This window comes from Gigantopelta aegis, unplaced genomic scaffold (assembly GCF_016097555.1).
Source record: "Gigantopelta aegis isolate Gae_Host unplaced genomic scaffold, Gae_host_genome ctg1361_pilon_pilon:::debris, whole genome shotgun sequence".
Taxonomy (NCBI): Eukaryota; Metazoa; Mollusca; class Gastropoda; order Neomphalida; family Peltospiridae; genus Gigantopelta; species Gigantopelta aegis.
Window position 1 is genome coordinate 37,558 of NW_024532765.1, and position 67,692 is coordinate 105,249.

Genomic DNA, 67,692 nt, shown 5'->3' on the forward strand with positions numbered 1-67,692 from the left:
GCTGAAATTCTGCCAAGTTCTCGACACGAATAGTCTGCGATTTCAGTTTCTGACTGATGCACCATTGATGAAAACATAACCACCAGACATTGTATGCAGCGTACAGCCCGATGAGTTTTCAAAATCGCCGATGTGGTCAGAGAAGAAAACCCCTTCTTCCTTAAACCGTCGGAGATAATGTCCACGCATGTAGTTGGTACAAGCTTGGATTTGGATGGTGCTGTCTCCACGTGGGATGAAGCAAGAGGCAATCCCAATCTGGTAGCGGTAGAGGATCTGGTGCCACAAGACATAAAAGGTCTCGATACCAGATTCCGCTTGGCCATTTTGGAGCGATGAGAAGTATCTGACAATGGAACTCCTGAAAGTGCTGGAGGACTCTTGGTAGCAACACTGGTGGCGGGAATGCATACGCATCCAGATTGTCCCAGCTGATGGCCAAGGCGTCGAGATCCAATGCGTCTGAATCCAAAACCGGGGACACATACGATCTTAGTTGACGAATGAAGCACGTTGCAAAAAGATCGACAGTCGGTGTCCACAGCCTGTGACACACCCACCGGAACACTTCTGGGTTGGCCATCCACATCGGTGCTTTGCAGAGTGGACAGTCTTGACAATGTGTCTGCCAAAACATTCGACACCCCTGGTATGTGAAATGCTCTGAGTTACAGCGGGATTGCATCTGTCAGCTCAAACAGATGATAGATGAGATCAAGCAGGCTGCTGGAATGAGTTCCGCCCTGACGATTGATGTAGACCGCCGCTGTCACGTTGTTGGTCGCTACCATGAGAGTTGCATGGATAAAGTGCTGATGCCAATGACGTATCGCATTGAACACTGCCAGAAGCTCCAACACGTTGATGTGGAAACTGGCTTCGACGGCAGACCACAGCCCCGATGTCCGACTGTTGAGATGTGCTTCCCAACCTTCTCGTGAGGCGTCCACAAACTTGGAATGGCCTCAAAGAGACTCAGCCTAAGACGTTTGACAGAATCAACCACTATTGCAGACAGGGTCGAAGGTTGTCAGGTGTTGTTCAACGTGATGTACGGATTCAGGAAGACTTGTAAACGCCATAACTGCAGGCGACCCCATAGAATTAAGTCTTGGGCTGAGGTCAAAAGACCCAGTAGGCTCTGAAACACATGGAAAGTCACAGGTTTAGCCAGAACTTTGGATACAGCAGATTGAATCTTGGTCCATCGGTCTGCAGGAACCTGAATGAGTACCAGATTGGTACGCAGCTGAATCCCAATAACTGGAGATTCTGTGTTGGTAACAGTAGAGACTTTTCCTGGTTGACAATCCATCCGAGATGGTGCAAGAACTGAAGTACGTAGCTGACTTGGCCCACTAACTTCGTCTTGCTCTGGCACTTCAAAAGACAGTCGTCTAGGCATGGGTAAAATGATATACCCTGCTGATGGAAAACCTGCGCTATCGGAGCTATTATTCTTGTGAACAGCCAAGGAGCTACCGAAATGCCAAACGGCAGAACCATCCACTCGTAGTGCACTCCCTGTAGTACGAATCTGAGATACAACTCTGGCGAAACAAACAGTGAACGCAGTGAAGGGATAAACCGCACTGGACCACAGTCACGGTGAAAAAAACCAAACCGCGTGATGGCAACTGGATAACTTCCGGAGCCAGCGGAAATAGCGACTGACTGGCAACACCACCAGATGTAGCGATCGACCTGCCGAATATCTCAGTAAAATTATCGAGCAACAACCGGACCGACGCATTCTGTCGTCAACACCAACCCGGTATGCATGTAACGTCGAATTGATGCCATAGCACAATTGACTGTGTAGCCCAACAGCAACAGCGGCAAACTGACAATCGACAGGAAACTGGAAACAGTTTGTCATCAGGCGGAATGTCTGTAGCAACCTCGGAGCGAGACATATCATCGAAGGTTCCTTGCGACTGTAATAACAGCAACAAGGCAAACATGCATAGTCATATGAACTGCGAACACCGTATCGTCAACCACAGATGAGACTGGATCATCATGTGGAAATTCGTCATAAGGCGCGCATAAGCAGACCCAACGGACGGAATGGCAGGCGCTGGAGACTGAGACCATAAAAAGTCGCGCCGGAATTCCCCAGAAACCTGAAAGCTAACATCAGACGAAGATCGGTGATGACGGTCCGTGAGACCCGTGATAGGCCATAAGACCGACTGCGTGCACAGCTCCGGTGAGACTCGGACGACTCAGACTGATCACGAGAAGAGTATGAAGAACGCTAACCCGGTAAACCACTGAAGTCCCTTCCACAGTAGCCGCAGACGACGTAAACAGCAAAGTAAAGCCGCAGGATGGACCGCATCCGGAAACATCAAGACAGGTGAAGTCTAGATAGGGCCGGTAACAGGTGTCGCTGAAACCGTCACTAGACCCGCCATAAAATCGCAGGAACCATGGCAGCCATGGAAGCAGACGTCTTCTGCAACATCGTTGATAGCACCGACCTGCAAAGTACCGGCCGTCAATGAACATCCGAAGCAATCTTCTGTGTCAGGTCCATCTTGGAATGCGTTGGCGGAGGTAGATGTGATGGAGCATGTCGTAAACCACAGCCAGACAACCCCTCATCGTCATGTAGTCTGCAAATCCTTATCTATAACGGAAACAGTTATCTATAACGGAAACTCATCTGCTCTCATAATTTGCGCACCGGCAAGGTGATCGTCAATAGTGGAAACCACAGCTGAACCGAACCGTAAACGGTCCCGTCTGGAACCCTCAGAAACTCTGGAAGCCGCTTCAGCCAAAAATTGGTGTCGATAATCCATGGAGCTCGTGGGAGGCTGTGAAGATCGGTTATGGTCACAGCTTTGAAGGCGCCGACGCATCGTCTGAAAAGACATATGGGAAGTCCTTCATGCCCCTAGTACAAGCAAGACGGTCTGAAGTGCTGGCTGCTACCAGAACACAGACTGTGGACGGTCCCGTCGAATACTGATGGAAGCCTTGGAAGCCGTATCAACCGATGATCGGTGTGGATGAACCACTGGACCCATGGAATGACTGCGGCTACGGTGCGACCCAGAATCTTCCGATCGATCATGGAAGGAACAGTAAGAACAGTTTTCTCTGTCCGCTTAGACGATTCAGTCCAACTGGAAAACTCGGTCCGTTCGTAACGCTTCTTACTGGAAACAGTCTTCAAAGGCCGATCACTGAAACCCGTAACGGATGACAGCCGCTTAGAGGAAGATGCTGAACATTCCATCGGTACCGCAGAAGCAGATAGAACCGAACCGGAAACCGCTGACACTGGAACCGCCCCTGAACACATCTCATCGCTGTCTGGCATGGAACACGACATCTAGGACAGATGTCATAGGGTGGTCAGACGACATAACTTCGTGCAGCGAAAGCAGACTTGAACAACACGAGATACTCTAACATCAGACATAATAGTAGCTTTTCAATCTGTGAATAGAAAGAAAAAACAACCATGACTTGCAACAAGCCGGTAAACACAAGACGCCATTTTGCAAATGGCAACCATGCAAAGTAACCCGGCGAAATACAACAAAATGTGGAAAAATAACACTTAAAACAAGCGTTAAAAGCCAAACAAAGATAGCGACAAAAACTTCCTGCATTTAGTACAGGAACGCACAACTCTAGAAGAGCTAGTATCCGACATTCTCAACAATCTGTAATGAGAAAGCAAACACATAAAAATGCACAAATCTGGTAAACAAGAAGACGCCATTTTAAAATGGCGACTGACAAGCTAAACTGGCACACATGACAAAAAGATAAGTTGTATATAACACTTAAAATAAAGTGATTACAACCAAAATAATGGTATAATAGCAAAGTAACAACATTAAAGAATGTGTCACCACAATAATTTGAAACATAAACCATAGTAATAAAACAGAAAATAAAGAACGTCCGAACCATAGAAGCAAAGGAAAAAGAAGGAAGTTACAGTCATGTGACCGGAACAGGAAGGGGTACACAGTGGAAGAATCTAAGCAATCCCATTGGCTGTTGGGATGTTCGGATCAGTCTACTAACCATAGGGAATATGCACTAGTTATGAGGACAGGTGATGTTGAAAAGAAATTAGCGTTTTTAAGGTCTATCTCCCTCTTTAGGTGACATATCTGATTATTACTATTATTTAGTAAAATTGTATAAACTAAACTAAACTATGGCTAGTGAATTTTTAATTGTGGCTAGTAAACATATTTTAATCACTGATCCCATGGCTAGTGGATTTGATAAAAATTCAAGAAGCCCTATTGATTTATTATTATTTCATATATATATATATATACACAGTCAAACCTTGTTAATCCGGACTCTGATTATCTAGAAACCTCACTTTCCGGACAGATGAGCGACAACGAAACGGCTACTTTGCAAATTTATTCATTAGTCCGGATATTCAGCTTCCGGATCCAGACGGTCATAATCCAGAACAAAGTATCAAGAATAAAGGAAGTTCGCTTCATTTAACTGGTTACTGCTAAAACAACAAATCCCCTGCCTTCAGTTAAGACCAGTCAGGCAATCAACACAAGCTCTAATGGCTGCAATGGCGACAAAAGACTAATGGTCAGAGTTAAGGGATGTCACATGTTTTTTTAAATACTTATCGAGAAATGCACATTTTGTAAGAAATTTCCTTTGGTCGATGTTCCATTTAATTTAATGCTTCTTATCTTAACAATGTCCACTCAATTGAGGATAATCAATTTTGAGTTACTGTTGCCATCTGGTTGGGGCATAAAGATCAAACTTTTAAGGTTTTGACACCATTTTCTAACTGTTGTTTTGAGACCGTTGGCGATGCAAACAAATCTCGAACTTGTTCTTAAAATGCAAAGCTCTTTTATGTCAAACTGTGCTATTAGACAATGCCGTATTTCAGCTTACTTTGTGAAATATTGACTCTAGGTTTGTGCACGTGTGTATGTGATATTGAAGGTTAAACAAATAAATGATTGTATTTCATGCTTTTTGTTTTGCTTTTTTAAAAATCTTTTGTAATCAAAGGGAGACTACTCTGGACATGATTCAGTAGTCCGGAAATTCGTTTATCCGGTCAATTTGTGGGAAAACCATTCTGTCCGGATTAACGAGGTTCGACTGTATATATATATATATACATACATACATACATACATATATATGAGTTAAACGAATGAAATGGTTAGATCTTGTGGAATGCATAAATAAATGTTTAATATATTTGAACTTTACAGACAATTAATAGTACCTTCAACACATTTAAATATTTCATATCCATATTTATCATTAATTTCAGGAATCATCGAATATATTCCAAGCAGAGTAAGAGTGGTGCCTGTTTTGGAAATTGTACCAGTTCATTCTTGAATTATTAACACAGATCATGCACAAAAGAATAGATGAGGCATTTTGAACATGCAACATCCAGTGACAATCTCACAGGATGATCCAAGAAGAACATCCAGAACCATTGCAGAGATAGAACCTGAGGCAACAGAAGTTCTGGTTTCCAAGAAACGAAGTCGATTCCAATCAGTCTTTGAATGTTGTCTTTAAACCACAATAAGCTACTAAGCCAGTCTATCACGTGTGAAACCCACGTAACTGCCACATTGGTGTGGAAACTTATACCAGATTCTCGAAACACAACAGCGTGATATCACACTCAGACGACCTTTTTTCAATAAGACAAAGTGGCTATAGGCTGTATGCCTCATGGCCTTGTTGTAGTAACCAAGCATCAAGTTGTGGAGTTCCAAACTGTCCTTTCTGTATGTGTATGCGAGTCGCAAAACATGCTCGTCCAGTACTAACATTCAATTTCCTGTAAGAGAAAATTGGTGTGCAGTTAATATCATGATTATCTTTTATACCAATGACTTGAAACCATAACAAATAAAACTTGGAATATTTATCTGGGTTGTATGAAACTTTGATAAAAGTTCATAAATTATGCTAGTATAATTATGGGATAACATTACACTGTGTTTTAATTTAACTGTTGAATTTTTATATTGATGTTGATCATTAACTTTTTTTGCATTTACCATAGTTTGACACCCAATAGCTGATGTATTTTTCGTGCTGGGGTGTCGTTAAACATTCATTCATTCATTCATTTATGGGATAACAATGTTGTATTTGACCATTTACAGATGTTAATGCCGGTTTTACAGTGATTGGTTGATTTATTCCCATTATTCGTTTTGATTCTGAATATTTCTATCTTGAGATAATTTTTGTTTTACTAATCACAGAAAAACTGGCAAACATTTAATTTTTATTATTATTTTTCTTAAGTGTCTAATGATAAAATTTCACATGTGAATACAATGAATACACACTGGTTGTTGTGAACTGCAGTTCCGTGGAAGGTTGTCACAGCATTTCCTCTCAACTTCTGTTGTCATATCTCCCTACAATTGCCACACTTATACCAACTTGGACTAGTCTGTTCTTGTGGGGGATGGTATCTATATGGTGATGGTGATGTACTTATTTCACATAAGTCAAACACAATTCCTAGCTCTCTTTCAGTTATTTTCAGACAGTTTTCTCACATCATCAGTTGACATCCCTGTTATAAGTTCCTGAAATAATAACATATTGTTTATGCACATGTATAAAAAGTTAATGCTATGTGTGCATTATTATGAGAAAAAAATATTGGTATTTGAAAAGTTTTTAACATGATCTAGCCATGAGCAAACATTCCATTAATGACTAGTAAAATAACCAGAACTGTACTGTTTTAATAAATAAAATAATTGTTGTATTTTTTAATGCCATTATGTATTTTTAACCAAAAATATATTGAAGGTGACATACTGAAAGAGTTACATGGATAAGCTGACATTATTTCCTGCGATTTTCATGAACACATTTACAAAATTTTATATGTTTATATACAATAAAAATCATACCTTTAACCGTATCCTATTTTTAAATTGTTGCTTCACACTTTCTGCGTCACATTTGGTAAGTTATATTCCCTCGTTCCCTTCACTGTCATTGCCCACTGCTCTGCCCTTGTCTTCTGCTTTGCCCTCTGTTCACCCTTGTTCTTACCACGGCCCTTTCCCTTGCTTGTATAGGTTACCGATTCATCATCAGCAGAATTTTACTGGAATGTTTAAGAAACAAATCTAAATACTGGTGCTCCCTAATAACTATAGCTGATATACTGTATTATTTTGTATTGTACGGTATTGTTTTTTGTAAAAAAAGGACCAAAAATTGCAGCAAACTCAGGAATGTCCCTTTAATATACATATCATAATGTTAAAACACATTTTTGAAAATAAGTCAGTTCCTGGAGTGCTCATTAGTGAGTGGTGACTACAAAATCCTTTAATATCAAATAATCAGTCATGATCAATAGATATGTAGCTATTTAAAACAGTATTTCTTAATATGTCACCTTATAGCCAAATGAAAATGAAATTAGTTGTAAACCAGAAAAATAAGTCATAACTTTACCAAGTTAAAATACTGTGAGGCTAATAACAAAAACACAAATATGATGCTTATGGAAAGAATACTCTACATTTTCCAGTTATGGTATGTGAAATAAAAATATATATTCCAATCAGTTAAAGCAAAAAAAATCAACGAAGTCGAAGTGAACAAAGTGTAACACCATCCAATAAACTGACAAGTGTGTTAGGTTTCTAACTATATTTAGGCAGTGTTTTCAAAAGTAACCTTTTTGCTCAAGTGCAGTTTTTCAATTATTAAGGCCACTACATGAAAAAATTATGTTTCTGAAATGTTTCTGAAATATGCATAGTGGATGAGCACTTTAATATTTTTTTTAAAGAAAACTTCAGTTTTGTCAACAGCAGTCACTTCACCTGGGTTTTTTTTGCTACCCATGATTGCTAACAACACTTGATGTCAATACAGATGGGCAATACTTTCATACCAGTGAATACTTTTTAAATATAAAGTTTTTAATGAACTGATTATTAATTATTATAACAAATTATACACTCAATATGTGAATGGATTAATGTGTCTCCTATTCACTACACTAGGGCACAAAAATGAAGCATACCTTTTGCAAATCAAACATAATAATTTTAGCAAAAGTTTAACAGGGTGGGGGTGAAAATCATAAAAATTAACTAATTTACCTTTGCTGATTTGGCATGTGTGAGGTCATGTGACACTCACCAAATGTTATTTAATCTTTCTCCATTTTTAACTTCATATCTACGAATCAAGTGGACCAATAGCAGTAAATTACATGTAAGGAATAAACAATAATGATTTAGTAAAATTAACAGGTTTTTTCGTGTATAAAGTTAATATGCATTTATAGTCCTTCCCATAGGAGACACATTTTTTCATACTATGGAATTTGCTACACATTATTTATTTCTGAGCCGATTATTTTCTAACTTGCACACATAAATAGTAATGTTTGTTATTTCTAAAACCTTTTAATTTTCTTCTCACGTCAAACCAACCTGAAATTATTTACAAAAATCAACTTTGTAGGAGGATGGGATGGACTATAGATACTTAATTGACTGAACTATATTTTTAATAAAAATGTTCCCAAACTTTGAAATGAAAAACCTCAAAAATTAATTGCTAACAGATGACAACAAATTGGATGTTGATTACATGAAGCATGCATGAGAAAAGAAATCAAATCGAACAGAATTTGAAGCCTAATGCATTTATGGATGTTAATGACAAATAATAATAATGACTCCAGGGATTTATTGAGAATTGTTTTACCATGGTCCTATATTTGATGGAACTGGGAAAATAAGCATAATTAATTCATAATTGTGACATATAGGCCACTGAATGATGATTTATTGGAGTAGACATAATTTAAAAATATTCTTATGTCAAATTGGGAATTTTCAGTGTCGCTTGCTTTTGGGAAGGGGCTTATGTCTGGTACCATAAAATATCTAGATAAATCCCTGGACCCAGGAGTATAAGTTAATAAAATAAAACAACATTAATTTTAATCTTCATCTTTGAACAATTTAACTTTCATTCGGGTAATTAGACTACCAACATTTCAATGGGGTTTATCATATTGGACTTTAAACCCCATCTTATCCTCCTACAAAAAAGTTTATTGTAAATAATTTCATTTGGGTTTGATGTAAAAAGAAAAGTAGAATATTTTTGTGTGCAATTTAAAAAACAATCGGCTTAGTAAAACTTGTAGTAAATTCCATAGTAGAAAAAAAAGGAATTTCCCTGTGGACTATGGTGTGTCCCCTCCCATACTCAACCCCCCCCCCCCCCACTATAAAATCCTGACTACGCCAGTGCCGAGCAGTGAACATCATCTTCATAATACATATTTATTTCTGACTGAAACTTTTTTTTATAACTGCACACAAAAAAGTGCTGTGGGTGGGAGTGTCATTTCAAAACTTTTTTTTTTAATGTCCGGTCAAACTGAAATCATGTACAAAGAGCATCGTTCATGGAGGCTGGGACAGACAATACTCACAATAGGTTTATCACGGCAATACGTACGACCACATTGGCCACATTGCATGTATGTCATTTAATGCACCAACGTAATATTATCTCAGCTTAAAGGCCTCAATTATATCTCCCTACGACATACAGGGGTGTTTTGAATATGAACCAAGTGGACCTTTTTCTATTTTGTTTTTGCACCACCAGAAACTCCATTATGTATAAACCTGTATGTTTTAGTTCTGAAAGCGGACCAGTTGCTTCAACTGTGTGTGTGTGTGTGTGTGTGTGTGTGTGTGTGTGTGTGTGTGTGTGTGTGTGTGTTTCGTCTGAACCCCCCCGAACCTACGCCTCTGACATAAAAAAGTAAACAAGGTACATAATTACGTGTTTGATCTTACCTGATTAGCGGCTCTGCTTGTTTCACCGAATCCAACATATCCGAGCACTGCTGACTTGGGGAAAGCCTTTCACATTAAAAAATTGTGACGTAAAAAAGGCTAAAAATAGCACGGTATAGCATCTGGTACGTTACAAAATGGCGAGTATTTTTGAACTGCGTAGTAAACATTTGACGATATGCGTTAATGGCGACAACTCATGAGTGAATTAGAAGTGCAGTTATGCTTGTTTTTAAACTTAGGACTTGATTTTATAAGATTGAAACCAGAGATGGCAACTTTAATTTAATGGTACTTTGTAAGAAACATGTTTGTTTATACTGGATTTCTTTTTCATTTTTCATTTTTTTTATTTGATTTGGTATGGGTTTAAAACTTAATGACATGTTTTTATATAAAGTTTTAGTTTAATCATCGATTTTCTTTTAACGCAAACGGTTATTATTCAACAAAAAACACTCTAGTTTTAATTTGAGCTATGCAGTTAAATTCCAATGTCATAATTGGAGGGCTAGTTGAATTTGAGAAGGGTCAGTAAGATTTTTCTTCAACTGGCCCTGCTGGCAACCTTGGTTTTCATGTTAATTTTCAACTCTGCTTGCGGTATGCATTAGCTATTGACCAATCAAAACGCATGAAATTTATCTAAAAGGTAATAAATGTAGATATGTTTGCCTGAATGCAATTGAATTTTACTTAATATAATTGTTTTTTTTCCATATTAAACCCAATATTAAACAAGAGGATCTGGAAATTGGGAGTCATCATGACTCACAGGGTTTTATTTTGGGAGTCATATGCATGCATTCAAAAATGGGAGTCATCAATGACATATTTCTTAAATCACATAATTAACTGTCTTGTTTATATTACATTCATATATTATATCCACTATTCTATCTGTATAACAATAATATTATAATATTATAATATATATATATATATATATATATATATATATGGCTCACACAACCAGGCAAAGTGAGCCCAAACTTTGCTCTGACTAGCGTGACTTCACTGTGCCAGTCACCATAAGGTGAAATCTGTCTCCTTTTAAAAAATATGGTAGGTATTACTTGCAATGTACACATCACGGATGAATGGTGAAGAACTTGAGGGGGACAAATGTGGGGAGTAATTAACTAGTTTTACATAGACTTTGTCATAATGAATAAATTCAACATAAAAAACAGATGCCGAAATTATAAAATAATACAGGCAAACCTGTCCTTGCACATTTTTAATGCATATACACTCATAATAAGTGTAGACCCTTCCTACACACCCAGCGGCCACTTAAACCGGATCCCCAAGTCACTAAGCACCCGTGTTAAGCAGCCACTGTAAATTCTATAAAAATATTTTTATTTTAAACAACATTGACAAGGTGCAGCATGCAAATAAGCAATTTTCACACCTTCATGGATACTAGTACCCATTCAGTCGGACAACTCCACAGTGTATCAATTAAAAAACTGTGACTGTGGAACACATTTAATTGCCTCTGGGTAATCTAAACTTGACCATGATAGATTAATCTACTAGGACAATACATGGTGTAGTAATTAAATGAAATGAGAAGACAAACTTGTGAGAGAACAGTTAAATTAGTGCTTTTCAATTACATTTCATTATTTTTAAAGAAGGCGACATGTAAAAACTAAAGAGCACATATCCATCAATTAGCAGTACAGACGATAAAACAAAATAATAATAATTTTAAAAATATTAAAATATAGATTGTAAACGTTACACCTGTATTAAGATAAAAAAAAATTGTGTATTTAATTTTTTGGAATAAAAATTCAATTCTCCCTGCTGTTAAAAACTTTGTCCTCTTTAAAGTTTGAGAGAGAAGTGACTTCGCTCTATGATTTTGACCGTGTGTGTGTGAGGCCTGTATATAGAGAATTCGTCACTAGTATTTTTTAATATGGGAAATATCAACTGAGGCTTCGTTAATCTGCATTTGTCGAGCCTTTGGCGAGACAAATACAGATTAACAGGCCGAGGTCGATATTTGCCATATTAAAAAATACTCGTGACGAATTCTATTTATCATATCACTGTCAATTTTGTTTATTTTTCACTTAAATAAACAAAACCCCAACGCTCGGACGTAACAATTTGTTATGACGTATGAATACATGTACATGTCAATCACTCAGCTGATATCGGTTTGTCAATATGTCACCTTGAAGGTTATCTATGCTTTCTGAAACTAGGTTAAAACCGGACAGAACAATTGTAGCTATTTAAACAATTTAATACTAATTTAACAGTTTTATATATAATCAATGAAATTATAATAAAATAATTGACAATAGCCAAATTTTTTAAAACAACTTTTCGCAGCATTTTTCCCGAGTACTACGTCATTATCAGACATAGGCGTATCTACGTCACTGACCTATTTAAGGGCTTCATCAAGTTCAGTCGGAGTCGGAATCACTGTCAAAAATGATTCTTCGTGGTTTTATGGGGACAACAGGACTTTTAGGCTGAGCCACATTTATTACGATGTTACCCCCACTGACATTGCCTCCAAACATGGTGTTCACACTGCCGGAAATACTGATGATGTGTGATTGTTTCGAATTTAAAAGTGTTGTCGGATTCCCTTCGAAGACGAACACGCAGGAACCAAACTCGAGGATTCACCAGATGTAGATGGCGCTGACAGAATGTGCGACAGATCTTTGTGTTGGTCGTGATTTATATGGCTGTATGCATTAACTGAATGAATATTTTTGTGTCCTGTTATCTGCATGATTTAATGAGCAGGTTTGTGATTGTCGTTCAGTTTTTGGACCAGATATTTGTGTGCGGAGTGGTTCGTCTGTCGTTTAGTGGTACAAATATTTCCACATTTCTGTATATAATTTGCATAATAATGTAATTTGCATACTTATGTTCTAAATATTTGCATACTTATATCTCAAAATATGTGATTTATGTAATGGGCATGCCCAATGCTATTCCTTAGTAGTGATATGATAAATGTATATACCTGTATGTGTATGTATATATGTATATATGTACATATGTATATATGTCTGATCACTATTATTGGGTTTTTTTTTATTGTTTGTAGAACGTATACCATTTAATACCATCCACAAATTAAAATAAATGTTTTTTTTTTTAAAATCTATAAATGAAGAAATAAAAAACGTATTAATATTTTAAGCTATATTAAAGGAAAATAAACCAAGGTTTATCGTGATAGACTACTTTAACTGGGTGTTTGCTTAATTAGTTACGTTATTTGTGGTTGTGTCTGCGACAGGGTGAGGATGACTGCCCATAGAATCAAGCTTGATATGACTGGCTGGCTGCCCGTCTGGAGTCGTAACCACTAAGAAAAGGAAAGAAAGTTTGCCACGGTACCATTGGTGGACTTTAACACCTATGTCAAAACGAGATATTGTCAAGCATTTCTTACAGGGGTGGGGAAAAGCCCTTTTCTCCCGGTCTGGGACTGATTCTCGATCTCTGAGACCGAAATTATTTTTTAAAAACGTGTGTTTGCCGGTCCCACTTTTGTCATTCTTGTCGGTCCGAAGCACCTGTCCATTTCTATTATTGGAACAAATTCTTATCCGTCAAGTGGACAGGCCTGCCCAGACATCGGTATCTCATGCATGATTTAAAATAATAAATAAATAGTGGTCAATATGGCTAGTGGCAAGACGTCTGTGATTTTAAAGTCTGCCTAAGTATATATCGTCAGTCACTGAAGTCGGACCTACAGTAGTGTCAATCCACAGCCACTAGGCTAGACATTAATTTTGTCAAAGTTGCTGAACCAATCAAGAGATTAAACAGACGTTAACAATAACACCATTCTTGGTGAGAGAGCCATCAAGGTATTACACTCCAATTAAAACAAAGGACCCAGAGTTTGCAACTGGTTACAATCAACACCTGTCAACACCTATGTACGGAGCTTTGTCGGGTCGAGTGTCCCAGTCCGAAGCAAGAGACTTTTGTGCAATACAAACTGCTTGAAATAGCATAAAATATACTGAAATAATCTATAAATGTATTTATTATGGACTGTTCAATGTAGTCTATCCAATAATTATAAAGGATTTTAAAATTAACAAAAGGTTTCCATTTTTTTGTTAACAAGTGGGAGTAAGCAGAACAGCTACATGTACTGGTTATCTCAAGAGCCAGTAGAGGTCAAATTTCGTCCAATCAGTGATGATGTTATTAATCTCTTTGTCTAAACATGTGCTAGCTAAGGTTGTCAAATGCTTCAACGGTGCGATCTTTCATTAATTTTCAGGACACAGTACTGAATATTCGTACTTTTTATACATATATGGGATTTAAATTCATAGCTTTTATTCCTTTTTTATATTATTTATTCCATTATGTAAAATATATAGAATTTGTGGGGTGGGTTTTTTTTCACTGATGTGATAAAAAAAAGAGTTTTTTTTTTATTCCTTTCTTTTTTTTTTCCCTCCCCCCTCCGTTAATGATGACATCAAGTGGGACCGATTGACAATTTTATTTTTCCCCACCCCTAATTTCTTAGTTGAATTCAGACCCATGATAACACTGTATATGCATTCAGAGGAACGCAAGTGTTTTATTATAAAAAAATCGTTAAAAGTGTATATTTGTCTCTACATGACAGGCTTGTTTCGTGAGAGAGTTGAATTGCTCTCACTCATCAGATGTAGATATCTGGCTCCCACACGGTTGAGCACTCTATAAAATAGCGTCTTTCAACTCGAAAACGACTACTATATATATATATATATATATATATATATATATATATATATACAGTCAAACCCGCTTATTTGCATACCCTCGGTCTGCTCGGTTTTGTGCAATTAACCGGGTTAGTCGATTAACCGATAGAGTACCGACTTTCACTTTGTAACAGCCATCCAACTACAAAGTGGCATGGGACTGGGAGACAGTCTAGCATAATGCGGTACTTCATACCGGAACTATTACAGTTAACACATGTCACATGCAGTTGGATATATATAAATGTAAAAAAATATATCTATCGATATATATATATATAATTAGCATGACGTTTTTGTTTTAATCTGCCAGACCAGAAATAATTTTTAAAAAACCCAACAACGTCCGTCACTGGGCGTCGTTTTCTAAAAACACAAACTTTGTGCATTAAAAAAAACAACACTGACCATCCACTAGTGTAAACAAAGTGTATTAGCCATGTAGTTAATGAGATAAACTTGAAACAACAGAACCATCAAAACGTTCACGTTTCATCGGTGCACATGTTTACAAAATGACGTCAGTTTCCGGAATTACCGATTGACCGAATAGAATTACGTGAACTTGTATGAATTTGCTGGTATGGTGTTCTTTCCATCCCAAAAGATATGGCAAGCTTTGGTATTATTTGTGATCCCCAAATAATGACTTTGCTATTGTTAAGCAATTAAAGTTAAGCTCGGCTAGTGAGTCGTTATCAGTTCCAGCAGTCTGCATTGCATGCATGACCGGTCTAACACAATTGACTGACCTTCATGGTGCGGTCCGACTGATTGGTGTCTAACAATATAGAAGAAACTTAGGGACGGTCCATAAATAACGGTCTTTGTTATGTTTGTTTTTTTGACGACCTCCCCCACCAGTCTTTTTTTTTCCGCTACATTTTCCGGGAAGCAAGTGATAAATCGTTTATTTTGCGTTTAACAAATATAGCGTACACTGCATCTAATGAATAAGTGAACAACAACCCTTTCTCGGTCACATTTATTAAAAACATAACCGCCTAGGACGATTGATCTGTAATCTTTTAATTATTAACAAGGCTTCTCAACATAACGTAATAATTGATACAGAACAATGATTGCCCTGAACACGTCAATCGAATAGGGCCTCAATAGTTGAGTGCGCATGCGTACAAGCGCACAGGTGGTACTTCTAAAAATAATAGTCGGAGAGTTACCTGTTATTGAGATGGCCTATGATTAACAGCAATATATTGCAAACAAAACATTAGGTCTTAGGTTTATTCAACTTAATTATGTCATTCTTAAATCTTGTAGTCGGGTATTGTGATTCACCAGTAGTAACGTGCACACCATCTCATTTGCATGTCACACGTCGACTCTGTAAACAGCGATTACAGTCGGCTTACCACACAGTGAGATCAAACAAAACAGATTAATCGGTGATTTATTTGAGTTTTTTGCCAAAGTTTGATAGACATTCTCAGTCATTTGTGACATTAATTTAGCACACCAAAAAAAAAAAAAATCGTTATTTATATGTGCAAATAACCGATATATAGCCTGTAGTCTGTGCAATTAACCGGATGTTTTGTAGTGTTATAAGGGCAAATGGTTCCGTGTTGGATGAAAATAGTCGATTAACCGAATTATGCTATAAACCGATGTGCAAATAAGTGGAGATGACTGTATATATATATATATATATATTCATTATTAATTTTTTTACAGCAATGAATTAGGACACAAAACTGGGGCATGGTGCAGCGCCCTTTTATATATTGCTAGCTAAAACACTGTATTCATTCAAGTGGTTTTATAGTAAACGTAAACACGATAGATATCATTATGTGAATGTGTGTCTTCATCCCCTGGGTAACATTCATTTGATAATCCAGACGTTATGATCCCCTGTTTCTCAAAGCAAATAATAGTTCTACTATGAGTAGTAGACAATGGGAGATCAGTTCTACTAACTAACTAGTACTGCTTCTAACTATAGGCACTGTTACTGGAGTTGATGCTAAACACATCTAAGTTTAGTAAATAATTATGAGTAATCATGAAAGTAATCACTGATTATGATTACATTAGCAATGTAATCGATTATGATTGCAATTACATGACATTCTCAAACAATGTAATTGATTACGATTGTGATTATATGAAAACATGTAATCGATTACAATTGATTACGATTAATGATAACGATTACCCCATTATGATTACAAGTAAATTGAAAGTAACAGATTATGATTGCGAATACATTGCCCAGCAATCATGATTACAATCATGATTACATTTCAACAAATATGCACAAAAAGTGAAATGATATTACCGACATGAAATGATTCACTTTATTTCACAACCATACTGATTTCATTCATTGAAAGACATAATGGATAATTTTGGATCATTTATTAACTTGATCAAAATATTTGTGAATGAATGTATACTGCAGAGAGGGAATCAGTTTCCAAAATCAGATTTATTATTCTTAAATTTGGATTATTGACGAAAAGGTACCAATAACCATAGGTACATGTATACATGTAACTATTGTATCAATACATAAAATATATGTTTTTATTATTGAACTAAGCTATAACTGTCTGATCACTGTTATTTTTCGTTTTGTATTGTTTGTAGAACATTTACCATGTAATATACCATCCACAAATTAAAATAAATGATTTTTTTTAAAAAATCATTCTATAAATAGTATGGGACATACCGCCATCCCAAGTTGTTCCTATGCGTGAGGTTTGATGGTCCTGTATGCATCTGTATGCAAGATATGGTCCGGACAAGGATTTACTGTTATGTGCAGCAGACCATGAAAAGTAGGTCACAGTTACTTAGTAATAGTACGCGACACACTGCCATCGCAAGTTGTTCCTACATATGAGATTTGATGGTCCTGTATGCATCTGTATGTAAGATATGGTCTGGACAAGAAAAAGTTAACGGATGGATGGACAACGCCATACCATAATACGACCCATTATAGACGTCTGTATATAAAAATAAATTGCAATGCAGGGCATAAAAAAATAATTATGTACAAGCTTTGTATTTTTAGGCAGAAGGAGTAGTTAATCCTGGGATGTTTTTGGTGCTACATTGTAAATCTTCATTATATTTCTCTATAAGCACTTAAACATATAGATATATACTCATCCCCAGGTCTTTGGGATTAATTAATTATAATTAGGTAATTTCTAAAAAAATTATGGATAAACAAATTAATTTTCATGAGCTCAAATTGTGTGTGGAACTAGGGTAGTCATAGATACTACCCATTATCTGTGAAATGAGCAGCTTCACCCCAAGTTTTTTTCAGATTCACTTTAAGGTTGAGGGTGGTAGTATTTATCTCTGTGGTGTTTATGTTGATTGATACACTGCAGGTAGGAGCTTTAGCCACATATGGGATTTGATTTGGTAATATACACCCTACAGGTAGTACTAAACCAAATAACTTCCGGCTGGGTCAAAGTTCGAGGTGCACAAAACTTTTGATAGAGAAGTGAACACCACAAGTCCTGTGATTGGTGATAAATGTGACTGTGTTGGTTGTAATAAAAAAGTGGGCAAAACATTTATGCAATTTTATTTAATCTAGTACCATTGTGTCAAGTAGCCTTGTGCTTGAAACACGTATGGGGTTATCCTGTAAAAAAACCACCTCAAATTTTGTGCGGAACTAGGGTAGTGAAAGACACTACCTGTTATTTCTGAAATGAGCAGCTTCACCCCCAATTTTTTCTGATTCACTTTAAGGGTGAGGGGTGGTAGTATTTATATCCATGGTGTTTATGTTGATTGATATGCTGCAGGTAGAAGTTTTAGCCACATATGTTACTATTGTCGTCTATGGGATTTGATTTGGTAGTATATATCCTGAAAGGGAAAAAAACACCTTCATTCTCACTATATACAGTCAAACTTCGTTATCTCGACCTCTGTAAACTCGAATACCCAACATATCTCAAGGTTCAGTGCTGGTCCTGGCAATTTTCCTATGCGTTATGAAATTAAACTCTGTTATCTCGAGCGATTACAAGGCTTATCTCGAGCACATTTTGGTGTCCGTAGGTGCACTTTCCTGTTTTTTTCTCAAAGTATATTAAAAAATACATGTAAAATGTCTCCTTTTTTACTTATGTTTCGAGTATTAATTTTATATGTCATTTCATTCTTCCTTCTTCCCTAAATTCCGCCACTTAATTATAAATGAATCAATACACATAACAGAAAATTAAACAGTAAAATATGCCAGAAGATGAACCACTTGTTGAAGTTCCCGGCCCTTCTGAGGGGACTGTTGAATCTAGCATTAAAAAGAAAGAAAAAAAAACAACATAATTTTTTGTTTCGGATAATTTTCATCAGGAAACTGTTATGTTTATCTCGACCTACTGATATCTCGAGCAAGTTGGTCCGGTCCCTTCAGCATTGAGATAACGATGTTTGACTGTAAGTGTATTAGTTATGCTATAGTCCATACTGAAGCTAATAGCCAAAATCAGTTTCAAAGAACCACTATATATATACTCTTCAAAAAAAGAAACGCAAAAGGGTACAAATGGGTTATAACTCCGATTTTATGTTTCCTACCGGTTCATGCTTTGTGAATATAAGGTCATTGCATGTCCCAAACACATTCCCACGGTTACATTCGATAAAAACGCAGCTACTGTACAATAAAGTTCCAAAATGTGAATATTCGCAAAAACGCAGCCACGTGCAAACCATGTCACCACTGCACGTGCGTTGTCTGCACGTGCAACATGAACACCGACAGTATAAAAGTGCAGGGTGTTCGCTTGCCTGGCCTCTGTATCTGGCCGACAGTTGACAATCCAGGACATGCCATGTCTCAGTGAACCGCAGAGAAACAATGCCATCAGCCAACTAGACACAGGCGAATCCAGAACGGCCGTTGCCAGGGCATTCCATGTGTCCCCAAGCACCATCTCCAGACTGTGGGACCGTTTCCAGCAACATGGATCAACACGTGACCTCCCTAGATCTGGTCGACCACGGGTCACTACCCCCGGGCAGGACCGCTACATCCGGGTATGCCACCTTCGGGAACGATTGACTACTGCCACCTCCACAGCCGTAGCAATACCAGGTTTGCGCAGGATATCCGACCAGACCGTACGGAACCGCCTACCTGAGGTAGGAATTCGTGCCAGACGTCCAGTTCGAGGTGTCATCTTAACACCACAACACCGTCGAATCCGACTGCAGTGGTGCCAGATTCATCGACAATGGCCTCAACTGCGATGGAGACAGGTGTGGTTCAGTGACGAGTCCCGATTTCTGCTCCAACGTCATGATGGAAGATGTCGCGTGTATAGGCGTCGTGGTGAACGTTATGCGGCAAACTGCGTGCAGGAAGTGGACAGATTCGGCGGGGGTAGTGTCATGGTGTGGGCAGCCATCTCACACACTGGCAGAACTGACCTGGTCCACGTGCAGGGCAACCTGAATGCACAGGGCTACATTGACCAGATCCTCCGGCCACACATCGTTCCAGTTATGGCCAACGCCAACGCAGTGTTCCAACATGACAACGCCAGGCCTCACACAGCACGTCTCACAACGACTTTCCTACAGAACAACACCATTAATGTCCTTCCTTGGCCATCGATATCACCGGATTTGAACCCAATTGAGCATCTATGGGACGAGTTGGACCGACGCCTCCGACAGCGACAACCACAGCCCCAGACCCTGCCCGAGCTGGCAGCAGCCTTGCAGGCCGAGTGGGCCACCATCCCCCGGGACGTCATCCGTACTCTGGTTGCTTCAATGGGCAGGCGGTGCCAGGCAGTTGTCAACACACGCGGAGGCCACACCCGGTATTGACTCCAGATGACCTTGACCTTGGTGGTGTGTCCTATCACTTACTCACAATGGACTAGAGTGAATTGTGAACAATCCTGCAACATTTGGTAATTATCGGACTCACCATTCAATAATTAAATCAATTCTCCAAATGTTGCGACAATGTGGTTTTGCGTTTCTTCTTTTGAAGAGTATATATATATATATATATATATATATATATAGTATATATATATATATATAGAATAGGTAGTCCAAGATTGAGGAACCCTGACTGCGTATATACTTTAGATATTATGTAGTGCCTTCCAAATTACCAGTACTAGCGAAATGATGCAAAAAGTAAATCTCATTTGTATCATTATTTAAAGATCAAGGATCAGTCGGGATCATTCAACTGTGGATGTATATGCTACTCTATGTTTACTGGACCCCTGTCATATCAGCATACACGTCAACTCCTACGGATCACCCGTAACACTTACAGATTTTTTAGCATCTGACAGTCTTACGGGCATAGGACAAATTCCTTACAGGTAACACGCATTTTCAGGTTTTATTTTTTTTTCATTATTATTATTTTTACATGACTCATTATCATCTAAGTAAGCCATCCTTCGTGATTTTCGTTGTCCTTTCGTGAATCGGGAAACGGCCATTTTGTCGTATTTATTTTGGACGAGAGGTGCCACCTAGCGGATATATGTGTGTACTAATCAAAGTCTCACGTGATCTTGTACTTGTTAATAGTCTCGATTTTCATTTTCATGTTGCCTTGAATTTAAAATCATCAGTTCCCCATCCTTTTGCAGCTCGCTTAGGCGTATCATAAAATATTGTTTGTTTCCGGTTACCCAACCGACCCCGATTTGAACCTGCCGACCCTAAAACTTTTTTTGTATATCCAAAAATGTTTTTTTTAATATAACAACGAGTTCCACGAAAACATTCCAAAACTACCACAAGCACTAATTTGGTGTCATTTAGGGGATAACCCTACTGTGTTTTCCGATTTGCGGACGTATATCTGTGGTTTTACTGTCGCAAATTTAGTTTTATTGGCGACCCGTTAGCCACGAAATGTTTTCTTCGAACAATTGATTGATGGAGTTACTTCCCTTCAAATTGAAGTTCGGTAACTTTCGTGAGATATCGGGCGAAGAGTCGGAAAATTGTTTTCACGAATATATGCGATCTTTTCCAATTTACTCTATATCTAGCGTAGTGAGGTGTTCCGATTAATAATAATAATAATAATAATAACTATATTTAATGATTTACTCCAGCGACAAACTGGCCTTGTAGAAATTTAGTGACCTTCTGATAAACTAGGGGAGGGAATGTTTACCGATACTGATGGAGTTTACTGCCAAATCAAATGATTAAATATGTCAGTAAGATCTCGATGCGTTTCGTTATTTTTTTTAAGTGGTCACTGGGAACTTTGCGGGTTTCCGCTAAAAACAGTGTCAGAATGACCATGTGTTTGACGTCCAATAGCCAATGATTTTAAAGATAAAAATCAATGTGCTCTAGTGGCGTCGTTAAATAAAACAAACTTTACTTTTCAACATTCGTTTGAGGATCCTGAGCATTTGTACTGCATTTCTATTCATTGGACCAATTGATTGCTTCAAACCAAGTGTGTACTTTAATACTGGATGCATACAGAATGAAACTAACATTGCAAATTATAAAATTGTTAAGTCTACAATTTCTTAGATACACTAGGAAAGATAATATTCATAACATTTTTTTTAAATGTTATTGTTGGACAGATAAATATAGAACCCTTCTTTTCAGTTTTCATTAAAATAAATTGTTATAACTTATTTACTGGTTTCTATCCAATTAAGGTTCAACCAAGTCTGTCCTGGACCGGTACAGAAGTTAAGTGTTAGTATGAGAGTAAACCTGCCTATTATTAAACAGCAAGGGGTCTTTTGTATGTACTCTCCCAAAGATAGGTCAGCACCATGTTGCCCTCAAAATCAAAATACCTTGCCTTTTATAAATTTATAAGTTGCCCATGTAAAAAGAAGCCTTTAAACACACCTATGTGGATAGTACTACATATTTCCTTTTTTTAATTAAGTTATGAAATAGATATAGAAAATAAAATGGCCATAAGGTATTTGTCCTTTTGAAAATTGTATAATGGAAAAAAAAGCCCTTATATTTAAAACTGCACATAAAATATGCCCCCAAAACGTCACTTTACCATGCCTTACTTCATTTCTAGGGAAAACACTGTGATGAATGGTATTGTTGGTTTGCATAATGCATTTCTATACATGCAGAGGTTATTTTGGATACCGGTAGTCAACACCTTTATTTAATATCCATAAATAAAATTATTTTCCAAAATAAAATGTTTTTCCTACCTACATGTACCTACCCTATATTTTTCCAGCATGTAATAGGAAACAAGTCTTACAGTCTTACAGGTGTTGATCAGTAAAAGTTGGCATCTATGCATATCAGTGGTTAAAATTATTTATTACGCAAGCAGGCACTAATAATGCGGAAAATTATGCAACTTTAAAATCACAAGGACCGCCAATCGGTTATGTGATGGTGAACAATTACATTCCAAAATAAAAGGACCACATATCAGTCATGAAAGTGAAAATCAGTTTGTTTTTAAATACAATGTAACACAGAACCATAGTTCAAGTGTTTTAGGATTAGGTAGGCCTAACTCATTGGTTATGAGAACTATATTCACGTAATTGAACAATCGGTTACCTAAGTATCATGAACTGACTTCCGGTTACCTAAGATTTTGATATACTGTCCCCTGCATTTTAATGCAATTCATTAAAGATTTTGTACCAGAATAAAGAGAACTTTTGTTTTTGAAAATTATTTATGAACAGGATTAAATAACAGTTACAGCAATACTCATAACAGTGCATACAGTGGTTTATATTGTTTCTATACATGTACGTGCATGTGTTTCGAAAATATTTAACATCAATACTAAAGGTTTGTTTATGCTTGATAGATGTGACAAGACTAGCAATTTATAACGGATTAATGGCCATAGCTTAGGGTTGTGCACTGGTCCAAGATGACACTCTCCATGCAAAGTATCAGCCAAAACCACATTTTGGTGAGACAATATGAAAATGTTTGAACAAACAGTGAACTCCCGAAAACACCTGTACAGACAATTAAAAATCTGGTATTCCAGATAAATCTGGAAAACGTTGATCTCTGTGTAAAAGTAGTGAATGGTGTCACTTTACATCTGAGGTAAATAACCTCTTTAATCAGTTGAATTTCTCAGTGAACAAACCTGAGTATAATATTTTATGTTTTAAAGTATATTTTAAAGTGCCTGAGATCTGCTGTCCTTTGGTACCTATATATCATGTTGACAATGTATATGAATCCTACGAAATTTTAAAAAGATTTTTTTTTTTATATATATTCGTAATAATCTATAGCATTTTTAGCCCTCTCTGGAAAAAACACTCGAGTTACGTAATGACGTGACATCACACCAGGACTTGGGCTAGCTGCAGTTAATCAAACAGAATGATACAGATGCTTTCGAGACATTTAGGCTTTATTGCGTTTGGCCCCAAGTCGACACATGGGACCAGAATAGGAAAAATCAGTGCACGAAACCGTTCAATTTCTTTTTTGTAATACTGATATGTAAATACTGTTCGACATATTCTACGATAATAAATAATTGTGTCATGTATGAATGCATAAAAATTGCTGTGAAAGGTATAGTTCATCCCATCATTCTATAAAACTGTTTTTTGTAAATAATTTCAGCTTGATTTGATGTAAGACAAGTAAAGGCATTTTAGAAATAATAAAAATACTTCTTTTTTTGTGCAACTTACAAATTAATCATTTTAGAAATAAATAATTTGAAGTAAATTCCATATCATGAAAAAAGGCATTTTCTGTAGAACATCCACGACTTACCACTTTGTTTACATGGCGAGGCTAGCTTGGAAAAATAATTTCGTTGCCCACAGGAAAAGACCATATAGAGTAGAATCTGCAGCGATCATCTTTTGACAAAAGACTACGATAATCACTATTGAAGTTATGGTTTTTAAAAAAGCAACTAAAAATGCTTGAAAATGTTTTCTGTTTGACATTATCGCATGGGGCCAGCACATGACGACCTGTACACACATGCAGTCTCGGACAAACATAAACAAGTCGGAGGGTGCCAGCTACATGTATGCGAGAGATTCTAAGAGTGAGTTCATATCGATAACACAGATAAGATGTTTCAATTTTAGTTCTGTACTTAATGATTGTACTTTTAAAAAATATAAATAATAATCAATAATGTAAATATATAAATATTAAATACACACACACTGGGATAGGTTTGATTTAGCCTTTATTCAAGAATACCAATATATAATAATTCTGTTTCACCAAAAAAATGGGGTTGGGGGTGGGTGGGCTGAAAATAAAAATTAGCTAGGGTCTGTATACATGGGCACTTTTCTTGATCCAGTAGAAGCAGTGATGGTTTATATATATACCTTCTTACGCCACTGTTATGTGTGTACTCAAATTGTTCTGTTAGGCATCTCAAATGGTTCGTTAAAGCCAGACTACATGTAGATCTAATCATACCTCCAAGAACAAGACTAAATTTAGAAAATACAGCTTGTTTTCTCATTGTGACATTTACAATCATACAAAATATTAACTGGTTATGCCCACTGTAAAAATATTTTAAGCAGCAGCATATCTATCATTTCTTCATAGTGGTCATATATGTACACTGTATCAAGTTATTAATACTTGAATTTTAAATAATAGCAAATTTATATATCAATCATTTGTCCTTAGATTTAATGTTTCCACAATTCAAGAACAATATTTGTTTCTTTTAGCTGTTCTAGTTGGACATACAGCTACTAGTGTTGCAGTTGTATGTACTTTTTGAAGACAGAATAAGAAACTTTCCACCCGGGTAGCAAGTGATGACAAATATTCTGATGAGGTGTTGAACATCAGCAACAGTGACATGTACCACTCATGTAAAAAAGAAATATATGCAGGGATGTGTTGCCATATCTAAAGCTTAAAAATTGCCCCACCTTCTTCATATTATTTTTTCTTGGTAGTATTGGGTTCTAGGAAGCACACAATTTAGTTTTGCCTAATTGAACCATGTACTAGTTGTAGTGGGAAAAGATTACGGGTAACATAATTACATGGCTACATAACTAAAATATGATGTCATGTGTATATGTGGTACAGTAATAAATTTCTACCTTTTCATATGTGCCTTTTGTGATCCATTTGCTTATGTGTTGCCCTCAAATTTTATTTTATACCGATTATAAGAAGAGAAGACTTTGAACTAAACATTATAAGACTTATTTTATTAATGGGAAAATGACATTTCAGGGTATATTGGCAAACAAATGACGATGCTGTGCAACATAGCAGTGCCAAATCAAGCAGAATTGTCTTCGGTACTGGATGGAATAAATATTCCCAGGTTTTTAATCTTCAGTTTATGAATGACCAGATATCCAGGAAGCTAGTGCTTCACACTTTTGTAGAGTCAACCAACGTGGGCAAGAACTGAAAACCTCTCTACATTTCTGACTGGAATGTGTCACAAATAGCAGTCACAACACAGGATGGCCGGAAACATTCTTTGTTGTATTTTCCCAGATAACCCCAACACCATCACACAGCCTATAGGCAATGTATCTTTATTTTCTGAAAAGTACAAAAGAAGTTGTGGTTTTTAAAAATTATATTGTGTACTGTTATTGTAACATGTGAAGATATACATTCCATCATTTAGTCACATTCTAAAATAAAGTTGAATTACTAATCCAAAAACTACAAAAATATATACAGAAATAATATATATATATATAAGGATTGTCTGCTATTTCTTTTATGTTCATCAGGGTATGAACCAAAAAAAATCATCTGCAAACTGTATGAATCGGCGAAGTCGTTTTCACAAAAGTTTGCGGACTTTATTTTTTTGTTCATACCCAGATGAACGTAAAAGAAATAACAGACAATACTTATGATTAAATTTGAATCATACAGGCTAATAATAACACTAAAATGTCATACTTCATTTTTGAATAATTTTTTATCCATAAACAATAAGACAACTTGCCGATATAAAATAAAGTCATCAGATATGACATTTCCTCGAAAAATTTACAAACTCCCATTGCTACGTCTGGACCAATGGGATGATGTTACAATGTAATGAATGTAACAGAAATTTAATTTTATATATATATATATATATATATATATATATATATATATAGGCTATACATGTATATTATTTTTAACAATGTTATGTTTATTATATTTGAAGTGATTCTTTAATAAATTTAATATTAGTCTAGAAAATTTACAGAATTATGAAATCAAGAGGCAACAGTTTCAGTCGGTGACAGTTCCTAACAATCAATAAAAAAAGTTGCACAACTTGAACAATGTCATGATTGTATTTTGTCTACTGTCAGTTCCTGAAGCGTGAAATATTTATATACATGTATATATAATGAATAATGATTTTAAAAAGTTAAAATTAACGTACTAATTTCTTGGTTCATCCAGATTGATGTCATAATCTACTCGATAAGCCAGTCAATTTAGCACAATACTTTATAGCATCCATCATATGTTCTGGCAACATACATATACATTCACAGGCTGTATATCCACATTTATTCCTGGAAATTTAAATAGAAATTATAATTAAGTGTTAAATAACTGAGAGAAGAAATACAATTATATATAATTCAAGTTAATATATGACCCTTGTACACAAACTTTCCCTTACGGAAATAACCTATACAAACTTATAAGTGGAATATACTTTACTTATACGCCACTTATAAGTTACCTATATATTGGTATAAGTGAAGTATCAGTGTGTATAAGTATAAGTGAAAAAAATGGTTAATTGATACTTCACTGATTGATTGATTGAATGTTTGTTTAACGACACCCCAGCACAAAAATACACTTCACTGATACTCCACATATATTTCACCTATATCAGTGGTATAAGTGAACTGGAATTAGATATTTTTGTTGTTGTTTCTACAAGTGAAATATTAGTTTGGAGATGGTCCTTTTGCAAAGGAAATGATGTGTTCCAAATGAACGGGGAAAAAACTAAGTCCAAAACATTTTCATGGTTATTTTTTTTAAATTCATAACTTCTCACAGGATTTATCGAATTCATTGGGAACAGTGGCTAAACAACCAAACATACATGTAGCAGATTTAGATAGTATTTACGATAATTTTTTATATATATATATATATTGATACATATGGTTATATATGATTAAAACAGGATCATCTTGTAATTATCCCATACTACCTCCTCACTTTCAATAGACTCCCCCACCCCGACACACCTGTCATAATAAAGATCTGTAAAAAGTAGCTGATTGGGGGGGGGGGAGGGGGGAGGGGGGAAGGGGAGGTGATCCCCATCACAATGTTTATCAATCACAGTATGGATTTATTTTACGGGGTGGGGGGCTAAAAACGAAATATTACAGGGTAGGCTACCACTCACATCTCATACATATATATATATATATGTACATATACATATATTGCTGCTAAATAATAATATAATTATAATTTCAATTAAATAATAAAATAAATAATTTTAAAAAATAAAGTCAATAAAAATTGTTTTAAAACAATCATAATTATTGTTAATTTGTTATTATAATAATACAGACACACACATACATATGGCAGTTGCTGTCGGTGCTGTTCCAGCTAGCCATGCTGTATTCATGCTGTACGTCTCACACCCACCCACCACCACCTTCTTTTTTTTTACCAGATTGTGTGAAAATAGGCACAAAAACCAAATTAAAATGAATTGATATTACTATAACAGATTGTGCCCCCCCCCTTCCCACTCAGGTATCATTACTTTTGGTCTACTATTATTTATTAAGATTGATTTTGTTTAGTTTTTTTTAATCTGAATTTTCACACACAAAATAATAAAAATGTTAGTTTTTTTTGTTAAATCACAAGGAAGAAAAATAAAGTAAGCTGGTGTATCACTCCCATCCCTGGTCCTCACAAATCCATTTATAGAAACTACAATCCATAGGCAAGAATTTTTTTGATTTTTTTTGGGGGGGGGGGGGGGGGGGGGGGGGCGAATTCTTCGTGATGGGATCATCACAAAAAAAAAAACCCCAAAAACCCCACACCTTTAGGTAACGTTATCTATATTCGCTAGAAAAATATAACCTTTGGTATTCAATTTTTTTTTTTTTTAAATGGTGATGCCATACACACTCATCGCACCCCCCCCCTCCCACCACCACACCACCCTGCGTACGGACCTGTGTTATGTCATATACATAATCCGACTAGATCGGTCAGCGTAAGTCTGTTTTAAAATGTATTTGCAAACATAATTACTTTCATTTATAATATAATAAAGACAGTATAAAATTATGCATAACACTGGCTCTTGAATATGTTTAGTAAAATATTTACTCAGGAATCTGTACGTTTAAATTTTATTTATTTATAATTCAATTAATTGGAATCTGGATAATTACGTTGTGTTTTGTTATTACATTGTTTATTTCATTATATGCAGAGTAATCATTTATAATGCTTACTTAATAGACAGAAGGCCACAAAGGCGCTAGATTAGTACATAATTATGATAATAATAATAATAATTATTATTATTATTATTATAAGTCTGTGTCGTCTTAAAAGACGAATGAAGGTTAAAAGCGATAATATGATTGGTCGGTTCCTGAACAGTCATACCTTGGATTTGATTGGCTTAGAGATAACAACAGGAAAAAACGCACCATTTGCAGTTTGCCAAAATAAATTTAATAATAAATAATGACAAAACATTGTGTATTTTGCACTATGAATTGGATTTGAGATCATTTTGATTGAGCAGGAACAATCACAGTTTATTACCGAATACTTGGCTATGGCGGAAAATGAAGAACTTCGGTCAAGTTTCGGATGTCCTACTATTTTCGTCACGTTTGGAAGGGAAAAAAGGTAAACATGATTTTACTATTTTCTTACTTATTCTAGACACCTTTAATATGTAAGTTGACATCTTTAAATGTATTTGTTCTAATATTGTGTGATGTTTGATGACAATCGAACGAATGTAACGTGTTCTACATGATGCAACATTGGGTCATGACACAGAAAATTTCCAAAATGGCCGATCAAGACATATCTTTCGGGGGCAATTTAAATACACATAGATCACGTTGACATCATAAATAATACATTTAAATGCAAAATAAATATTTTAAGATGCCAAATTGATGCATTTGTTACAGAAAAAATGTTGTTATTTCACCAATGGGTACAGATTTTTACAACGATAGTAATGCTTTTTTGGGGCGATTTAGGTCACATGACCAGTTTCAAGTACTCTGATAGGGCAGCAGTCTTTGTTTACAAATTAATTTAGTTTTAAATTGATAATTAATTCTGACCCATAGTCTTCAGAGGAAGCTCTCTACATGTTTCAAAAGCAGCAAGTCATCTTTCATATGATCTTTCCTTGGACAGGACAGAACATACCACTGCCTTTGATAGATATTCACGTATACAGCAGTATCTCTCAAATATCAGTGAATCACTTGTATTTCACTAATTATACTTCACTTATACAGTGTTTTTTGTAAAATATCGGTGAATCACTTATATTTCACTTATACAGTAATGTTATGTAAATATCGGTGAATCACTTATACTTCACTTATATTTCACCTATACTTCACTTATACAGCAGTTTCTGTTAAATATTAGTGAATCGCTTATACTTCACTTATATTTCACCTATACTTCACTTATACAGCAGTTTCTGTTAAGTATTAGTGAATCGCTTATACTTCACTTATATTTCACCTATATTTCACTTACACAAGTTTCTGTTAAGTATTAGTGAATCGCTTATACTTCACTTATATTTCACCTATACTTCACTTATACAGCAGTTTCTGTTAAGTATTAGTGAATCGCTTATACTTCACTTATATTTCACCTATACTTCACTTACACAACAGTTTCTGTTAAATATTGGTGAATCACTTATACCTCACTTATATTTCACTTATACAGCAGTTTCTGTTACACTTATACTTCACTTATAAGTCACTTATATTTCACTTATAAGTCACTTATATATATCTAACACTTCTGTTAAATATAAGGGAATGACTTACACTTCACTTATATATATATATATAGTTAACACTTCACCTATATGTCACATATACTTTGTATAAGTGATACCTCATTTGCATACAAAATCCTAATCATTTACTTATAAGTCACTTATACTAGAAAAGTATTAACAACTTATACTTCACTTATAAGTGAAAAATATAAGTCATTTCGGTAAGGGTTAAGTTCCATTCTTACAACATCATTTACTAAAATAAAATGCCCATATACATGTATCAGGTTTAATAAACTTGGGCCCCAACTGTCAGCAGCACTGAAGCAACTGGAATTTTTTTTATGTTTTCAGCCGAAATATTAAGCTATTCATGTATAAAAATTGATTTTTAAAAATAAAATGTGTGTGTGTGTGGACAGTTAATGGGTTATTATGATACTAATAGATGGATGTTTAAAAACTAAAATACTAGTATATCGAAAAAGCCTGTAATAAATAGTGTTTCCACCCTTTCCCTTTTTTCATCATTAGTCCTTTTATATGTTTCCAAGATAAAACAAAACAATACAAAACCAAGTAGTGAATTCCATTACGACACCAGTAATTATTCCAAATTTACGACTGTATGAAATCTGATGTGAATACAGTAACTTTTGACGTTTGGGAATATTTAGACTTTTAAAAAGGTACTATAAAACACTAGCGATGGTAAAAACATATATAGTTTGTAAAACAAAACAAAGTGAAATTTTGTCTTACCAACTACTCAAGTCTTGAAGACGTTCGTTCTTGGCTTTTTCCAACTCATCAGATATGATCTTTACAGTCATAATCTCATATCTATCTCCGGATCATCACCATCATATTCAGGCTTGAACTGATACGGCAAGACGCCTTTGCTTTCTTCATCATTACTATAATTATTTACGTGAAGGAAAGTCCAAGAAACTGTCATAAAAGGAGCCATCTTCACTAACATCACTTCATTCCCCCTTTTTGTAAAAATCTCGAGTGGTTTAGAGTTCGCTGGAAATCTCTGAGATAACCCCTTTATGAGTGTCATAGGCTAAAAATACAGAGATATGAGAGGGGCGGGAACTAAAAAGCTTACTGTGGCCGGGATCCAGGGGCCGCTGAAGGGTCTTGAAAGAAAATTGTTGTTGGCAACCCCTGGAACTGCCAAAAATTGCATTCAATGCTAACGAATCTAAACTGGTTATAACTTATATACAAGGCACACATCATAAACTTGAAACCGTGAAAACATGGAAATGAACCTTGTGTGGTCAACAGTATTGAACATCATGTATTGGGTTTTTTTAGACAAAATTGAAAAGCACGTTGCCGCGTAGCTCTCACATCCCTAAAAATAACTCTGCTGGTATCGGACAAGTGTTTTTCATCCAGGCATTTCAGAAAAACTTTTTCTATTAAAAAACTGGTCATGTTTTTAAAAATTGACTATCGGATATATTAATGTAAACACTATTTCCTTTCATACATCTAATAGAAATGTGTCTTTACAGAGGCACTTTTAATTTTAACGACAAACAAACAATTTAAATTCGACAAAAAATAACCATACCATGTATCTTGAAATTCTGAAGATGTTCCAATAGTAGTGAGAGCAGTATTCTTTCCATCAGAGCTGACTGATAATCTTCTAATTAGATGTGGACCAAAGCTTTCTGGCAAGTCATTGCTATCAAACCAACTTTTAAAGCACAGGTTTTGCATCAACAGTTTCAATGGAATGTAATTAAGGAACTTATATGCTTCTTCTTTCAAATCAGTAACCAGTTTGTCTCTCTTTAAAACTGATGGTTTACTGAGCAGAAGATTCAGGTGTTTGTAAACATGTGGAAGGTCATCACATTTATCGTTGTGCCGGTTCTCATAGCAATGATGGTTGATTGCCGTTTCAAACCATTTCATCACCCACTTATACATCTTTTGATCAACTGCACTCCTCATTTGTTCAGAATCAAGTAATTTCAAATATAAAGTGTGTATATATTTATTTTCTGAGGCAACCATTACCCCATATATTTCTTCGCAAGATTCTTGTGATGTGAAAAGTATTTGAGAATCCATTAGCTTCAAGACTTGAGGGAAATCAGCAGAGTCAGATTTACGCAATCCTTTTACCATACTTATGACAGTTTTTGTAAGGATTTCTGACACTACAGACACAATGTCTTCATGACTTGAAGTTAGATCATTTACCAGTTTAAGCAATGCATCAAAATTCTTTTCCTTTGCTGACTTTTTACTTTGAGCTACAATTCGTGATCGGAGAAGATCCAGCAGTACCTGCTGGTTTGTGGGTGTATGCAAAACCATAGATTGGACTATGTCGATAGTGCTAGAAATTGGAGCATGTTGCAGAAATTTCTGAAGAAGAATTGAAGCATCTTTATCTCCAGCTTTTTCCTGTTCAAGAATCTTGTTACAAATCCATTCACACATTTTTAAATCACAAGAAAACTCCAACTGTCCTAAATTATCAAAATTACTCATTACAAAGGTAGATGATAACACAGGATAACAAAATTCTAACAAATGCACAATGAGGCTTGATTTGTTTGGAAATACAATTAAGCACAAATCTGAAACAATGTTTTCAAAACATTTTAGAGATCCTACAGGAAGTGCATTTTGTGGAAGTGTCTGCAAACCTTTAAGTATTGCTGTTGATGTTTGCTTTGAGATAGTTTTCACGTCATCCATTTTCTTTCTTCTAGAACCACTACACAACTGAGCACAAATATACCCAAAGAGAATGAATGTCTCCCTGTTGATATGTGACTGTTTTTCTGTTATGTATTGTTCCAAAGTACACAACAGTCTTCTGTTGTCCAACATCCTGGCATGTTCCATGTAATGTTTTGACAGTGAAATAAGATCATCTATTTCCATTATAATAATTTTTAAATTGTCTGCATTAACTACTGCAAGTTGATGCCTAAAATGTTGTACAAGACCCTTTTCAAAACTATCAATTCCTTTAATAATAAAAAAGTCACGAATCACTGGGGTAATCTTAACCTCTTTCCAGGAGTAATCTTGTAATATTTCGGTACTTGTTCTCCAGAAACCCAGTTTCAAAACCTTAAATTTACAACGGTATTCTAGGCAAGGAGTATCAGCAGGCACCAACACAAAACCACTGCGCCAGATTTCTTCAAAAAGATGACACAAAGTGGTGTTAGCAGAATATCCATTTGGAGATTTAAATTCAACACAAACATCTGAACAGATCATCTCTTTCAGCACAGGAATGTGCAGAATAATAGAACATGACAAAAGCTGAAATGAAACAAAGAAACATTATTATTAATACATGCAAAACATTAAAAAGAAAAAAAGAAGTATTTATTCACAGACCTTTTAGTCTAAATCCTAGATCATATTACATGATGTGACTAGAACCAACTGGGGTAGGTCATACATGTGGCTCGGTGGTACAAAAACAGAAAGAAAAGTGCTTGCCATATGCACAATCGGTCTTGAATCAATTCCCATTGGTGGACCCACTGGGATATTTCTTATTCCAGCTTGCACACCATAATTGGTGTAAAAAAGATCATGGTATGAATTATCCTGTCTGTGGGATGGTGTATATAAAAAATCCCCTGCTGCTTAATAGCTTCGGGTCAGCAAATTTCCTCTTTCATTATATGTGTGGTCCTTTTTTAAACATATGTCCGACACCATATAACTATAATTTTAAATGTGGTAAATGTGTCGTTAAATAAAACATTTCTTCGTTCTGTCAAGTTGAGATGTATATCACTGTGTTAACAAATCAATGTATTTGAATTACCTAATTGTAGCAGGCTAATACAATGCACAAACTCCAAATTCAACCATTTGTTTCTTCTTGTGCCAAGGCAGCTTTTGGTCAAGCAGTTTGAAATTTGTTTTTAAATTTGCTTCATTTTCCTATTTTGGGGGCCACCCTTGGGTCTCTGAGGGTCAGAATGACTGAATTCCTTGATTTGTTTCTCCATATGCCAAGGAAGCTTCTCACAAAATTTGGTTAGATTTGACTAAGTGATTTTGGAGAAGAAGTCACAGAAATAACAGTTTTGATGCATTTCTCCATACAACTATAGTAAACATCATCCCCACCCCAGTACAAATGGGAGACCCAACATTAATAATATTCTCAAATAAGATAAACCATCTGTAGACTTTTACATCTATAAAGAATATTTGGTTGTAGCATTTCCTGAAGCAGAGATGATTTTTTTTAATTGGCTTAATTTCCTCCTTTTAGCCCCACCCCTCAGGCCCCTAGGTGGGGGTAGTGATGTGCGGTTTTGAAATTTGGCTTCGGTTTCAATTTCGGTTTTCAGTTTTGGCAAAATGTAGAGTTTCAGTTTCGATTTTCAGTTTTTATTTACATTTTATTGAAATTTGGTTTGGCAATAAGAAAACTTTGCAAAGTTCAAAAAGAATAGTTTGTAGAACAATCAGGTTCCAGTCTTGTGGGTCTATTAAAAACATTTTTAAATACTAGTCAGCCTAGTTAGTAAATGTAACAAGAGTACTGGTGAGGTACATAATACATGATAGGAATTTGATGGAAAATCATAAATATTAATGAATATGTTACAGATATGATTCAATTTTAATTCTGTGAAATGTTTGCAATGGGATGGATAAATATTTTGTTTTGGACCAACTACTGATGATTGGAGAAGGTGTCATCTGATTAATGAAGTTATTGTTCTTTATTAGAATGGTCCTGCATGCATCTGTATGCAAGATCTGATCCAGACAAGGATTTAGGCCTACTGTTATGTGCAGTACGTAGACCGTGACCTAGTAATAGTATTCGACACATCCCAAGTTATTCCTACATGTGAGGTTTGATGGTCTTGTACGCATCTGTATGCAAGATATGGTCCAGATAAGGATTTACTGTTAAGTGCAGTACACTGTGAAAAGTAGGTCACAGTGACCTAGTAATAGTATGCAACACACCACCATCCCAAGTTCTTCCTACATGTGAGGTTTGATGGTCCTGTACATGCATCTATATGCAAGATATGGTCTGGAAATGGATTTAGTGTTATATGTGCAGTAGACCATGAAAAGTAGGTCACAGTGACCAAGTAATAGTACGCGACACACATGTGTTCGTTACATTTATTAAATTATAAAGTGTTTTTATTTTTCTTCTTATGTTCTCATTCCATTTACTACTTCATATGAGGTCACTTTAGGGGTTGTTGTCCTTGGGTTTTAGGATGTCGAATATATGGCTTCCTCCAGCTCTAACTGGCTGATCGGGTGTGCCGAGGGTGGATGTCTTAAAAAGTTGCTGTAGTTCGATACACATTTGCTGTGTCATGCCTGCTGCTCATGTTCATTTCAGAGGCAGTGTGATGTCTGTGTTGCTTGGTCTCCTGCCACGTGGGGAAATTTTATGGTGAGAAGGGTCCTTCTCAAGTACGATTTGCTGGTGGTCTACAAGTCAGTGCCAGTGTCCAAGAGCGTGCAGACGAGTGGTAGGCACAAGGGCACCTCCTCATCTGTCGGCCAAGGTCATGGCAATCCCGTTAAACTGAAGGTGTCTACCAGGTTGGAGTCAGCTCCGGCAGTGAATGTGGTTTCGTCTCCGTCAGTGCAGCTGCAACAGTGGTGCCCATCGAGGGGTGGGGTGGGGGGGGGGGGGTGGGGCGCTGTCATGTCGGTCATGGCTGTACCTCTCAGTTCCGATTCCCATCGTAGCGAAGAAAGCTGGGTTGCCGATCCCTCGGTGGAGAATACTGGCAGCTCGAGGGCACCATCGGTTTCACGACGCCATTCTGCCTACCAGGCTTCTGGTGGAGGATTGGTTGCAGTGCCATTAGATTTGGGACTGCTTTGGTCAGGGTGCCAATTGGCACTGTTTCGGTCAAGAAGCCGTTTGGCACTGTTTCAGATATGGTGCCTGTTAGTACCAGCAACTTTTTCTCTCCAGTGAGGGTGAAGTCATTGGGGTTTGTCAAAGGTGTTGAAAGAGGTTCGTATGTGTATGCAGGGCTCAAAACCCGTCAAAAAATATGGTGGCCCCAAAAAAATGTCTGAGCCACTAAAATTTCATTTCCAGTGAGCCGAAATTTGCTTTATGTAGCCCAAACATGATAGCAGTAATACCAACATACATGATACTGAAATGAAAAATTAACCTGTTTCCTGTCATTCACGTGTATAATCGTCCTGCACTTAACATTGTTTTCATTTTAACAAAATTTCTACAAGAACTGACATTTTTGTCAAAAACAATGAAGAATCTTAAAATGACATATCCAAATGTTTGCTAAATTGTTGTTGTACATCTTATGTTTTTTAGAAAATAGAAATGACCCGCCCAAAGGCGCATGCTATTGTTTGTTATTGTTTCTTGTTAACGGTTTCTTTTATTTGTATAAATTTGTCATAATATGTTATAATATATGAACTATATTATGACAATTGCATTAAAATAAAATAAGTATCACTTTTTATGTCTAAAAAAGGTACAAACACAATCAAATAGTTGTAAGTTCAGTTATCAAAAAGCGCCATTTCCCTATTTCTATTTATAAAAAAACAGGTCATGTGAAAGCACATTTCCCACCAGTACAATTTGATAGTAGTCATACACACAGTGGCATAGCCAGTGGGGTGGGGCAGGGGGTCATGCTCCCCCTCCCATCCCGGGAAATTTTTACCTTTTCGCTTATTAATAACATTAAAAAAGGTTCCTGTGTCATATCCCACCACTCAATATCAGTTTGCTCCCCCCCCCCCCCCCCCCTCCAAATACAAAATCCTGCCTACGTCACTGCATACACATTGCTCGCATGTGCTGCTAACCATTTGCATTAAAAATTACAATGGGATTTCTTATAATATAGCAGACGATATTCTAGCTATGTTTGCTTGGTCAGTTATGTCGACTATGCATGTGATCGAATACGTACATTCGTCATTGTTTTGTTGTGTTGTGTTGTTTGTTTTCTTTTGTGACTTTTTCTCCCAGTTTTTCCATTTTGTTTTTCAATATTACATTCACTCTGGTATTAATCACACTGAGTGAACGTATACATTTTCTTCCTCTTTTTTTTTTTAATGAACTTGGGATGGGCAATGTTAAGGACAATATAATTGTGTGGTTATGGTATAAATAGAAAGAATTATTGTATATTTGGGAGAGCTATTATTTTTCATCAAGGTGCTCTCGTATTTCTCATGGTGTTAAGACCGGGGTTTTCCAGGTAGATTCCTGAGGTTGGGAATGAATGAATGTTTAACGATACCCCAGCACGAAAAATACATCGGCTATTGGGTGTCAAACTATGGTAATGGCAATAACAATGTGATGATAAACATCAATATAAAAATTCAACAGTTAAATAAAACACAGTGTAAAGAACTGTGAAAAAATACAACTATCACAGATAGATTAAATAAAAATTTAGAGTAAAAGTCAGTATCTCGTAAAAATTGCAATAAAAGTTCTGGACGGAATCGAGATGATTCCATCACATTTCTTTGTCCAAATATATCTTTTCGAGTTTTTGACAAATGCTTACACTCTACCAAAATGTGGCACACTGTCAGCGTACACTGACACTAGTGCACACACTGAGGTGGAGGATCTTTCTTCAAGATAAATTCCCTCCTGCACTGTCTATAGGAGGATTGCCACTCTCGCAAGACTGGCTTGATAGCATGAAGCTTGTTCGCAGCCGCACCGCCCCAATCATGTTGCCAAGTAAAAAAAATATATTGGTTGATACTATGTTTAAAATCAGTATACGGTACACAAATCCTGGCATGAGGCAAATCTAAAGCAGACTTGGCAGCTGAATCTGCCTTTTCATTACCCCTGATGCCAACATGGCTGGGGACCCAACAAAATACAACATCTTTATTGACAATAGATAAAAAGACGCACTTTCGTATCACCATCCCATGTTTCGTAAAGCTTGAAGACACAAAAGTCAATCTGTAAAAATAATAAATTTGGATACACTAGAATCCTTTATTTCTTCCAAGGCTTTAATGACTGCCCATCAGCACTAAAAATTGATGCCGTGTTAGGCAGTCTCATGGAAAGTAGTGTATCTGATGGAAAAACTGTAGCACAAGCCACAGCATTCCCATCCTGTGATCCATCTGTATAAACAGGAATGCAATCACGGTATCTGTCTTGAATTTCCATGAAAAACTGTTTATACACAACAGCATCTGTACGATTTTTCTTCAGATACACAAGATCAAACACAATTTTAGGTGGTGTAATACACCAAGGTGGTAAAACAAAATATGAAGGAGTTTCCAAAGTGTCAGTTAAATCAATGTTGGAAAGCAACAAAAAACGCTGAATGCGAAGACTAAATGTATGAATAGCATTTGACCTTGCATCAAACTTCATATATTTGTTATCAAATACTGCATCATATGTAGGATGTATAGGTAATGATTTAATCTTGGTAGCATACTGCAGAGAAAGCTTTGCATGTCTAGCACAAGGTGGACTCCTGAAATTGGACTCCTGTGGTTGGACTCCTGTGGGTGGTTGGACTCCTGAGATTGGAATCGGGAGGTGTGAAACAGATTGGTGTGGTGTGAATCCGAGATGGTGTGGATTCCGTGATAAAGAACTGTTGATTTAAACTCCCGTTGTAAATCCATTGATGGATGAGTGGGGTGAATGGCATGAATGATGAATGACTATGGTTTTCATGTAAATTTATTGTATTAAATATATAATTTTTTCATTTTTGTTGAGTTATCTTTTCCATTTAGTATGTGACACGTATATAAGCAGTGAATGTTTTGGAATTATTTTTGTATGATAGATGACCATTTTAGACAAAGAGTAACGGTGAGGTACATGATACACCCATCAGGAGTTTGATTGAAAACCATTGATATTAATGAATATGTTATGGGTATGATTCAATTCTAATTATGTAAAATGTTTGCAATGGGATGGATGAACAGTTTGTTTTGGACCAACTACTGATGATACTGTGCATTTAAACTGTAATGTTTTCAGAACTACCAGACCATTTCCAACCAAATGTATTTGGCAGTTTCTCCTACCCATGGAAAAACAAAATCATGAATTTTGTCATTTTAATCCTCCTAGAAATATGGGTTCCCCGCACTCCATGTTTTTGGAAGTGCATGTTGGTCACAAATTTACTCAGGTGACCGTTGGATCCATTTTGTATGATGTATAAGTGTTCAACACTGGATGCATTCTATGTATACATATTCTTGTTGTTGTTCTTCTTTGTTTCTTTGGGTTTAAAACAAATAATAAGTGAATGGACATTTTAAATAAATATTTTTTCTTTACAATTGTGACCATGTAAAGTAATTTTCACCTTGAGAAATGAAGCACTATTGCAAGTATCTTGTGTTGCAATAAATTATTGAAATGCATAAAATCCATTTTACTATTTCTAGTATTCTAATATCAGTGTCCAGATTTTCTGCCACAGGGTATGAAGGGTAAAATTATGTAAACTAAAATCTTGGGAATTAATGGATACATTTTAATAATTTTTAGAACGATTATAGCAAGAGAGCTGGACCCATATTCACAAAATATCGTAAGCCTAGTTTTACACGTAAACGTAAATCTACGACTGAAGAGCTATTCACGAAACAACGAAAACGTAAGTTACGTGTAAAGTTGGACGTAAATATAAGAGTGCCTCAGGTTGCAACTAACGCTGCACGTAAGTTGTGTACATATAATAAATCAAGCACGATCGCCGTTATTTACTATTATTTACGGAAACTAGCAGTATTTCCAATAAATGAAGCAGTTTGCGATGGCGAACGCCCACGGATTGAACATATTTTTGTTCGTGATCAAACGGATGTTTTCGACTCGGCCAATTTCTCCTGAGTTATCTTTTCCTTTTTAAGAAATGTCCTCAAGTTCGTACCAAAACGCGGATCCCCACCAATACCAAAATGCCATGGGTCACTGTTCGCAATGTTATTGTTAGCAGACAACAAACAAAATTGCGTTTTGCGCATTTGTTATTTACCCGGTAGCCATCGTTTTTTTAATGTGTTTTTATTAATTACTCCAGTGAGAATGTTAAATCGTAGATTTACGTCCAACTAAGTTACGTTTACATTTACGACCATCTTTGAGAATAAGGTGCTTCTTGCACGTAAACGTAAATCTACGGCACACGTAAGTGCTAGTCGTAGACGTAAATTTACACTTGTTTGTGAATATGGGACCTGCTGTTTAAAACTTGTTAGTACATGAAATGCAGTTTCCAATTTCAAAAGATTCCAAACCCATAACCACTTGTGACCTGTTTTGTTGTTATTAAGTACCCTTAAATTATTGATTACTGGTGTCCTTTACTTTTGACCTAGTGACCCAAAAGTTGTTTGCACACAGCAAATAATTTTCCAGTTTTACATAGCTTACCATGGTAACCAATAGGTTACATTGGTTACCATATGGTAACAGTTTTGAACTGGGTACCATGGCAACATATAATTTTGAACTGGTTACCATGGTAACAAAATTAATAATTTTCAACTATCTTTTTTACAGGCATAGTACAATTATGTCACTATACACTGTTTTTTTCTCAGTCCTTGAAAATTACTTTTTTCCCCCCTAGAAATTTGTTTTGTGTTTTGCATTGATTACACATGTACTATGGTAACAGAATTCACAATTTTCACCTTTCTATTGTAAACAGCTAGGAGCTTATTGTTACGTCATTATACAGTGATTTATATTCATTTGAAACATTTCATATGTGAAATGTTTCATCTGTTTGCATTGGTTACCATGGTAACAGAATTAATAAGTTTCATTTGAAAATGACAGAAAGTGAAAGGCCATATACTTTTTTTTAAATCATGTGTCATTTGACAAACATATATAAAGTAATAGAGAAAGTATAAATATTTTTTGTGTCTTAGGTAATGTTGGACATGTCCACAATTTACAAAAATGTGTGGATGGCAATATATGCATTTGATACTATTTAAAAAAAAAAAAATTGGCTGTCTACTTAATTGTTTTTTTTTCAAATTGAATAGTATGGTTATATTACGTAGATTTATATTCTTTGTATATGTGTGTGTAATTTCATGTTGAAATGTCAACTTATTTTCATAATATTACTAGAAATGTATAATAGTTAATGTTGGACATTACCATGTTCATAATTTACAAAAAAAGCGTTGATGACAGAATGTGCATTTAAACCAATTTTTCAGAAGAAAAAAAAATGGCTGTTTACTTAATTTTTTTCTTTAAAGGAAACATATCACGTGACCTATATTTGGCACCAACCATGTACAATTAATTATAAATTGAATCACCTAAAAAAAAAAAAAAAAATTAAATTAATTACTTAAAATATCTCTGTAAAAAACCCTCAGATACGAGCTCTTAGCGGAAATTGCCGATCTTTAATGAGCAGGGCAATCACGAGGTCCGTGACGTCAGAGACGCATCGCTTGATCTGAAGCCTTACACTTAAAAGCATTAGTCCGTACCACTCATAAAGAATCTAAGACTTGCACAGAGTGTTCGTTCGCAAAAGTTTTGCCGTATCAATTTGAGCTGTTAGTAAATGAAGAAAGACACACATTTACTTACAACAGTGATACTTAAGAAAAAACGGATAGCGAGTCGGAGGGTGGAGAAACCGATGGTGCCAGACCAGACCGGTCGACCAATTTACAGCCCGGAGCCCGAAAGTAACCCGGAGACAAAACCAAAACCCAGATGCTAATGCCGAGATGTATACTGTTCATATTTAGCATAAAGATACACCTCGGTATGATGTATTTAAATATGTAAAAAATATAAATGTAGGACAATTTTATTTTTAGAAAATATCGCATTTTTTATGTTCGGGCTGTACATAATGAAATCTGTATGCACAGTGTAAACAAACGCTCTAATTTATGACAAGGCGCTTCATTTTCATTAACCTGACTTGTAAAACAACATAAATGACTTAAGCTAGACTATAATCGACTTTTTAACTAAATATATTTCAATTTGCATCAATAGAATGAAATGGGGTTATAGTATTTTTCTCTCTTTAAAAAAAAGCAGCATATTATTAGGCCTATTGGTAGGGTGCGTTAGAGTAAAAACGACCACTCACGATACCTAAGTGATAATTTTCTTTTCTTTGGTACTATGTAATTGGTCAGTTTTGTAATTTTAGATGGGAAAGTCTACTTAATCAAGGGTTTTACAGCATTATTTACAGTAATGAAGCAGGGCGGCTGATAATGTCCATTAACATTGTACTATAGTCGCGACAGGTTACGCCACAATACCCTGTGATCTTAAAAAAACTGGCACGTATTTTGTACGTATGTCTAGACCGTGGTAATCACATACCTGGTCGAAACCCTGCAATATACACCTGCCAATCAGGAATCACATGTGCAGGCCACGGAAAGAAAGGACCAATTAACTAAAACAACACTCCGATTCTCAAGTCAGCCCGTGGATGAAACATACTAGTTATTTCGACACCGACAGTAGTGGTTTATTTTGTATTAAACTTCGTGTTACTTTGGGGCTTCGGGCGATGAGGAACGTTTTTGTGACGTACTCCGCCCGAAGATTACAAACATTATTTAAAATTATTTTTGTTTTCTACACCTTTTTTTTAAAAACATATTTAAATACATCGTACTGAGATGTATCCTCATGACAAATCCCATGTTTGTATATGCCATATTTAATTACTTATTGACATTTTCTTCTTCGGACGGTGAATACAGATTTTGTTATGTAGGCCTACAGCCCTAACATGAAAAATCTTTTTTTTCCAAAAAAAAACAATCTACATTATTGTTTTAACATATATAAATACATCATGCTGAGGTGTATCTTTGTGCCAAATATGTACAATGTACACCTCGGCATTCGCAACCGAGTACTGTTTTTGTCTCCGGGCTGTAAATAGGCTGACACCAAAGTACTATGCGGTGTTGGTGTCCAATCTTTTCTTTTGCGATAAAATATAGTCTTTCTTTGGATACAATCCTTTGGAAACCATAAAAAAAACAATCCCGATCATTTGAACTGTTTATTTTTACACTCAAAGGCCGCGCAGTACGGCACTGTTGGACTGAAAAGATCGTAAGCCCCTTACTCCATATATAAACAGTTAACAACAATGGAAGAGTACAGCGGCTCTGACGTCACTTCCCTTTTTTTCCGAACGCTCACGAATAAATATGCATAAATCGTACTTTGATACTGATTAGCTTAATTTCTTCATTTTAAGTTAACTACACGTATTTTATTGTTATAAACTTATTTGTATATTATTTTTATATCATTTTGCTTTTAAAATGAGCTATAATATGGTCTTGTGACATGTTTCCTTTAAATCCAACTGTAATTTTTAATTAAAGTTTTCATAATTATTAACAAAAACATGGTATATTGAAATTTGCAGCTGACTACAACATTTCATCATTATGTAGGTAGATATTCTTAGTATGTGTGTATGTAATTTCATGTTAAAATGTCAACTGATTTTAATAATATTACTAGAAATGTATAATAGTTAATGTTGGACATATGTTCATAATTTACAAAAAAAGTGTTGATGACAGTATATAATATGTGCATAACACCCTATTTTTCTGAAACAATTTGACCGTCTACTTAATTTTTTCTTCAAGTCAAGCACTTTAGTTAATAATTCACAGCATTATACACTTAAATTAAAAGAAAAATAGTAGTTTTTAATGAAAGTTTACTTAATTATTAATGAAAACATTGCATATTGAAATTTGCAGCTGTTGCCATGGTAACAATTAAAATAATTGTCTACAAAATGCTATCATTACATAGGTATATTATTATGGTACATATGAGTGTAATTTCATGTTAAAATGTCCACAGATTTTAATATTATTACTAGAAATGCAGAACAGGTGAAAATTCTTTAAATTTGGCAAAAAGAATGTGGCAGGATAAGGGTTAAAAGAAAACACTTGATGTTATACTTTAGATTGCAATACAATTATTTTCGATAAACGTGTCTGTGTCATTTAGGAAACGCAGACTACATGGAAGAGCAGCTACCTAGGCAACAAATCACATGACTGAATTTACAGCTGCAATCAATCAGTGACCAGACTTTACTTGGGGTGGGTGGGGTGGGTGGGGTGTTCAGTGTTGCTAATTAAAAGTTAAAAATTACAACGGCATGGGAAAAAATGTACTTCTTTTTTTCATCTGAAGTTGGCATTGTTTTAGCAAAAATTATGTTTATCAATGTTTAAAACACAGAATTAAGACATTAACAATATCTCCCTTTCATGAGGCTTCGTGACAGCACATAGAATGAGAACTCAAATTTTTGTCATTGTGGTAAATCCTCGTTGCCTATGACAGAATAAATAAATCGTCCAATAAAACGAAAATTAACCAACGGTGAAAAAAGCCTCATATGCAAGTTAAAATTCCTTACAATAATTTGGCAATGGAAATTTGGTGGGTGCACATTTTTCCATTGAAAAGTTTTCTTAAATTAGATAATAAATATATTGGTATCAATAGAAATTAGAACAGCCCTACATTACTTAGTGCGGGTGTTCATGGCAAGCATTTTCGTAGTCTATGCAACGGTATTGTAATATGCAAACATTTTTCAAAATTTAATGGCTGACCAAAACAGCAAAAATGCTTGTTTTACCATCTGTACTGATAATCAAGATAATTGTATGCTTGATTTTTATGTATAATTATTTACTTATTTTGTAAATTTTTACAAATTGTCTGAAAGTAATAACTTTTTGTTTACATAATCAATGCAAAATTGAATGGCGTGACTAATCTTGCAGGGGTAGCTGATGTATAAAACAAAATAATATACAACCAACTGGGCTACAGACTTGTTCACATGTAAGCGAAGTGAAGTGTACATGTGTTCAATATACCGTATATCGCTGTGCATTAGCCAACTCTGTGGATAAGCTGACCCCTTAGTTTGCCCCTCAATATACAATACAAAATGGTATGATGTATAAGCCGACTCAACTTTTACGTAGTTGAAACGGGAAAAAATATAGATATATCCGATCAAAATAATATCGGTCTCGTGCAACAGTTCATTGCGGGAATTTGTTTTGGTGAACTGATCAAAGTACAATGTACAAAAACTATTTTAATAAAGATTTTAAGATAGCTAAAAAAAATATAAAGGTTTATTAAAAAAATCCCTTACTGTGCAATAACTTTGTTCTGTTCTTTTATTTCTCGATTATGCAATCGCATAGACATTACTAGCTTATAAATATAGTTTCACTTTACTACATAGGTGTTAATATTATTTAACACCCACGATAGATAATTGCAGTGATGAACACTACCTCTTCCGTTCTTTTTATATCTCTAACAAAACATAGTTTCTAATAATTTATTAGGAATTGCAGAATCAACAATGATGGTAAGTAAAAATAATTAGTTCTGACCAATTAAATCTGCAATTGGGGACAAAATATCAGTGGTCATGAAAAGACTTGATGACCATTCAGAGTACGTGACACATTTGGCGCCAAATACAGGTACTACTTGTCAGTGGTTTTTGCTGAAAATTGTCGACAATAAAAATGAAATGAATTTGATTTAATATCTCAAATAAAATATAAATACAAATGGACACTGGTATGGAACTTAATAGAGGCTGTTAAAAATACTGGTTAAATAACGCAACAGTAAGGTTTTGAAGCCTAGATTATTTTGTTGTATTTTCTTCGACATTTTTTTGGGTGGTATTTAGAAGCTTAAAAAGTCGGCTAATACACAGCGATATATGATACGTATTTTAAGAAATAGATAGAAACTAAGTGGGGGTAAGGATCTCCTTATCCTAAAAGAACCCAACTTCATTTGCGCTAGATAGAATTGAGAAAAAAAAGGGAATTTCGTTGGCATGTTTGCTTTTTCTTTTACTTGTTACAGTGTGGTTAAAAACATTCAACCCAGCAGAGGACATCATGATCATAATTTTACTCCGAAAATGGAAACTATTCAATTCAACAGGCACCAAATCAACTGGCCAATCAAAACCCCCAATTAAAACGAGATTAAAAAAAGAGAAATCGGAACACCTCGAAGCAGATGACAAAAACTAAGACGGCATTCAGGAATTTTCGGATTTGATCGCATGTTCCGAATGATTACAAAGTAGATCAGGAAGTCTTTGTTTTATCAAGACTACACTTGACTACATCCTGTCTACAACTTCAATGTTTATAATATAAATGTATGTTGGCAAATTACAGTAAGCCGATACGTTCAAGTTTTGCGAACCATGAGCAAGATGTTAATGTGGAATAAATATATGCAATACAATAAGTAATAGTGGCTTATATGTTATAGAAAGAAGATTGCACAAATAAAATTATTTGGGCAACTAACGCCATTATTTTTTAATATTTAAATTCCCCAAACGGGACTTTGGTCATGTTTGGCGACCTGGCCACAGGCCTTTTGGAGCCCTGGTACAAATTTCTGGAAGGACCAGTTCATCCGTCGCCGCCAGTCCCATTGTTTGCTTCGGCAGGGATATGGGAGACTGTGGCTTTCTTAGGTGCTCCTGTACCTACCCCGATGGTCAATCCTGACCTGTACGATTGGCTTTTGGTTGACCTCAGGGGCTAATGATGCTCTTTTTGAGTTTCGTGGCTTGGTTGAGAGAATCACTTAAAGGGATGCTTAAGCAAGGCTTTTGGGATGGTTAGGCATATTCAACGATACATAATGTACATTATTGCTTAATATCAACAAGTATAATCGTATAGTTAATTAATAAAACAGTTAAATGTGACAGCTATTATACATAACAGGCGCAGCCATTTTGTACCATCCCAGTGAATACGCCCTCTGGCGAGCTGTTGGTTACGTAATACCTAAGGCCCCCTTTACACACACGAAGATCGTTGGGTGACCATTGAAAGATCAAAAATTGGCCCGATCTCTTAACGATCTCTTAAAGCCTCGAACAAGTCGTTGAGAGATTGTTGAGATTTCATTGAGATCATTGAGAAATTGTTGAGAGTTTGTTGAGAGATCGCTTCCCTTGGAGATCGTTGAGAGATTGTTTTGGACCAAGTCAAAACTTTGAGGAGACCGTGGTGACCGTGGAGATCACTGGAAGATCATTGAGAGGTCATTGAGAGATCTGGCAATTTTTTCATATCTCAATGATCTCTCAATTCAAAGACTAATTCCTGACATAACGTGTTATGTCAGGAATTAGTCTTTGAACTGAAGAAACAAAACATACCTGATTTTTGCGGATGCGTCGCAATGTTCTGTAATAATATCCATCCCAGTAAGCCAACACCAAGTATATATTTTTCAATACAAAATAAACCACCATTGTCAAAGTGTTGAAATAACTGTTTTATGTTTTGTACATAAATTAACTCACATACTGAAATAGTAATCGGAGTGTTTTCTTGGTTAATTGGTCTTTTCTTTCTGTGGCCTGTACCTGTGGTTCCTGATTGGTAGGTGTATATGTAGACGGTCCCCAGACACTGTGTCTAGACACACTAAAAAGACGTGCCTCTTTTATTACATTATTATTGTGTAATAACCGCGCTGACACCCCTCAAATCATAATGGAAATTATCAGCCGTCGTGCTTTATTACTGTAAGTAATTCTGTAGAAGCCTTGATTAAGTAGACTTTCCCATCTAAAATCACAAAACTGACCAATTACGTAGTCCCAAAGAAAAGAAAACTATCATTTGGGTATCGTGAGTGGTCGTTTTTGCTCGAACGTACCCTACCAATAGGCCTAATAATATGTATTTTTTTCTTTGGATTTTTTAAAAGAGTAAAATACTGTAACTCCATTTCGTTCTATTGATGCAAATTGAAAAATATTTAGTTAAATAGTTTATTATACTATGAAGTCATTTATGTTGTTTTACAAGTCAGGTTGATGATAGCGAAGTGCCTTGTTGTAAATTAGAACGTTTGTTTACACTGTGCATAGAGGCGTTGGACGGAGCTGACGTCACTTCGCCCCAAGCCATACCACTGGATGTCACGAAAACAAACAAAATGGCTGCCCCCAGTTAGCAGGAATAATCAAGTTTTTTTTTAACTCTAAAACTGCATGTTTTTCATTTCTTAAAGTGTCAGTATGTGTTGGTCGTCGGGGTATGCATCTTTCCAACACATCAGGCTCATATTTGAGTTGATCCACCCTTTAAGTTGGGGTTGATTACTCAGGCGCCACCTTTGGTGGCAGCACTGCCAGTCCCTCTATTGCCTGGTTTTCTTGAGAGGCCTGGGGTGAACTAATTTGTGTATTTGGGTGCGCCGCATCATCCTACCCAGTCTGGGTTGTTTCTTTTGGGGTCGACGCATGGCATGACATTTGAGAGGCAAGTGTCTTCTTCGGAAGATGAGTCCCTCCCCCCCACCCCACCCCCCATCCCCGAGTCGGTTTTCGGTTTGGGGGAGGGGTCGGCACTGAGTCAGTGATAGAGAAGGTCCCCACTTTGGCAGGTGTTTTGCCAGAGGAGGGATATGATTACCAGGCGGTCTTCAGTTTCATATGCAGTCAAGTCCGACTGGTGTGTCTGAGGAGGCTGTTCTCTCCTACCGGGGTGATTCGTTTGGAAGGAAGGAAGGAAATATTTTATTTAACAATGCACTCAACACATTTTATTTACGGTTATATGGTATCGGACATATAGTTAAGGACCACACAGATATTAAGAGAGGAAACCCGCTGTAGCCACTTTATGGGCGACTCTTTTTTTTTTCTTTTCTTTTTTTATCCCACTTTCCTTTCTCTCCTTTGAATTCCATCTCATTTCTTCCTGATCTGGCAACACCTCCTATCTTTCAACTTCTTTCGCTGTCCACCTCCACATCCCAGTCCTTGTGTCTCAAACCATGACAAGTGCTTGTTTCTTGTGGCTATCTGTGCCACACACCTGCCATTCCCCATCAGCTTTTAGCTGTGGGCTTAGTCTGACCACTTCGGGGAGTGTTCAGTAGTTACCTCTGGCATTGTTAAGAGGCACTTGTAACCACCTACTATTCACCCCTACTACTATGGACTACTCTTTTCAATTAGCAGCAAGGGTTCTTTTATATGCACCATCCCACAGACAGGATAGCACGACATACGAGTCGTGGTGTACTGGCTGGAACAAAAAATACCGATGGAGCTTTTCGTTTGGAAACAGACACTTGGCGACGGAAGCTCCACAGCAAGATTTCGGCTTACCGTTAGCACACAAGGCGCACAAATCCCTTATGGAAATCGGTGCATTGATCGCGGGTAGAGAACATATTTTGGATGCTGTGGTTTGGAGTTCCCGGCAGCTTCAGCCGACTCAGCCAAAGTTATAAATACCTGATGAAGTTCACGAAAAACAGGCAACAGGCTGTCCAACGTCACCTATCATTCGAATCCAGTCTTGTCACTTGTCTAAACCGTCTAGTACAGCAGATATCAATACCACTGACTTCACATCTTTTACTTGGTTATCATCCTGTTACCAATATCCTAGGGAGTGGCAGTCCTACTAAGGATGAGCACCTGATAGTGGATCATGGAAGCAATCACGACTTTGCATCCTTTAGACTGCCTTGTGCATAGATGCCATTTTGATCAGGGAATACGGTTTTGTTGTCCAGATTAACTTATGTAAATGAATTTGTTAAAATATTCCCGTTTTATTATTTTGTGTCTACACATTTTAAAAATAAATTTATTATTTTTGTGGTGTTTGCCCTACATGTATTTTGTTGACTGCAGCAATGGTTATAATCAAGTGAATTGAGAATCAAAGCTGACCAAACTATAGTCAAACCTGTCCTAGCGGCCACCTGTAATCAATGGTCACCTTCCTTAAGCGGCCACTTTTTTCCCTCCCAAATGATTTATAATGTAAATGCACCTGTAATAAGCAAGCACCTGTCATACACAGCCAGTGGCCACCTAAATCAGACTCCAAATTGCTAAAATGCCTGTTTTAAGTGGCCACATTAAATGTTTACTGTTATATAAAAGGGATATTTTAACAACAACGATAAGGTGCAGCAAATAACCGATCTTCACACCTTCAGGAAAAGTAGTACCCTTTTAGTCCTGACATATCAACTGTGTATCGATTAAGAAAGTATGACTTGGAATACATGTACATCTAATTGTCTCTGGGCAAGCTACGCTTGACATATGTAAATTCACTTACTATGACAATAAGAGGTAGGAATTAAACGTGCAGTGTCTGGAATATTTTTATTATTTAAGCATTTAGAACAGAAAATCCCATTACGTTTGGTGCATATAAGACGCCGCACTCCGAATTGGTTTCATTACACTGGCTTTTCTAAGTTAAAAATAAACCTGGGCTAAAAATAGTATGGTTCGGCTATTGTTGCATTACAAAAACTGAGCGGATTCTAGCAGCCAATTCCTAGCAGCCAATTACGCTAGCAGCCAATTTCAGCAGACACTCATGGCGACATTCTAAACACCGGACTCATACGCCTTTCGATTGTTACCTGTATTTCACACACTTTTAAACACACTGTTATGCTAATTTTTATTATTCACTACAACTTAAGAATTTTAAAGAGTATCTTTATATAAAAACAACACAAAAACAAAATAACAACCAAGACTGATTTTCACAGTCTTATTGTTACTAATATCCATATAAATACAACTTAACCGTTTTATTAAACACTTTTATAATATCTGAAGTATCACTTTAAAAATCCATCTGTACTACGGTAATCTAGGATGTCCAACTAGTTTCGTATAGCCCACACCACACATTATAAAAGGTGTATGAGTCCGGTGTTCAAAACATCGCCATGCGTGTCTGCTGAAATTGGCTGCTAGCGTAATTAGCTGCTAGGAAGTGGCTGCTAGAATCCGCTCGGTATTACAAAATGGCGAGAATTGTTCTAACTGACTAGTAAGCATTTGACGATATGTGTTAATGACGACAACTCGCCAGTGAATTAAAAGTGCAGTTATGCTTGTATTTGAACTTGATTTATAGTCAACTCTGAAGCACACATCCGTCAATTAGCAGTACAGATGGTAAAACATGTTTTAAAGACTCTATATGTGACAACCTGTAATTAGCAGCCACCTGTCTTAAGCGGTCACTTTTATCTACTCCCTTGTATGGCCACTTAAGACAGATTTCACTGTACATCAGTTGAATGCCATAGGACTGGTGTCTTGGGGTAAAGTTATGATCAGGTTGTTCTTAACTACTGACATTGTGTGTGTGTGCATGTGCTTGTTTGCAAAAAAAAAAAAAATGTAAAAAAAAAAAATAATGTAACAGAATCATTACATAAGGGGGACCCGGGAGTGGTTTTAGTGTTCTAATGTAGAGAAAATAAGTTGCTGTTCTTTGGTGGTAAATTCTTAAGTTCGAGAACTGTAAAATATATTAACTACAAAATACTGTTCCATTGTATATACCTGTTCTGCACTTTGTGAATTTGTTGAATCAGCATTTGCATCCTGATCCAACGTCATGTCTTTAGATGTATCTTTGTCCTGAAAGTCACTCTCTGTTGACATCGGTGTCTTTTGTTCTGTCTTTTCAACACCAGGAAGCTTCTGAATTATAAATAATATTAAAAGGTCACCAAATTTTAAAGATACAAGACTACTTACAAATAACCAAATATGAATTTAGTAAAAACATTTGTAAATTAATAAGTATTATGGTCATTTTTTAACTAAAGTCTATATAACATACTTTATTTTTAATGCTTCAATTTCATGATTTGAATGTTTTATACAAAATAATAATCACCATGTTCATGGAATTTAAATAAATGTATGCAAATGGTCCAATTTATTTCAATAACAGCTTATTTTTTTCATGAACATTCTGATGTTTGGAAACAAACATGTATATATGTTCATTGTAAAGTTTAAACAAGATCAAGGCCTGTTGGCATAGACACCTCCACTATTTGCGTAATTTTTTCAATTTTTAAAGATTAACTATGTTAAAATAAGTCGACAAATACAGTTTATTAAATTTATTGACTTATTGTCATTATTAGATGATTCAACATAACATTTAAATATTGGAGATGAAAATGACTGGAAAAATACAATTCAGAAAAGCGTGGAGAATTCTGAAAAATAAGACTTAAACATTAACAGGCCTCGAATTTGGCAAATACGAGGGCAAGGCCACTTGGCCTAGACTGACAGAGATTTTTTGGAAGGCATTATGGTAATTTGGTGAAAGTTAATTCAAATATTTTGAAATATCTGTTAGTTTGTAGACACTAATCCAGAGTGGAGCTGGTCAACTCACCCCAAAACCAACTTTCTTCTACCAACTCATCCCACATTGTTTAGTCAACTCGCCCCCAAAATGTTACCAACTTGACCCCATGGTTGGTCAACTCGCTCCAGATGCACTTTAGTTTGTCCAAAGTATATATATTAGATTTGATGGAACTGCAATATATTTCATGCCCAAACATACACTGAGTTCAAAGATGTAAATTGTCACAGTATACTGTGACAATTAACATCTTTGAACTCACAGTGTATGTTTGGGCATAAAATATATTGCAGTTCCATCAAATCTAATATATTTAGTACTATGAACAAAATATACTACTCAAACGAATTTAAGGGTCAAAAATTTATAACCAAATAAGTTTCAGAGTGTATTAGATTGATGATGTAAACTACACCAAAAAATTATTTATTGTTCCATATTTACAAAAAACCACAAATAAACGTCACTGTATACAAGAAAGTCACATGACATGCTGTCAAAGTTGAAGGTTGTCAAACATGGATTTTACACATTAGAACATTCGTTTAATAGTGTGTGAATCCACCCCTGGCGCGAATACACTCAACACATCGTTGCCTCATGCTGTTGATCAGACGTCTGAAGAACTCTTGGGGAATGGCCTGCCACTCTGCCATAAGAAGTTGACCCAGATCATGAAGGTTGGCCGGAGGGGCATGGTTATCCCGAACTCTCCTGCCTAATTCGTCCCAGGCGTGTTCTATTGGGGCCAAGTCAGGCGAATATGCTGGCCAATCCATCCTGGCGATACCTTGTTGTCTGAGAAAGTCCGTTACCACCCTGGCGCGGTGGGGTCTGGCATTGTCATCCTGCAGAACTGCCCCGCCGCCAATCTGCTGAAGGCCTGGGAGAACCAACGGCCGGATAATCTCATTCAGATAGCGGATTCCATTCAGATTGCCATCCACCACATAGAGGGGGTCCTGTGGTGGATAGAGATGCCGCCCCACACCATGACGCTGCCACCACCGAACCGGTGACATTGTTTAACGTTAACGTCAGCGAAGCGCTCCCCAGGACGTCTGTAGACACGAACCCGACCGTCGTTGAACTGGAGACTAAACCTGGACTCATCAGTGAACATCACTCGACCCCACCGAACACGTTGCCACCGCAGATGAAGCGTGCACCAGTGACGTCTGGCCGTTCTGTGACGTGGTAGGAGTGGTGGTCGAACAGCCTGGCGATGGCAGCGTAGATTATTGGTTTGATCAGACACTCGAGTTCCAGTCGCAGTCACGTAATCGGCGTGCAGTGGTTGTGCGTTGACGTAGAGCCATATTGGTGATGTAGCGGTCCTCTCTATTTGTAGTGCTTCGGGGTCTTCCTGATCGTGGACGATTTCGAACAGAATTCGTTGCTTGGTACCGTTGCCACAGTCGGCCAACAACACTCTGACTGACACCAAGTCTCAGAGCAACATTTCTTTGCGTATTGCCATCCTGAAGCCAAGCAATAGCCCTTCCTCGATCTTCGATAGTCAGTTGAAGTCGTACCATTGTCGAATTTGGAGTGTACGTGCACCGTACACGAATGCAAGCTCCAATTATACGGAAATTCAGCATTGGGAACATGGAATACACGTGCAAAGCGTGCAAATGAAGCGCTTTGTGAAAAAGCAAGTTATGGGCACTTAGCAGACCTTTCGCTTTCGCCCTAATTTACGTGCAAATGTAAGCATGTTTTCACCATTAGAACTAGTCGACAGTGTCAATGACAGTGGATTTTAATTCATTTATGGGTTGCTTAGACCCACTTTCGTCAAAATGGAACAATACCATGCGTGACATTATGGTCTAGCTAATATAATTGACATTCAGAAAATAATGTCGAAAATATCATCTGACCCTTAAATTCTTTTGAGTAGTATATATAATTATCTACTTTTGCGCAACATTGTCAGAATATTTTTTAAAAACCCACTAAATATATATATGAGTACACATGTGTACTATATTAAAAAAAAAAAAGCACCAAAATATTGGGGCAGCTAGTGGCTGCCGCCTCTGTTACCCCAACTCTTGATGCCTCTGCATAATTGGGATGGAACAAAGTGGCTGTGTCCGTTAAATATGTAATAGCTGTCATATCATTACAGTTTTATTAATTAAATAATGTGCATTAAATATTGTTGAATATGCATACCAGTTGGAATCCATTACTTTAAGGAAATAAGAGACAAACTCACAAATGTTGTTAGAATAGGCTTGACATTTCATTGTAGTAGATTATTATTTATCCGATATTACGAGTTTCACTGTAATATTAATTAATAAAATGACATCAAAGTTGTAGATGGTCATTTTTAATTTTGTCACAATTATTTACTGACAGTAAAGTTGAGATTGGGGTGAGTTGACCAACTGCTGGGACGACTTGGTAGGGGACGAGTTGGTTTTGGGGTGAGTTGACCAGCATTCCTCCAGAGAATCCACGTACAGTTTTAGAATGATCCATTCAAAACTGCAGGAGACAGATCTTAAAATTAAATTGCATTTGTCTTTACCATTCTTAAATTAATAAATACAATAATTTTAACTGTAAGTACTAACTTGAAAATATATCTCACTCACTAGTTTTTTTATTTCAACAATATTTCATCTAATTTGGACTATAAATTCTAGAAATGAAGATTGAACGATGTCAGCAGTACAGGTTATCATATCTATACAGATCTGACTAAAAACACATTTGCCCACGCATGGCCTAATTTAAAATGGGAAAGTTAGATCCTTGACACTTTCTCGACACATATATGGCCCACTTGCAGGGATGTGAGTGACCAAATGTCAAAAACTCTGAAAATTGTTTGGTGGTGTTAATGTTCTTGTTATGGCGCACAAAAAGCACCCATTCCCTAGACGGGAAGAGCCAAACTAATTCGGTGATTATACCAGAAAGTATATTATCTATTTGTGCCGGCCCCGTGACAGCGATGCTTAGCAGAAACTGTTAACATTGTCCAAGTTATGAGACACAATAAACTTAACTAAAGTACATGTACATTACAATATCTACCAAAAGCTGAATAATGGGAAGAGTGAGGAGAACTGAACATATATTACATGTTTGTATAACATCATTCATTAAAGCCAGGTTTATACTTCAATTGCAGTAAGCATTGCATTACATTTTTTTATGGCTGATCAGTACTAATGCAGCCAAATCACCAGACTCGAGTTGAAAAAACTTTTAATTAGTATTGCTGCCAGCTAGTGCCAGTGAAACCTGCCAATAAAATTTCATTACTCAGATGTAAGAAGGAAGAAAGGAATGTTTTACTTAATGGTGCCCTCAACACATGCATTTTAGTTACGGTCATATGGCGTCAACATATGGTCACGGACCACACAGATAATTAGAAAGGAAACCCACTGCCACCACAGAATGAACTACACTTTCTGATAAGCAGCAAAGGCTCTTTGATATACTGCATCTAACAGACAGGATAGTACATACCATGGTCTTTATTACACCAGAAGTAGCTAGCCCAATGGGCACACAGACATGGATTTTACTGGTGTGTCTTGTTGATATTAGAGGACCTACTTTAGAAACTAGATTTTCAGAGATGCAGCCATGGTCATCCTGATGTAATGAATATACATGTAGCAATTGTGGTTCAGGTCTAAACTCCTATATCAAATGCACCAATTCTGCTCAAGCATTTTTCACTTAATCCTACGGGACATTCAAAACTTAATAGCACCAAAAATGCCCCACCCATTACCAACCCTGGTTGGGCTGCTGGTGCTCTCTTAAATCTGCCAGGATAGGCGGTCCGTCCTCTCACCCACCCCAAACCCTTTTCCTGTCCGGGACGGAGGAGCCAGCTTAGGCAGACACCTGTGCCCATGACAGGCATATGCTACAACAGCTTGCTCTGAATGTGCATGTTAAAACCTATGACCTGACCTGACTTGCAAATGCCTTAAATGTGTCTGTATAAAATGGTATACTCAGTATCACTATTGAAGGTTCATAGTAATAATAATAACACAATAATACTTTTTCCTTAATACTAGCCCTGGTCTTTGAGCATAGGAAACGGATCCAATCATTTGAAGTCTTTGCCACAGCCATCCAATCACACACTGAATGACATTAAAGTGCCTCTCGTTGACTGTTTACTCCATTGCCCTTCTCAACATCAGTCAAAACACGACAAATTTTCAACTGAAGTGTGATTGAAAATGTGGATGGCAATCATGCACACTTTTATATCCATGGTGCGAACGCATTGCACGGGCACAACATGCAGAATTTCAGTCATGGGTGCATGGAGGCAACCCATTTGTTGGGGTGATAGTAGGTACATGTTTTTGCATACATTTTACCATTTTGTTATGGCCTATAACCAGAAGTACCATTACTCATATTGAAATCCAAATACTACTTAGGAAACGTCACTCTGGGCCTAACCCACGAAGGTCATACATTCTTTCATAATCAGTGTGTTGGACGGGCATCGTTAACATGTGTAGTGTGTAGTACTAAAAATATGAGTGACCCTTCAATAGTGACGCTGAGTATACATTGCACTCTGTATCATCAGAATTTTTGTATTCCTTCCCCCCCCCCCCCCCCCCCCCCCCCCCCGTTCACTGTTACCATACAGGCTTAAGGGGCTGACAAACCTGTGCATATTTCATGTCACTGGTGAGGTTGGAAAGTGAATTGAATGTTCACATTTTGTTGTAGTGTTTAAAAATTGTATTGAATTTCACCTCAATTGATTTATATAATTCATAAGGTGATTTATTAGTCCATATCAGGGGTGGGGAAAAATAAAATTATCAATCAGTCCCACGTGATGTCATCACTACCGGTTGAGGGGGGGGGGGGGGGGTAGAGAAAAAAGAAAGGCATACAAATAAAAATTATAAAATCATTTAAAAGACGATATTTGCCAAATAGTGTTTTATAAAAATCATAGTGGTATTTGTATATTTTTATCTTGAATCATGAATGCAAAACGATAAACATCAAAAACATGAAAGAAAAAATGTTTGATCACATCAGCGAAAAAACAAAAAATTGTATATATTTTACATAATGTGATAAATAATATTAAAAAACGGAATAAAATTTATGAATTTTAACTCCCATACATGTTTAAAAAGTACGAGTATTCAGTACGGTGTCCTGAAAATTAATAAAAGATGACAGTTGAAGCGTTTGTCACCTTGAGCTAGCACACATTTAGACAAAACAATTAATAATGTTACTGATTGGATGACATTTGACCTCTACTGCAGGGCCAAATTAGCCAAATTAGCCATTGGCTAATTTTTACAAAAAATGGCTAATAAAATTTGCAAGTGGCTAAAATTTTGGCTAAGCCATTTTCTGTCTTCTGGTGTGAACAAACCGTTACATAATCTATCCGACACCTCAAACATTCAATTAGCGTAATAGCGATCTTGCGACCGGTAATGAGAAGCAGTGTCATGCAAAATACAGCGTAGGCCTTATAATGTTTGCTTATTTTAATAATCATGTTTATTAATTTTAACGGCATGCATTCAACATGTATGACAGCAATGCATGTCTGGAAGATCTGTAGTTTGTTATTTTTACTTTGTAAAATCTTTGAACCAAAGTAATAAAAACAGACCGACAATGCGTGTCAATTTGAATACACATGCCAGTTCAGGGCCAAAAGACATGTAGGCCATCTCAACGGCTGAGTTCAGCCAGACCGAGTGAAAACAAAACGTTCGTTAGACTGGTTTGTGCACTTCACGTTAAACCAAATGGACATGACGAACAACAATCAAATAGTTCGCGAACGTTAAGAAGAACGTTCGTTGGCTGAACTGAGGACAGCTCTCGGTGCGAATATACGTCACGCTTCAGAGTCAGCTGACACCCGCGTGTCAAGAGACATCGTTGCGGACATTAAACAATACGATTACGCAAAAGTAAATCTTGATGTAAATTTGTAGAAAAACAATAGTTATTCGCATCAATGAATACCTAACTGCAGTTTTTGTTTATTCCTTTGTCTTTGTTAATTTCGTACCCATGGTCGAGAGCACGCATGCAGATCGCGATCGCCGGAAATGAACATGCAGTATTTAAATTATACAAATTGCAGTTAAATGTACACTGAATCAAATTAGTTTACAATAATATTTGTTAGATAATTTTAGATATAAATTTGTAAGACTGTGAGGTGACATTTAATAAGTTAGCTGGATTTTAAAAAGATCGTAAATATTAATTTTATTAAAGGATTTGTTGTTGGGTTGTTTTTGTTTTTTAATAAATGGAGTATACTGTGGTGAAGTCGGCATTCTTAGCAGAGGTATTTTATAAGCAGAAATCACAACAAGCATTTAACACGACGCTGAAATCAACAGCAACAACATGGCACAAATTATGAAATCGTTTGGGGTGGGGAATTGATGGGTCACTTAAAAAACAACAACAACAAAAAACTAACTTATTTAAACTAACATAAAGATTGCTATTTAAAGAAATAAAAGCTTTCAAATTTTTATTTGGGAAAAAAAGAAGAAAGAAAAAACAACACCATCCATAAACATCCACCCACCCCCATATCTCGGTATGTTTGTTAATTTATAATTTAATGTCATAGGCCTTAGAAGTGGGGGTGGGTGTATGGGGTACTGGCTTCAAACTCTGAAGATATTGTTTAACCCCATCCCAACCCCACCCCCGCTGAAAAAAACTCGAAGTAATATATTAACTGCCCATAACCCCATTGAGGTTTTGTTATTCCTATTTATTCCAGTTTGTACACAATTAGCTGAAAAAGATACATTTTCATATTCATATATAAATACTCTATACAGTACTGCGTAAAACAAATTTGGCTAAAGCATTTTCAATATGGCTAATAAAAATCCCATTTGGCTAATATTTTGGCTACAGGTATTTTTGATCCAGGGTAAGCCCTGCTACTGGCTCTAAAGTTTGTCGGTGTAGCTATTTTTCTCACTCCCACTTGTAACAAAAAAGGTTGAAATCTTTTTTCTAATTTTAAAGACCTTTATAATTATTGGATACACTACATTGAACAGTCAGCAATAAATACATTTAAAGATTATTTCAGTATATTTTATGCTATTTTAAGCAGTTAGTATTTCACAAAAGCCTCTTGCCTCAGACTCGGACACTCGATCCATCAGAGCTCCGTATACACAGGTGTTGATTGTAACCAGTGCAAACTCTATAGGTCCTTTGTTTTAATTCGAGTGCAATACCTCGATAGCTTTCTCACCAAGAATGGTGTTATTGTTAATGTCTGTTTAATATCGTGACCAGATCAGCAGCTTTGACAAAATTAATGTCAGTGGATTGATACTACTATATTACGTCTCACTTATGGCAGACTTAAAATTCACAGATGTCTGAAACACCAGTCATATTGACCACTATTTATTTATTTATTTATTATTTTGAATCATGCACAACATATCAATGATGGGAATTTGTTACAATAATGAAAAACAGACAGGTGCTTCGGACCAACAAGAATAACAAAAGTAGGATTGGCAAACATGTTTTAAAACATTTCGGTCTCAGAGATTGAGAATCGGTCCCAGACCAGGAAAAAGGGGCTTTTTCCCCCCACCCCTGGTCCATACATATTAACAAGTATAAACATAAACATTACAGATTCTGCAGATGTATCCTGGGATTTTGTTGCCTTCTTCGTCTCTTCTGGTTCTGATAATTCTTTGGATACCATTTTGTCGCATCTAAAAAGCATAATAAACTTTAGTGTTGATGAAATCTGATTTGACAGTATATCTCAAATTAAGCGTATTTAAAAGTGATATACAAATGTATAGAGGATTTGTCACGAGTGTTTTTTAATATGGAAAATATCAACCGAGTATGTTAATCAGTATTTGTCGAGGCTCTGCCAAGACAAATACCGATTAACTAGACAAGGTCCTATAACACTTCTAAAATAACATTTTAATTCAATTTTTAGTAAATCACAGTCTAATTAAGTCACCGCCATCAGTAATATGATGTCATCACAACTGGCACAAATTAGTTTGATGTCACGCAATTTAACTAAATCTTTGAAAACGTTACGCTCAAATACACAGGTCTTGTTGGCTTGTAAGCAAATGACCCATCCACACCAACACCTTACCTAGAGACCTTGCAAATTTGCATACCATTATTAACCGGGTTAATACACTAAAATTATCACATGGGTTTATGACATGGATATTATGGATAAGTTATAGGATAAATATGTCATCTGCATTACTACAACCTACACATTAATTGGGGTAATAATTTTTTCTACATTCAAAGAATTATACCTTATTCATAAAGTTATGGAACTTGCCTAAACAATTAATAAGGGGTTTGCATGCTGTTTTATGCAAATCATGTGAGAGCAGTCGGTGTAAATACTGGAAATAGAATGCATTTTTACATTGTTTCAGGGATTCACTCAAATTGATGAGTGGCATCATCATTACACTGGTCGAGATTCGATGTTTATGTTAAAGTAAAATGAATTCTAAGCTCGAATAACATACATATACTGCAGATCATAAAATTAATGCCTCCCTAATTTAATGCGAGTGACGATGGGCAGACTTAAATTTGACATGAGATTAATATGAGTGCAATATATGGCCTATAGCTCCCTTGAAATATTATTTTTGTAACATACATTTGTGTACCTTCTGGTCAAATGTGTTCAATACAATCAATTCACTAACCGCAACACAACATACATATATTTGTTTAGTATGTACATTTGTGTACCTATCAAAGTGCTAATAATTCACAAAAAGGTAAGCAGCCAATCTAAATAATAACAAAAAAGAAGGTCAACCCATTTTGTGAAACCTATTGATACGTGCATGGTGAATCATGTTAGTGATGATTAATATTGTGGCTAAACACATTGCAACCATATATGATACATAGCTGGCAACTAGCAGGACTATTGATTCAGTAATTAAACCTTTTTTAAGTTGCGTATTCAATTGAAATATGAACTTTTTCATATTGCCGACTAAAATGTGATCAAGAAGTTGCTCAATTCATTCAGTAAAAATGTGAGTAATTGTACTAAATAATGCTATAATATAACTATGCATTGTACATAACTGACATATGCTTCACACACAATATATATACTCTTCAAAAAGGTAGGGGAACTCTAATAAGAAATTACTGTTGTCAAAATTGTAAGGTATATTAGCTGTGGGGAATGCTTATATGATAATAGTGAATTAATTGGGCAAACATTACAACTGGTAGTTCTGTATTACAGTAGGCTTTATGACCACCAAAATTCTTGAAGGACGACTGGGGTCAGAAGTGAAATTTGAAAGTTGCCGTTTTTTATCAGTAAATCACAAATTCAAACAATAAACATTACTAAAAACAAAACAATAAGAACTGTATGATCAACAGAATGAAAAAGACTGACAGAAATAATGTTCCACAGTGACTTATGGACCTTCCTGGAAATTGTTAAAATCAAGAATGACACCCCACGCACATGTATGGGACAACTGCGTGATCTGCATGTGCAAAATATGGAATGTGTTTCGGTGTGATGATAAACAGACCTGAACGTTCTTTACTAGGATGTCTGTGGTCAAAATGTATGTTCTGTCTAAAATTAATATTTCAGGTTCCCCTACTTTTTTTGAAGAGTATATATAAATGTGAAACAAAAGTGTGCATCCAGTATATGCTAATGTCCACGGGTTTACCAATCAATTTGATTACATTGTTTTTAGTTTTAATTTTGGTGATTATCAAATATCACAGATTTGAACATCATTCTAATAATGCCACTCTTGACCAAGCCGAGCTACAATGAAGTTGTTTTTGTCCCCACCCTGGGGTCGACAGGCATCGGAATAAGCATTGTGTCTGGTAACCCATTTACAGGTTACCACAAAATATAGCCTGGTAACTTATATGTTACCACAATAAAACGAAAGTTAGAATTTAATTCCTGTTACTACTTTTAATGCCGAAGTTCTTAAATTGTATCGGTGTGCGCAAACATCGGTACGAGAAATGAAATCCGGATGTAAATTATCTAGTGGGCGCTGCTTAAACGTGGATTGCTGAAATTGCTTGCAATTGCACAAGTATGCATGAACATTGGTGCAATTTCGTACAAGAAAACGAAACGCAGAAGTAAATTCATCCAGTGGATGCTGCTTAAACGCGGATTAACTATAACTGCTTGCAATTGCACGAGTGCGCGCGAACATCAATGCAATTCCTGAGGAGAAAATGAAACGCGAAAGTCCGGAATGCATGCATTGCCTGATTTACATTCGGAAACAAAACTAACGTTGAAATTTTTATCAAGAACGAAACACCATTCTCGATTTTACTTACATGTGGTAACCTCCCGTTAACCTGAACGACCGTTCTCGACTTATTTCGATGCCTGGGTCGATGATTAATTGCTTTGGTCAATTAACTAAGTTTTACAATGGGAAAACTGCTATTGTCACGCTTATCTACAGCTGTTAACAAAGAGAAAAAGAAGAAGAAACTGAGGAGTCACACACCAGGTGCAGCACAGGGCAGACAAAATTGGCAGGTAAACCACAAGCAGTAGCCTCTTCTGTGTTGCCGCCCCCAGCTAGGGCGACATGCCAGGAGTGGCAACAGGGGCTGCGCATGTGCCAGGGGTGACTAAAGGGGGCAGACCAAAACTAGCGGTGGTCCCTTCTACTCAGCCGTCCCTTGTGGAGCCCATGGATGAACGTCAAGCCAGCCCCACAGCTTCGCCAACACCACCATCAACTCCTCACAAGAAGGAGGCAGCCTCGCCACTTCTAGAGGAGCCGAAACCAGTCCCAAGGACCAGTGACAGCAGATCTATTGGTGGAGACACACCCTCAGTGAACTTCAACTTGGAACATTGCAAAGTCAACACTTTCGCCCCGCTATCACCGATAAATCTTTGGTGATTGCGAGAACGTTGAGGAACCAAATATGTTAAAGTTCATGGCAATGAAGACCAGGAGGGCAGAGTACACCATTGATTCTTATCATAACAAGGAAGGTGTCTACAGACAAGCGTAGATACCAAACACTATGACAAATTGCACCATCCACCAGATGTTATGGATTATGCATGGGGAGGATGAGACTCTGTGAACTCTTTTCTGGACCTTCTGAAGATCCTCAACAACTTCAAGCCGTCATCTGGATCGCCATAGCAACATCAACCTTTCCACCAATCTCTGCCTCCAAGTAAGGGCTTAGTCAGATTTTCGTAGTTCAAAAACTTATGTTTATTTTTTTTGTAAACAGTCAGACACCCATCAAAATTGCACAAATTACATTAAACCTTTTCAGCCGAGCACTCAAAGTTTGTTTTTGGATTTAACTTTTTTGTTCCAGACTTGAGTAGACTGATCAGTTCTCCATTTCTGGCTTTAGGTCTCTGACTAACGACAAATTTTTTATTCCAAATTCTGTCCACCTCAAACTTACCTTCCCCCTCCCGTCCCGGACTTAGTCACTGGTGATGTCAGAGATTAAGCCTGTGATGGGCATGCCTGAAATCTTCATGGTATAGCTGCCCCTAGGGGCATGTATAAATGGTTCACTCACTCACTCTAATAATGCTTAATCTTATATTTAAATGGGATTTAATCAAAGAGTCATATTATTTCATGCAATAATACTGCGTAGCAGCTAGCACTCGATTCGTTACATTTCTCTGTATAGACACTAAGGAGAAGTGAAACAAGCTTGCCCGACATATGGGTCTTTCACTTACTCGTTAATATTCTTGAGCATTTTGAGATATAAAATTGGGGGGTCTCTATTAAATGTAAATTGAGGACAAAATATCAGTATAATGACCATTCTGATCTTGTGACAAATTTATAATCAAATAAATAAAAACTGACTTCAGATAACAATGCACTCGACACATTTTATTTATGGTTATAATATAGCGTCAGACATATGGTTAAGGACCACACAGATATTGAGAGAGGAAACCCGCTGTTGCCACTTCATGGGCTACTCTTTTCAATTAGTAGCAAGGGATCTTTTATATGCACCATCCCACAGACAGGATAGTACATACCAATCTTTGTTACACCAGTTGTGGAACACTGGCTGGAACGAGAAATAGCCCAATGGGTCAACCGACGGGGATCGATCCTAGACCGACCGCGCATCAAGAGAACTCTTTACCACAGGGCTACATCCCGCCCCTAAATTTCAACACTGCCAATGGAACACTAAAATAGTTTGTTTTTTTTATTTTGGTCAGAGACATAGAGGTTTCTTAAAGGGAGAGTAAATGTGTTGGAAAGATACATACCCGGACCACCAATACATACTGTCACTTTAACAAATAAAAAATGCTAATTTTTGTGTTAATAAAAAAAACTTGATTATTCCTGCTAACTGGAGACAGCCATTTTCTTTTCTTTTTAAGGCATCCGGTACAGCTAGCCAAGTCCTATATGCACAGTGTAAACAAAAGCATTAAGTTTTTGACAAGGCGCTTCTCTTTGGTCAACTGGACTTGTAAAACAACATAAATGACGTGATAATATAATAAACTATTTAACTAAATATACTACTCAAAAGAATTTAAGGGTCAAAAATTTATAACCAAATAAGTTTCAGAGTGTATTAGATTGATGATGTAAACTACACCAAAAATTTAATTTATTGTTCCATATTTACAACAACAAAAAACTAAACGTCACTGTATACAAGAAAGTCACATGACATGCTGTCAAAGTTGAAGGTTGTCAAACATGGATTTTACACATTAGAACATTCGTTTAATAGTGTGTGAATCCACCCCTGGCGCGAATACACTCGACACATCGTTGCCTCATGCTGTTGATCAGACGTCTGAAGAACTCTTGGGGAATGGCCTGCCACTCTGCGATAAGAAGTTGACCCAGATCATGAAGGTTGGCCGGAGGGGCATGGTTATCCCGAACTCTCCTGTCTAATTCGTCCCAGGCTTTCTCTATTGGGGCCAAGTCAGGCGAATATGCTGGCCAATCCATCCTGGCGATATCTTGTTGTCTGAGAAAGTCTGTTACCACCCTGGCGCGGTGGGGTCTGGCATTGTCATCCTGCAGAACTGCCCCGCCGCCAATCTGCTGAAGGCCTGGGAGAACCAACGGCCGGATAATCTCATTCAGATAGCGGATTCCATTCAGATTGCCATCCACCACATAGAGGGGGGTCCTGTGGTGGATAGAGATGCCGCCCCACACCATGACGCTGCCACCACCGAACCGGTGACGTTGTCTAACGTTAACGTCAGCGAAGCGCTCCCCAGGACATTTGTAGACACGAACCCAACCGTCGTTGAACTGGAGACTAAACCTGGACTCATCAGTGAACATCACTCGACCCCACTGAACACGTTGCCACCGCAGATGAAGCGTGCACCAGTGACGTCTGGCCGTTCTGTGACGTGGTAGGAGTGGTGGTCGAACAGCCTGACGATGGCAGCGTAGATTATTGGCTCTCAGACGATTGCGTATGGTTTGATCAGACACTCGAGTTCCAGTCGCAGTCCGCAGATTGTCACATAATCGGCGTGCAGTGGTTGTGCGTTGACGTAGAGCCATATTGGTGATGTAGCGGTCCTCTCTATTTGTAGTGCTTCGGGGTCTTCCCGAACGTGGACGATTTCGAACAGAATTCGTTGCTTGGTACTGTTGCCACAGTCGGCCAACGACACTCTGACTGACACCAAGTCTCAGAGCAACATTTCTTTGCGTATTGCCATCCTGAAGCCAAGCAATAGCCCTTCCTCGATCTTCGATAGTCAGTTGACGTCGTACCATTGTCAAATTTGGAGTGTGCACCGTACACGAACGCAAGCTCCAATTATACGGAAATTCAGCATTGGGAACATGGAATACACATGCAAAGCGTGCAAATGAAGCACTTTGTGAAAAAGCAAGTTATGGGCACTTAGCAGACCTTTCGCTTTCGCCCCAATTTACGTGCAAATGTAAGCATGTTTTCGCCATTAGAACTAGTCGACAGTGTCAATGACAGTGGATTTTAATTCATTTATGGGTTGCTTAGACCCACTTTCGTCAAAATGGAACAATACTATGCGTGACATTATGGTCTAGCTAATATAATTGACATTCAGAAAATAATGTCGAAAATATCGTCTGACCCTTAAATTCTTTTGAGTAGTATATATTTCAAGTTGCATTTAATGGAACGAAATGGGGTTATAGTATTTTTCTCTGTTAAATAATCCAAAGAAAAAATGTACACTATTGGGCCTATTGGTATGCTATGTTGGAGCAAAAAACAACAACCCACGATATTCAAGTGATAATTTTATTTTCTTTGGGACTATGTAATTGGTCAGTTCTGTGGTTTTAGATGGGAAAGTCTACTTATAAACCATGTCTATTTCCATTTATGGGGAGACAGGTAACTGGTATATATTTTTGTGTCTAGACAGCATCAATTAATTGGCTTGTCTAGTTACCAATCAAATACACACTTGCCAGTCAGGAATTGCAGGTAGAGAATAGACCAATTAACTAAGAAAACACTGTGTCCTTTCAGTATGTAGGTTAATGCATGGACAAAACATAGTATAATTACTTCGACTTGTTGTGTAGCCAATGGGGGTTTATTTTGTATT

At 36.6% G+C, this 67,692-nt stretch overlaps 1 protein-coding gene and 1 long non-coding RNA gene across 5 annotated transcripts; both read right to left on the reverse strand.

Annotated features, from left to right (window-relative positions):
* Nucleotides 1-5,341: 5,341 nt before the first annotated feature.
* On the reverse strand, nt 5,342-7,006 carry LOC121391059. Its single transcript, XR_005960349.1, has 3 exons — nt 6,936-7,006; nt 6,357-6,602; nt 5,342-5,836 (listed from the first exon to the last, which is right to left on the reverse strand). It is a non-coding gene; the product is annotated as an uncharacterized LOC121391059 (long non-coding RNA).
* Nucleotides 7,007-25,830: 18,824 nt separating this feature from the next.
* LOC121391060 lies at nt 25,831-52,263 on the reverse strand. Of its 4 annotated transcripts, none has more exons than XM_041522815.1 (4): nt 52,175-52,263; nt 32,254-33,977; nt 27,045-27,180; nt 25,831-26,191 (listed from the first exon to the last, which is right to left on the reverse strand). In XM_041522815.1, the coding sequence occupies exons 1-3, from the start codon at nt 52,229-52,231 to the stop codon at nt 27,072-27,074; spliced, it is 1,890 nt and encodes a 629-aa protein (XP_041378749.1). In that variant the 5' UTR covers nt 52,232-52,263; the 3' UTR covers nt 25,831-26,191; nt 27,045-27,071. The 4 variants fall into 4 exon arrangements, 3 of the variants coding, with proteins under 3 accessions (XP_041378749.1, XP_041378750.1, XP_041378751.1); XR_005960350.1 differs by lacking the exon at nt 25,831-26,191 and adding an exon at nt 31,428-31,582; XM_041522816.1 differs by lacking the exons at nt 25,831-26,191; nt 27,045-27,180 and adding an exon at nt 31,427-31,582.
* Between the last annotated feature and the right edge of the window lie 15,429 nt (nt 52,264-67,692).

Coding starts and splice junctions, on each gene's coding strand:
- LOC121391060 (XM_041522815.1), bottom strand. CDS start 52,231: ATGACGTTGGATCAGGATGCAAATGCTGATTCAACAAATTCACAAAGT. Junction 33,978..52,174: donor ATTCACAAAGTGCAGAACAG/GTATATACAATG, acceptor GTTTCATTTCAG/CTTTTGTCATGTTCTATTAT. Junction 27,181..32,253: donor TCAGAATTTCAAGATACATG/GTATGGTTATTT, acceptor TTAAATTTCCAG/GAATAAATGTGGATATACAG.